At 46.0% G+C, this 72,089-nt stretch overlaps 3 protein-coding genes across 4 annotated transcripts in view; 2 read left to right on the top strand and 1 right to left on the bottom strand.

The window, feature by feature from the left end:
- LOC145361028 (tetraspanin-1-like) overlaps positions 1 to 6,382 on the top strand; it is a 23,913-nt gene extending 17,531 nt beyond the window's left edge. Inside the window, exon 7 of the mRNA XM_080216573.1 lies at positions 4,758 to 6,382. Coding sequence (XP_080072699.1) covers positions 4,758 to 4,823 — 66 coding nt within the window. The 3' untranslated portion in view covers positions 4,824 to 6,382. The remainder of the gene's footprint in view (positions 1 to 4,757) is intronic.
- A 15,379-nt stretch (positions 6,383 to 21,761) lies between these two features.
- LOC145360888 (tetraspanin-1-like) lies at positions 21,762 to 49,578 on the top strand. Its single transcript, XM_080216389.1, has 8 exons — positions 21,762 to 21,828; positions 26,109 to 26,205; positions 30,314 to 30,511; positions 38,309 to 38,383; positions 41,415 to 41,522; positions 47,384 to 47,536; positions 47,674 to 47,757; positions 49,522 to 49,578. Exons 2-8 carry the CDS (start codon positions 26,134 to 26,136, stop codon positions 49,576 to 49,578), a joined length of 747 nt encoding a protein of 248 aa, XP_080072515.1. The 5' UTR covers positions 21,762 to 21,828; positions 26,109 to 26,133.
- Positions 49,579 to 70,552: 20,974 nt separating this feature from the next.
- rab3da (RAB3D, member RAS oncogene family, a) overlaps positions 70,553 to 72,089 on the bottom strand; it is a 63,515-nt gene continuing 61,978 nt past the window's right edge. For both annotated transcript variants that reach the window (XM_080216667.1, XM_080216666.1), the window contains exon 5: positions 70,553 to 72,089. This exon is cut by the window's right edge and continues 470 nt beyond it. The gene's annotated coding sequence lies outside the window, so the exon portion shown is untranslated.

Here is a 72,089-nt window from a genome sequence, read left to right as displayed (position 1 = left end):
GTGACACTAATCAAATAAACTTTAAGCCACTCACCATCCTGACTTGGAAATAAATCAGCTGTTCCTTCACTGTTGCTGGGTCAAAATCCTGGAATGCCCTCCCTAATGAAATTGTGGCTCAACCCACAGCACATGGACTGCAGCGATTCAAGAAGGCAGCTCACCACCACCTTCTCCTTTGTCACAATGACAAAGTGCACAGAAGGGTGTGTTGTCTGCCTGGTGCTTGGGTACGGGATGTCGCAGCTGGGCTGCAGAGGAACCTGGAGTGGGAGGGTGAGAATCCGGTCGTTGTGGTACATGTGGGTGCCGGCGACGTAAGCAAAATGCAGACTGAGGATCTGGGGAGGGAGTATGAAAAGCTTGGAATGGAATTAAAAAGTAGAACCGACAAGGTGGTTATCTCTGGGCTACTGCCTGAACCGTGTGCAGATGGGCGTAGGGTTGACAGGATTAAGGAAGTGAATGGGTGGCTCAGGGATTGGTGTGGGAGGAATGGGTTTGAATTTATGGGGCATTGGCACCAGTATTGGGGTAGGTGGGACCTGTTCGGGAGGGATGGGGTTGGTCTGAACCGTGCTGGGACCAGAGTGTTGGCGAATCGAGTAAAGAGGACTGTAGACAGGGCTTTAAACTAATTAGGGGGGGGAGGGTGTGAGGGTAGGTGACCTTACGAGGTCTAAAGTTAAGGAGAGTGTACATGTAAGGGAAGAGGCCGAGGATGTCCCAATAATAGAGGGAGTAGGGGGCGTGAGTATAGTTGGTGGCGTTGCGACAAATAGGGTCCAGGTGAAGGCTGGGATGAAAGCACTTTATCTGAATGCACGAAGCATTCGGAATAAAGTGGATGAGCTGATGGCGCAGATCGACACAAATGGATACGATCTGGTGGCCATTACAGAGACGTGGCTGCAGGGTGACAGGGACTGGGAGCTGAATGTACAGGGCTATCAAGTGTTTAGGAAGGATAGACAGGAGGGAAAAGGGGGGGGCGTAGCTATGCTGATTAAGGATAGCATCACGGTGGTAGCAAGGGATGATATTGGAGCCAAGGAGCAGAGGGTGGAATCGTTGTGGGTGGAGATTAGGAACAGCAAAGGGAGGAAGACGCTGGTGGGTGTCGTCTATAGGCCCCCGAATAATGATCTGGAGATGGGGAGGGCTGTTAACGCGCAAATAAGTGCGGCGTGCAAGAATGGGACGGCCGTAGTTATGGGGGATTTCAATCTGCATATTGATTGGTCGACCCATGTTGGACGTGGGGGGCTCGAGGAAGAGTTCTTGGAATGCTGCCGGGATAGTTTCCTTGAACAGTGTGTGTTGGAGCCAACGAGGGAGCGAGCTATCTTGGATCTGGTGCTATGTAATGAGGCGGGTAGAATTAGGGACCTTGTGGTGAAGGATCCTCTTGGGGAGAGTGATCATTGTATGGTGGAGTTTCTGGTGCAGATGGAGGAGGAGAAAGTGGGTTCCCGGACACGCGTCCTTTGTTTGAATAGAGGGAAATACGGTAGGATGAGAGAAGAATTGGCGAATGTGGACTGGGAGAGCGCGTTGGAGGGAGGGTCTGTTAAGGAGCAGTGGAGGATCTTTAAGGAGATCTTTCTTGGTGCTCAACGGAAATTTATTCCGATGGTCAAAAAGGATAGTAGGAGGAGAGGTAATAAGCCGTGGATAACAAAGGAGGTGAAGGAAAGCGTTAAACTAAAAGCGGAGGAATTTAGAGTAGCTAAGAGTAGTGGGCGAGAAGAGGATTGGGAGAGGTTTAAATGTCAACAAAGATTGACAAAGAAGTTGATAAGGAAGGGTAGGAGAAACTATGAAGCTGGGCTAGCGCTTAATATAAAAAAGGATAGCAAGAGTTTTTATAAATATATAAAAAGGAAGAGGCTGGCTAGGGTGAATGTTGGTCCTTTAGAGGATGAGAAAGGGAACCTAGTGGTAGGGGATGGGGATATGGCTAAGGTATTGAATAATTTTTTTGTTTCTGTCTTCACGGAGGAGGACGTGAATAATTTGCCGGGTGTTAGCGATAGAAAGGTGGTAGGACTGGAGGGTCTTAATGACATTACTGTTACTAGAAAGGCGGTGCTCGACAGACTGGAGGGGCTGATTGTGGACAAGTCCCCAGGACCGGATGGAATGCATCCGAGGGTTCTGAAAGAAATGGCGGAGGTGATAGTGGATGCCTTGGTGGTTATTTTCCAAACGTCGCTGGATTCCGGGGAAGTGCCGGATGATTGGAAAACGGCTAATGTTACGCCGTTGTTTAAGAAGGGTGCCAGGCAAAAGGCGGGGAATTATAGGCCGGTTAGTTTAACATCTGTGGTAGGTAAAATGTTAGAATCTGTCATCAAGGAGGAAATTGCGAGGCATCTTGAAGGGAATTGCTTGATAGAGCAGACGCAGCACGGTTTCATTAAAGGGAAGTCGTGTCTGACAAATTTACTGGAGTTCTATGAGGATGTGCCTAGGGCAGTGGATAGAGGAGAGCCGGTGGATGTGGTCTTTCTAGATTTTCAGAAAGCGTTTGACAAAGTGCCTCACAAGAGGTTATTGCAGAAGGTCGAGGGACATGGAGTTGGGGGTAAGGTATTAGCGTGGATAGAAGATTGGTTGTCAAATAGGAGGCAGAGAGTGGGGGTCAACGGGTGCTATTCGGATTGGCGGATGGTGACTAGTGGAGTGCCCCAGGGGTCGGTGCTGGGGCCTCAGCTTTTTACCATTCATATAGATGATCTGGAGGAGGGAACCGAGTGTAGAGTGTCGAAATTTGCTGATGACACCAAGATTGGGGGAACGGCAAATTGTGCGGAGGGTGTGGAGAGTCTGCAGAAGGATCTAGATAGGCTGGGCGAATGGGCCAGGAAATGGCAAATGGAATTTAATGTTGGCAAGTGTGAGGTGGTCCACTTTGGTAGGAAAAATGGTAGGAAGGACTATTACTTACGAGGCGAAAAACTGCAGCAGGCGACGGTGCAGAGGGACCTCGGGGTCCTTGTGCATGAGTCACAAAAACCCAGCTTGCAGGTGCAGCAGGTGGTCAGGAAGGCGAATGGGATGCTGGCCTTCATAGCGAAGGGGATTGAATATAAAAGTAGGGAGGTCTTGCTGCAGCTGTATAGGGCATTGGTGAGGCCGCAACTGGAGTACTGTGTGCATTTTTGGGCGCCGCACCTGCGCAAAGATACTTTGGCCTTGGAGGGAGTGCAGAGGAGGTTTACTAGGCTGATACCGGAGTTGAGGGGGTTGAGCTATGAGGAGAGGCTGAATAAACTGGGCTTGTACTCGTTAGAGTTTAGAAGAATGAGAGGAGATCTCATTGAGACGTATAAGATGATGAATGGGATGGATAGGATAGAGGTGGAAAGACTCTTCCCGCTCAAAAAAGACAATAGGACTCGGGGGCACAGCCTCAAGATAAAAGGGGGGCGGTTTAGAACAGAGTTGAGGAGGAACTTCTTCATTCAAAGGGTGGTGAATCTCTGGAATTCTCTGCCCGTTGAAGTGGTGGAGGCTGCCTCGCTAAATATTTTTAAGACACGGGTTGATGGGTTTTTGATAGGAGAGGGGATTAAGGGTTATGGGGAGAGGGCGGGAAAGTGGAACTGAGCAGCGACAGATCAGCCATGATCTTATTGAATGGCGGGGCAGGCTCGAAGGGCTGGATGGCCTACTCCTGCTCCTATTTCTTATGTTCTTATGTTCTCAAGGGGCAACTAGAGATGGGCAATAAATACTGGCCAGCCAGCATTTATCCGTGTCCCACAAATGAATAAAAATAAATGTTGTTCTAGAAACTCAAATAACTATCTCCACATGCTAATCCAGACACAAGGCATTCATAAGGCATTTGCAGATGACACCAAGATTGGTGGCATAGTGGACAGTGAAGAAGGTTATCTCCGATTGCAACGGGATCTTGATCAATTGAGCCAGTGGGCCAACGAATGGCAGATGGAGTTTAATTTAGACAAATGCGAGGTGATGCATTTTGATGATTGAACCAGGGCAGGACTTACTCAGTTAATGTAGGGCTTTGGGGAGAGTTATAGAACGAAGAGATCTAGGGGTACATGTTCATAGCTCCTTGAAAGTGGAGTCACAGGTGGACAGAGTGGTGAAGGTGACATTCAACATGCTTGGCTTCATTGGTCAGAACATTGGGACAGGAGTGGGAATGTCTTGTTGAAGTTGTACAGGACATCGGTAAGGCCACACTGTGTGCAGTTCTGGTCACCCTATTATAGAAAGGATGCTACTGGGCCTTGATGGATTGAGTTGTAAGGAAAGGCCGGATAGACTGGGACTATTTTCCCTGGAACGCAGGAGACTTAGATCTCATAGAGGTCTATAAAATAATGAGGGGCGTAGATAAGGTAGATAGTCGATATCTTTTCCCAAAAGTATGGGAGTCTACAACTAGAGGGCATAGGTTTAAGGAGAGATACAAAAGTGTCCAGAGGGGTAATGTTTTCACTCAGAAGGTGGTGAGTGTCTAGAACAAGTTGCCAGAGGTAGTAATAGAGGCAGGTACAATCTTGTCTTTTAAAAAGCATTTAGACAGTTACATGGGTAAAATGGGTATAGAGGGATATGGGCCAAATGCAGGCAATTGGGGCTAGTTTAGGTGTTTGAAAAAAAAAGGGCTGCATGGACAAGTTGGGCCAAAGGGCCTGTTTCCATGCTGTAAACCTCTGCGACATGTCCCACAAATGAACAAAATACTGACTGTTCTGTTCTTTTCAATTTTACAGATAGGAGCGATGACAGCATCCATGATACTGTTCTGTCAAATCAGAAAACGGGAACAGACTGTATGAACGCGGAGCAGGAATGATATCCTCGCTTTGTTTCACAACTTCACGTTTCTTTGAATTGCATTTGTTTATTATTAGGCAAAGTTTGTTCCGAATAGACTAGAAAGCTTCGCACTATCAATATGCATCACGTGCACCCGGGTGTCAGTGGAACAGGAATAAGATCTTCTTCCAGCAATGATCCCACTTTGACCAGGTTTGCCCAACTACTGGGTTATGGAGTGGAATTGCCTCGTGGTCTCAGTGCGCTGTCTAGAATTATATAAACTATTACAGTGTAGTTGCTTTTGTTACTGTGGTTTGTCAGTGGGGAAACCAGCCTCGGTGCCCATTTTCCTGCCCCGCTCCCCCTCTGGCCTAGAAGGAAGATATCAGCCCCAGCCACAATTAAAATCTGCTCCCCCCCCTCCACCATCAGGAAGTGAATTACAGGTGCAGCATAAAAAGACTCAAACCTGCCGTGACAAGCTCTTCCTTCTGGTAATCTTCTCATTTTAGTTTAAAGAAATGGGAAAATTAGAAAATATTATATCAGTGGCACGTATTATATCATTGTCAGGCCGATATAATTCCAATTGAATCCCTACCCTGCACATCGAGGCCATTCGGCCCATTGAGCCTGTACCAACAACAAGCCCACCCAGGCCCTAAATTGCTCATGCTCGGATCTGAGCTGCTGCCCCAAACTGTGAAACCCACTGTTGAAATCTTTATTGAATAGCAAAACATATTCCAGTCCTCTCCAGATAAGCATAGAATCCCCACAGTGCAGTAAGAGGCCATTCAGCCCATTGAGCCTGCACTGACAACAATCCCACCCAGGTCCTATCCCCACAACCCCACATATTTACCCTACTAATCCCCCTGACACTAAGGGGCAATTTAGCACGGCCAATCCATCTAAACTGCGCATAATTTGAAATATGGTAGAAACCGGAGCACCCGGAGGAAACCCACACAGACACATAGAAATCATAGAATCCCTATAGTGAAGGAGGCCACTCGACCCATCGATACTGCACTGACAACAATCCCACCCAGGCCCTATCCCATTACCCCACACAACAATCCCACTAATCCCTCTAACCTACACATCCCAGGACACTAAGGGGCAATTTAGCATGGCCAATCAACGTAACCTGCACATCTTGGGACTGTGGGAGGAAACCAGAGCACCCAGAGGAAACCCACACAGACACGGGGGAAACGTGCAAACTCCACACAGACAGTGACCCAAGCCGGGAATCAAACCCGGGTCCCTAGCACTGTGAGGTAGCAGTGCTAACCACTGGGCCACCGTGCCGCCCAATTGGTTAGGTAGGATTTGCTAAAGCAGACAAGGAAACACAGATATTTGGCCATCCCTTATCCTTCCTTCAGCCACTGGACAAGCTTCTAAATTTATAATACAGCAAGCAGGAAGCACACACACATACACATTCCCAGCTGAAGAGGCATTGCCCACCACATTTCTGCTGTGCTGTCATCAGGAACATGGCACAGTGTTAGCACCGCTGCCTCACAGTGCTAGGGACCTGGGTTCAATTCCCAGCTTGGGTCACTGTGTGAAGTCTGCACATTCTCCCCGTGTCTGCGTGGGTTTCCTCCGGTTGCCCTGGTTTCCTCCCATGGTCTGAAAGGCATGCTGGTTAGGGTGCATTGGCTGTGCGAAATTCTCCCTTTGTGTACCTGAACAGGTGCCAGAGTGTGGCAACTCGGGGATTTTCACAGTAACGTTTAAAGTTTATTTATTAGTGTCACAAATAAGCTTTCATTAACACTGCAATGAAGTTACTGTGAAAATAACTTTATTGCGGTGTTAATGTAAGCCTGCTTGTGACACTAATAAATAAACTTAAAACTTTAAAATGTATATTGGGAGTAGAAACATTCAAATAAATTTATTTCATTCAAAATCCTTTGCTTCTTCTGTGACCTGTTCATAACTGTCAGATGCCCTAGCATTTCACTCACTGAGCTCATATATACATAGAATCCCTACAGTGCAAAAGGAGGCCATTCAGCCCATCAAGTCTGCACCAACAACAATCCCACCTAGGCCCTATCCCTTTAACTCACGTATTTACCCCACTAATCCCCCTGACACTAAGGGACAATTTAGCATGGCCAATCCACCTAACCCGCACATCTTTGGACTGTGAGGATAACTGGCAGAAATGTTCCTATACTTAACCCGATTGAAAAAACGGGGAGGAGCAAGACCACGTTAAGGCAACAAGGGAAGCCCTAACCCACCTGATGCTGATCATACCTTTTCTCCTCATACACCTGAGTTTCACATGAGCCCGATCATCAGCAATGCTCCAGCTGGCTGCTACCTCCTGCGGCAGAAATACGTTCCACGACCCAATGTCGGCAATTGTCGCTATGCTTGAATTTCTAGGCCAATTCCTTATAAACAAAGCCTCAACATTCTCTGCCTGTTGCAGATAATCAGACTCATTCCCACATGTGGTGCAACCTTGCAATAATTCATACTTTCTGCAGGAGCTTTAGACCTGTTAGTTCAGTTCAAAATGCTTATCACTGTTCAGTGGAGGCAACCAAAGTAACTCATTAGTCCTGATAGAAAACTGAAAGTAATTCCTTTAAATGTTAAATTCTGTAGAGAAGAGAAATCATCAAAGTCCTTTCAAAACAATGCCTACATCAGGAAAAGAAACATTAAAATAACACATTGATGGCTATATAATAGACAGTGCCTTTGCTCAATCAAATATTTTGGGTTGTATTAGATTGAAAATATTCATTTCCTTTGATAAGAGTGCACCCCTCTCCCTGGCGTTTTACACATTCTGCCATCAGTAATAAAAAGTCCCTACTTGTAAAAGTGACAGATTATGCAGTGGAGGGAACAGGAGCCGGGGGGGGGTGGTAGGGCTTGGAAAGGGAAATATATCTGCTCCCTTTGCACAAGTTACCACTCCAGAGAGTAACAAGTTCCACACCACTGGGTGAGCTGGATGCTTTACAGAAACTACACCACAGCTAAGCAACTACTGCCTCCCGAGACTAGCATTTGAGTCCAAAATCTTTTATGGAGCCCTGAGAATAGAAATATTAAAAAACCTCCCAAGAAAATTAGAAATATTACTGATTTGTCTAGAAAGTTGCACCTCGGTGCTGTTACCAAACGTGACTTAATTTCTTAAAAATTTGTATCAAGTTCAGAGATGAAAATCATTTCTACCTAAACAATTTGGGACTATCAATAAGTAAGATGTCAAAGAATTTAAATGCACGGATGGATGACTGATTAAAAGGCAGAAAATGCAACTGGGCAAGAATTCCAAAGATCTCAAATATAGCTAAGCAAAACTGGAACCTAAAAATCTATCATCGATAATAACTTTAAAAACAGTAGGCCCTTATTTTTGCTTGACGTACAAACAGTAAAATCATAAATTAATTTAAATATGGTTAATCTGTCCCAGAGTTTCATCCCGACATTTAAGTTATGTTAATGTTTTTATCAGGATCAGCCAGCCGTTTGGAAAAAGCAGTGTGTTGATAACGGTAACACTTCTCTGTTCAAAATTAAATTACTTTGTGTGGTTCCAAATTAAGGGTGCAACAGAAATGTTAATTTAACACAACATAGCTGTTAAATTTAAATATTATTCGAGAAAAGGAATTGGGAAATTCAAGTAGAACCTTTTAGGGAGTGATAGATCTTTTTTCTAAAGACCAATGTTCCAATTGTATTTTTAATATTCACTTTTCTGTATTCACCTGCAATAACTTCCAAATTATATTTGACTAATAAATAATTATCTGAATATATTTGTGGTCTCCTTATTTCAACTTCCATTTTTTCTTCTCTCTGGAATATCCTCCTCTACACTGAAATGCAATCGTTAAGCCTTCTTTTAAATTATTTCTTCTGATACGAAGTTGTACAATATCAGGAAGCTATGTGATTCGGGTGGCACAATGGTCAGCACTGATGCCTTACAGCGCCAGGAACCTGGGTTCAATCCCTGGCTTGGGTCACTCAGCAAAATACGGGGAGAATGTGCAGACTCCGCACAGACAGTGACCCAGGTCGAGAATCGAACCCAGGTCACTGGAGCTGTGAAGTAGCAGTGCTAACCACTGTGCTATCGTGCCGCCCCAGAAGTCTGGCCTAATGATCCAAATACTGGAGTTCCAATTCGTGCTGGCAGCCAGAGGATTTAAATTCAATCAATTAAATAAACTTGTAATAAAAAGGTAGCATTGGTAATGGTGAACATGTAACTACTGAATTATCATTATCGAGTGGGGTGGCACAGTGGCTGCCACTGCTGCCTCACGGTGCCAGGGACCCAAGTTCAATTCCAGCCTTGGGTGACTGTCTGTATGGAGTTTGCATGTTCTCCCCGTAAAACATGGGTTTTATCCGGGTGCTCAGGTTTCATCCCACAGTCCAAAGGGTTAGGTTTGATTGGTGTGGTGTCTTCAGTCAGACAAATGAGGTTGGCTTGCAAGAGTATGAACTCCCTGATTGAATCCTAATTGATGGAACAATCAGGGAGCCTCGTGATCCCTATTTAAAGCAGGTGTGTCAGTCTCTCTACCTGCTGAAGCAGGGAGCACTCTGTTGTAATAGTATGTCTTGTAAATAAAGGAACTTTTGGTGATAGGATCTTCGCCTCTGTGATTTATTACAATTGGCCATGCTAAATTGCCCCTTACTGTCTGGGAGACTTGCAGGGTAAATACATGGGGTTATGGGGATAGGGCCCGGGTAGGATTGGTGTCTGTGTAGGCTTGATGGGCTGACTGCCCTTCTTCTGCACTGTAGGCATTCCATGATTCTGTGTGTTCATTAATACCACTTAGAAAAGAAATCTGCATCCTTCTCCAGTCTGATTTATGTGTGACTCCAGACCCAAGACAATGTGACTGATTCTGAAACTGTCCTATGGAATGGCCTGGCGAACTGCTTAGCTTTATTCAAGAAAGTGGTTTAGTACCACTGCCTCATGGGCAATGAGGAATAGCAGTGATTGCTGACATTACTGGTGACACCCCACGTCCCATGAATGAATTAAAAATAAGTGCAAGATCGTTACTTATGAATGGGATAAAAATCAGACTTGAATACACACCAAGCCAAACTTATGCGTGATGTGGAGATGCCGGTGTTGGACTTGGGTGGGCACAGTCAGAAATCTCACAATGCCAGGTTAAAGTCCAACAGGTTTATTTGGAATCACGAGCTTTCAGAGCACTGCTCCTTCATCAGGTGAGTGGAGAGTTGGGTTCACAAACACGGCATATATAGACAGACACAACTGCAGGATAATGATTGGAATGCAAATCTTTATAGGTAATCAAGTCTTTACAGGTACAGACCGCGCGCATGGATATTATAACTGGCACAGTTGCAAATATCACTGGAAAGGAAGCAAAGCTCTGCTGGAATCTGAACCCAGGATCTCCTGTTTACTAGACGGTGCTTTAACCAACTAAGCAAGTGGAGAGAGCGTTAATCATAGGTTAAAGAGGTGTGAATTGTCTCAAGCCAGGACAGTGAGTTTTGCAAGCCCAGGCCAAATGGTGGGGGTTACACGTAGTGTGACACAAACCCAGGATCCAGGTTGATGCCATTCTCATAGGTGCAGAATTCTGTATATATTGTATTTGTGAAACCTACCTCTCCGTTCACCTGATGAAGGAGCAGCGTTCCGAAAGCTCATGATTCCAGATAAACCTGTTGGACTTTAACCTGGTGTTCTCAGTGAGACTTCTTAGCACACTCAGTCAGTCAACAGTGGAATTTTAATATCCCATTTATCTGACCCCAAGTCATGGGATTTTTCTGGGAGAAAGATAAAATGTGATCCAATTCAGGAAAATGTTTGGAAAAGTGCCTTAGATAATCAAGCACATTCGGAAATGGTAACTCATTACAATGCCATCTGATTAGCAATTTAACAACTATAATTAGAAAGGCTCCCTCTCAAAATCTCATCAAGTTTCCTTTAGAAAATTGTAATGACTCCACATTTAACACAATCTCAGCAGTTTTTTATTCCCCCAGAAGCTAATGATACTTTGTGAAAATAATTACCTCCTATCATCTAGCCCTGATCTTGGGGAGGTGGTGGTTATTAGTAATGCAAAGGTTTTGGGCACCTGGGTTCAAATCCCACCAAAGCAGCTGATGGAATTTAAATTAATAAAACCTGGAATTGAAAGCTATTCTTAATCATTGTAACTGTGAAACTATCATTGTTAAAAAACCATCTGCTACACTAGGAAATCTGCCACCCTTGCTCTGTCTGGCCTAGAGGATTGTCACAGTAACTTCATTGCAGTGTTAACGTAAGCCTACTTGTGACTAATAAATAAATTTAAGCTTAACTTACACGTGACCCCAAAGCCACATTGTGTGGTCATGTCCCCTGATATGACTGCACAAAACATTTAGTCCAAACGCAACAAATAGTGGCTTTGCCAATGACACCCACAAAGAATTTTTTTAAAAATCTCTAGCCCTACTACCTAAATCTATTTCAAATAACTATTTCTTCCAATGACTCAGTCATGATGTGGAGATGCCAGCGTTGGACTGGAGGTGGGCACAGTAAGAAGTCTCACAACACCTGAATGCCAGGGATATCTGCGTTCCACAAATTAATTTTTAAAAAAAGAGACCATAAGACCATAACATATAGAAGCAGAATTAGCCCATCGAGTCTACCCCGCCATTCAATCATGGCTGATATGATTCTCATCCCCCTTTCTCCTGCCTTCTCCCTGTAACCCTTGCTCCCCTTATTGATCAACAACCTGTCGATCTCTCAGCAGGTCTTGTAGCACCTGTAAGGAGAGAAAAGGGGTGACCTTTCGAGTCCAGGTCAAAATGATGAATGGGCGCTGAACTGTTGAAAGCGCCCTCCTTCAGTTGAAATGCCCACTCGGCTGTGGGCCTACATGCAACCAAGTGCCAAATGAAACTTCAAGATGTCCCTAAGAAAGATGGATGGAGGCTGCTACCAACAAACTGGGCAGGAGAAAGTCTCAACACAGAAAGAATTACTGCCTCTCAGCTCAAGAGGTGAAAGGTGATTATTGAATTGTGGGACAGGGAGGTAGTGTTAGCTCATGGCTAGTTTATTCCCCCCGCTCCCCCCCCCCCCCTCCCGCCCCCCCAGCTAGTTCATTTTAAATTGGACTTACGTACTTGCATGGGGAGGTTAATCCATTCATTCTTTCACTCATTTTTTTTCCCCTCCCACTAACTGTCAACAGACTGAGCTGTAAATGTTTGTATAATGCAGCTCGGGGGAGAAATGAGGTGGATACAGGACAGCTGGACTGGGCTGCCACAGCTCAAATCCATGCCTTTCAGATTTGCGGCTCACTATCTGACAATATCGCTTCGAAAGATATCCCGGACAACCGCAGAGAGCGCACGGGGATTTCCAACATGGGGTGGTTTATCCTGTTTGGAGGTGGGCTAAGATTGGAAGAAAGCCTTGCCAAGCACACATCCCCTTAGTGACCCGGGTTCGATTCTGGCCTCGGGTCACTGTCTGTGTGGAGTCTGCACCTTCTCCCCGTGTCCACGTGGGTTTCCTCCCACAATATAAAGATATAATAGAATCATAGAATCCCTACAGTACAGAAGGAGGCCATTCAGCCCATTGAGTCTGCACTGACCACAATCCCACCCAGGTCCTATTCCTGCAACCCCAAGCATTTACCCTGCTAATTCCCCAATATTAGGGTCAATATAACATGGCCAAACCACCTAACCCGCACATCTTTGAACTGTGCAGATAAGTTTGATTGGCCATGGTACATTCTCCCTTAGTGTTAGGGGGACTAGCTAGGGTAAATACATGGGGTTACGGGATTAGGGCTTGGTTGGGATTGTTGTCGGTGCAGACTCGATGGGCTGAATGGCCTCCTTCTGCACTGAAGGGATTCTATGCTTATCCCGAGAGAACTAAAAGCTGGTATTCACTGAAGATTTCAGTAACAGATCTCTCAGTTTGGGACAGCAACTCAGCTCTGAGCAATTTCTTTTAGTAAGACCTGTACCAGGAAATGTCATTATCAATAATTTGCCAAACCTAATTATATTTGGTATAGAATAGGATGGCCCTTACTGTTAATGACACCATCCTACGTCACTGTAATACATCAAAGGCAATACGCGCAGGCCAAGTCATGTCTTTTCATCCATCTTCTTATTCCCCCTAAACTTCAAAAACTTTTCAAGGTCGGGTAAGTTCTAATTCAAAGTGTTCTCCTATCAGATAACCAGGAAATTATTTCTACACGTTTCAAGTCTACTAGATTATGAGGGGCTTGGACAGAGTGGATAGTCAGAAGCTTTTTCCCCAGGGTGGAAGAGTCAATTTCTAGGGGGTTTTAGGTGCGAGGGACAGGGTTTAAAGGAGATGTACAAGGCAAGTTTTTTTTTACACAGAGGATGGTGGGTGCCTGGAACTCGCTGCCAGGGAAGGTAGTGGAAGCAGATACAATAGTGACTTTTAAGGGGCGTCTTGACAAATACATGAATAGAATGGGAATAGAGGGATATGGTACTCGGAAGGGTAGAGTTTAGTTCAGTCAGGCAGCATGGTTGGTGCAGGCTTGGAGGGCCGAAGGGCCTGTTCCTGTGCTGTAATTTTCTTTGATCTTTGTTCATGGTTCCCAATATTTTGCTGTCAGATTGTGCACTCGTGCTGTCATTACTACTGAGAGGAACACTGAAAATTAAACTGCAAAATACATTCTCTTTTAGCTGTGCGACCAAAAGAGCCAGGCATGAGCTTTTGTCCTGTTCCCACTCCCAATGTGGTCTCCTCTGTATCAGAGAGACCAAGCGTGGACTGGGTGATCGCTTTGCTGAGCATCTTTGGTCTGTGTGCAATCAGGACCCTGCCCCTTCGGGTTGCTTGCCATTTTAATACACGATCCTGCCCTGCTTAAATGTTCCAGTGAATCTCTTACACAAACTGGAGGAACAGCATCTCATCTTCCGGCACTTTACAGCCTTCCAGTCTCAACACTGAATTCAACAACTTCAGATGATTAGTTCCGCCCCATCTCCTCCAGCTCTTTGTTTTCATTCTATTTTATTTTTAACTGTTCTCTACCCTTTGTTTCTTTATTGTCTTTCTTAATTTTTCTTCCCCTAACTCTTCCCTCATTTTATCCCCCTTTCCTTCCCTTTTCTCCCCTTTTTTTCACCTTTCCCCCTTTTCTCAATTTTACCTCTCTCTCGCCCATCTCCCTCCTCACCCCACATCTTCATCTGTCACAGCTTCCCTTCGGATTTCAGCTTCTCTGCCATTTGGCCATTCGCATCTTCTATTCTCTCTTTGGGATGCCATTAGCAGCCTTTCCCCTTGGTTTTGTGGCTATGACTCATCTTTCATTCCCTCGTCCTGCAGTATAAATATCTCCCATTTCTCTATGCCTTTCTGCTTTGACAAGAGGTCATCTGGACTCGAAACGTCAACTCTTTTCTCTCCTTACAGATGCTGAAGATTTGCTGAGATTTTCCAGCATTTTCTCTTCTGGTTATGAACCTTTGTCGCCGGGTAATGGGTCAAGACTTGTCTACACTTCCCGCTGTCTCAGAAAAGCAGCCAGCATAATTTTTAAAGTTTAAAGTTTTTAAAGCTTAACTTATTCATGTCACAAGTAGGAATACATTAACACTCAGTGAAGTTACTGTGAAAATCCCCTAGTCGCCACAATCCAGCGCCTGCTCAGGTACACTGAGAGGGAATTTAGCGTGGCCAATGCACCTAACCAGCACGTCTTTCAGACTGTGGGAGGAAACTGGTGCACCTGGAGGAAACCCACACAGACACGGGGAGAACGTACAGATTCCACACAGACAGTGACCCAAGCTAGGAATCAAACTAGGTCCCTGGCTCTGTGAGCTAATCACCGTGCCACCATGCTAATTAAGCACCTCATGCATCCCAGATATTCTCTCTTCCACCTTCTTCCATCAGGAAAAAGATACAAGTGTCTGAGGTCACGTACCAACGTGTGCTTTTGAATAGACCTACCTGGCATTAAGTTGATCTTTCTCTACACCCTAGCTATGACTGTAACACTACATTCCACACACTCTCCTTGCTTTGGCTGCGTAGCGTGCAAGAAGCAATACTTTTCATTATTGTCACATGTATTGGGATACAATTAATCAAATCAAAGACCATAACACTACATTCTGCACCCTCTCCTCTCCTTCTCCCCTGAGGCCGTGCACTGTACACGTAACATTAATCATAGTTTATTCTTAATAAATCACAGGTTCAAGATAAACAGTAATATTGCCAAAGATCTCCTTGCCTCCTCTGGTCGGTAGATCCTTATGTCACAATAGCAGTGACTGGGTGCAGAGTCTTTCCGTCCTCACTGGCAGCTGTCCACTGGGGATTCTGTTTTTGTTCAAATCACACAAAAATATTGTGATGTTCATGAGAAAACCAGTTTGGAAAAAAAAACAGTGGAACAACCGTCACAGAAGTTCAAAATTAGTGACAGAAAAATAGAGTAACTCAGAAAAACAATGGAAATTTGGCCTGGAATTTGATTGAAGGATCTTCTCTCTGTACTTCTTAAATGAACTTTCATATAGAGCTCAATCTCAAGCAAGTCTACAAGTACATCCCTGCTCTTGTATTCTAGCCCTCTCGACATTAATGCTAACATTGCATTTGCCTTCCTAACTGCCAACTGAACCTGCACGTTAAACTTAAGAGAATCTTGAACAATGACTCCCGAGTCCCTTTATGTTTCTGATTTCCTAAGCATTTTCCTGTTTAGAAATAGTCAATGCCTCCACTCCTCCTTCAAAAGTGCATAATCTCACATTATATTCCATCCGACACTTCTTTGCCCACTTTCCTAACCTGTCCAAATCCTTCTGCAGCCCCCCGCTTCCTCAATATTTCCTGTCCCTCTATATATCTTTGTATCATCTGCAAACTTTGCAACAGTGCCTTCAGTTCCTTCCTCCAAATCGTTAATGTAAGTTGTGAAAAGTTGTGGTCCCAGCACTGACCCCTGAGGCACACTACCTGCCATCCTGAAAAAGACTCCTCTATCCACAATCTTTGTTTGACCAACGCTGGTGTGGGATTTATTAGAAAGAATCTTTTTTTTAAAATCTAAAATACCCTGGAAATTGGAGAACTAAGCCAGGAATAAATTTTTCTTGCACTTTCATTTTACATTGAAGTTTAAGTTTATTTATCAGTGTCACAAGTAAGGCTTACATTAACACTACAATCAAGTTACTGTGAAATTCCCCTGGTCGCCACACTCTGGCACCTGGTCAATGCACCCTAACCAGCACATCTTTCAGACTGTGGGAGGAAACCGGAGCACCCAGAGGGAACCCACGAAGACACGAGGAGAATTTAATACGGCCAATGCACCTTGCCAGCATGTCTTTCGGACCGTGGGAGGAAACTGGAGCACGCGGAGGAAACCCATGCAGACACGGGGAGAATGTGCAGACTCCACACAGACAGTGACCCAAGCTGGGAATCGAACCCAGGTCCCTGGCGCTGTGAAGCAGCAGTGTTAACTGCTGTGCCGCCCCTATTATTGACTCTTTTTCTGTACCTCTTTTCCCCTTTTTGCGTGGCATTTGCATTGTTCCATTAGCAAAAGACTTTTATTCAACATTAAATCATTTCCATCGCACCAATTATTCTAATTGCCCTCAATCTCATTCCCAGCCAGATATTCACCCAACTCTTTTTAAAGTTTTAATTAATAAGGCTAACTACTTTCTGCATTTCTATTAATATATGGTGGTGGGTTCAGGGAAATTTTATCTAGTCTAGAATTTTGCTCGAGGCATATTAATTTTCTAACAGTATGCAAAAAATCCAATAAAGTTATTTAACTCCATCCATTCAGCACAGCATTTGAAAAACTTATGATTCCCCTCAATCTACTTTTTAAAAAATTCATTTATGAGACATGGACGTCACTGGCTGGGCCAGCATTTATTACCCATCCCTAATTGCCCGAGGGCAGTTGAGAGTCAACCACATTACTGTGGCTCTGGAGTCACATGCAGGTCAGACGGGGCAAGGATGGCAGATTTCCTTCCACAAGGGACATTAGTGAACCAGATGGGTTTTCTGACAATGGTTTCGTGGTCATCAGTAGATTCTTATTGAATTTAAATTCCACCATCTGCTGTGGCAGGATTCGAACACGGGTCCCCAGAGCATTAGCTGAGTTTCTGAATTAACGTTCTTGTGATAAGACCACTCGACCGTCACCTTCCAAAACGAAGGATGTTCATTTGCTTCAGGCATCAAAAAACAAAACATCCTATCATACTTCCCTGGGACAGTAGTTAGCACTGCTGCCTCATAGCGCCAGGGACCTAGATTTGATTCCCAGCTGGGGTCACTGTCTGTTGGGAGTCTGCACATTCTCCTCATTTCTGCATGGGTTTCATTTGGACGCTCTGGCTTCCTCCCACAGTCCGAAAAATGTGCTGGTTAGGTGTTAAATTCTCCCTCAGTGTACCTGAACAGGCGCCAGAGTGTGGCGACTAGAGGATTTTCACAGTAACTTCATTGCAGCGTTAATATAAGCCTACTTGTGACACTACTCAGTAAACTTAAAACTTTAAAATATCTTATGAACAAATGTAAACGGTAACGGCCATGTTTAGGGCTAAGTACCCAATAAATTCATTAGAATCATAGAAACTTATAGCTTAGACAGAGGTCATTGATAAGACCGTAAGACATAGGAGCATAATTAGGCCTCTTGGCCCATCGAGTCCGCTCCGCCATTCAATCATAGCTGATATTTTTCTCATCCCCATTCTCCTGCCTTTTGCCCATAACCCCTGATTCCCTTATTGATCAAGAACCTATCTGTCTCCATCTTAGAGACTCTCAATGACCTGGCCTCCACAGCCTTCCACGGCAGAGAGTTCCACAGATTTTGATTTTTGATCCAACATGCCTGTGCTATCCCATTGAAAGAACTCTTCCACATCCCTGCATGCTTCTCATCTCCATGTACCTATTCAATTCCTTTGTCACCATTTTTTCAGTTAAAGTATTTCCAATACTGACAAAAGATGTAGTGGCATTGGAGGCAGTTTAGAGGAGGTTCACTAGATTGATTCCATGGACGAGGGGTCTCAAGAAAGATTGAACAGTTTAGGCCGATACTCTCTGAAATTTAGAAGAATGAGGGGAGATCAAATTGAGGTACACAAAATGATAAAAGGCGTGGATAAAGTAGACGTGGAGCGGATGCTTCCTCTTGTGGGACATTCTAGGATGAGAGGTCACAGTCTTAGGTTAAGGGGCAGCAAATTTAAAACAGAGTTGAGGAGAAACTACAGAGTTGAGAATCTGTGGAATTCGCTACCCCAAAGTGTGGTGGGTGCTGGGACAGTGAGTAAATTTAAGGAGGAGTTAGACAGATTTTCAATTGGTAATGGGTTGAAGGGTTATGGAGAGAAGGCAGGAAAATGGGGATGAGGAGTATATCAGCCATGATCGAATGGCGGAGCAGACTCGATGGATCGCACGGCCTAATTCTGCTCCTATATCTTGTGAACTATAAAACTGATTGGTTAAAAAAATCCTCATCGTTAGATCTTTTTGCAGTGGAATCTCTAATTTCTCAACAGACGGAATTCTTTTTTCCTAGATTTGTTCTGTCAAAACCTATCATCTTTAGCCTCTCTTAGATCACCACTTAACCTTTTCTCTTCCACGGAGAACAGATCCAATCCAACTTTGGCAATTGCAATTAATGAATAATTGAGTTTTTCATAACAACCTATTCGCCCGTGCTGATTACCCACAAAATTTGTGGATGACAAGTTTGCCGATGACACCATTGTAGTGGGTCAGACCTCAAACAACGATGAGACAGAGAATCTGGTGAACTGGTGCGGCAACAATAACTTCTCCTTCAGTGTCAACAAAACAAAGGGGATAGTCATTGGCTTCAGGAAGTATAGTGGAGAACGTGCCCCTATCTACATCAATGGGGTTTATGTAGAATTGGTCGAGAGCTTTAGGTTTCTCCGTGTCCAGATCAGCAACAACCAGCCTTGGTCCTTCCACTCCGACACTATAGTTAAGAAAGCCCACCAATGCCTCCACTTTCTCAGGAGGCTAAGGAAATTTGGCACGTCCGCTACGGATCTCACCAACTTTTATGGATGCACCATAGAAATCATCCTTTCCTGTTGTATCACAGCTTGGTATAGCTCCTGCTCTGCCCAAGACCACAAGAAACAACAAAGCAAACCAGCCTCCCATCCACTGATTCTGTCTACACTTCCCGATACCTCGGAAAAGCAGCCAACATAATTAAGGACCCCACGCACCTCGGACATTCTCTCTTCCACTTCTTCCGTCAGGAAGAAGATACGAAAGTCTGAGATCACATGCCAATCAATTCAAGAACAGCTAGTGCCTTGCTGCTGTCAGACCTTTGAATGGACCTACCTTATATTAAGTTGATTTTTCCCTACACCCTGGCTATGGCAGTAACACTATGGCTGGAATTTTACCATCCTGCCCACCACGGGAATTGGAGCAGGCGAGGGGTGGACCATGGAAGGTCTTTTGACCTCAGGTGGGATGTTATGGCTTCAGGACAAGCGAGGCCGTAAAATCCCATCCTACATTCTGCACCCTCTGCTTTTCTTCTCCTCTATATACTCTATGAATGGTATGCTTTGTCTGTATAGCCCGCAAGAAACAATACTTTTCACTGTATCCCATTACATGTGACAATAATAAATCAAATTAAATAAAAATTACATCACAATGCACGTATTTAATATCATAGTTTGGCAAAGATAGCGTTTACAATCTCAACAGTTCTGGATTGTGAATCTACCAGCATTACACTTGGTTGTCCCATTATATAGTTTTAAGTTTATTTATTAGTGTCACAAATAGGCTTATATAAACACTACAATGAAGTTACTATGAAAATCCTCTATTTGCCACACTCCGGCGCCTGTTCGGATACACTGAGGGAGAATTTAGCACAGTCAATACACCCTAACCAGCACGTCTTTCAAACTGTGGGAGGAAACCGGAGTACCCAGAGGAAACCCACACAGATACGGGGAAAATGTGCAGACTCCAACAGGCAGTGACTCAAGCTGGGAATTGAACCCAGATCCCTGGCTTTGTGAGGCAGCAGTGCTGACCACTACGCCACCCCACTATCATTATAATTACTTGCCCTGTTACATAACCATCCAGAGATGCCAAATTCATTTTCCATTATGTTGAGAGGCTTGCTTGAGTTGCCAACTCAACTGTAGGAAGTAAAAATAATAGAAAAATAAACTAAAAACTTTTATGTTTGGATAATGGAAAACGCAGAATTTGATTCTGGGAAAACGCAGAATTTGATTCTGGGAAACTGGAAGGCAGATTAACACCCCCCGCTCCCCCACCACCTCCCCATCCGCCCCCCCGCTCCCCCACCACCTCCCCATCCGCCCCCCGCTCCCCCACCACCTCCCCATCCCCCCCACCCCCCACCCCCCAACTCACGCCCCACCCCTCACCTCACGCCCCCCCCCACCCCACCCCCCCCACCCCACCCCCCACCCCCCCAACTCACCCCCCACCCCCCCCCGACTCACCCCCCACCCCCCCCCGACTCACCCCCCACCCCCCACGACTCACCCCCCACCCCCCACGACTCACCCCCCACCCCCCCACGACTCACCCCCCACCCCCCCACGACTCGCCCCCCACCCCCCGACTCGCCCCCCACACCCCCCCACCCCCCGACTCGCCCCCCACCCCCCACCCCCCCGACTCACCCCCCACCCCTCACCCCCCACCCCCACACCCCCAACTCACCCCCCACACCCCCAACTCACCCCCAACTCACCCCTCACACCCCCAACTCACCCCCCACCCCTCACCCCCCAACTCACCCCTCGCCCCCCCCACTCACCCCCCACCCCTCGCCCCCCCAACTCACCCCCCACCCTCGCCCCCCCCACTCACCCCCCACCCCTCGCCCCCCCCAACTCACCCCCCACCCCTCGCCCCCCCCACCCCCCCCCCACCCCTCACACCCCCAACTCACCCCCCACCCCACCCCCCACCCCCAACTCACCCCTCACACCCCCAACTCACCCCTCACACCCCCAACTCACCCCTCACACCCCCAACTCACCCCTCACACCCCCAACTCACCCCTCACACCCCCAACTCACCCCTCACACCCCCAACTCACCCCTCACACCCCCAACTCACCCCCCACCCCACCCCCCACCCCCAACTCACCCCTCACACCCCCAACTCACCCCCCACCCCTCACCCCCCAACTCACCCCTCACACCCCCAACTCACCCCCCACCCCTCGCCCCCCCAACTCACCCCCCACCCCTCACCCCCCACCCCACCCCTCACACCCCCAACTCACCCCCCACCCCACAACTCACCCCCCACCCCACCCCCCAACTCACCCCTCACACCCCCAACTCACCCCCACCCCTCACCCCCAACTCACCCCCCACCCCTCGCCCCCAACTCACCCCTCACACCCCCAACTCACCCCCCACTCACCCCTCGCCCCCCCAACTCACCCCCCACCCCTCGCCCCCCCAACTCACCCCCCACCCCTCACCCCCCCCCCCCCCACTTTTTATCCCCCACTCACCCCCCCCCCCCCCAGCCCCTCAGCCCTCCAACTCCCCACTCCCCAATTTTAACTCTGAATAACGCAAACGGCACAAGAACAAATAATAAGATGGAGAAGTCTCCCTACCTTCCTTTGGAGGCCGGGGGTGTAGTGCAGAGAGAGGGAGAGGTTTCCAGCCCAGCCTCTCCCCCCCTGGATCTGGTTTTGGCTCCGGGATCCAGCTGTGGATAACACAAGTTCCCGCTCGCGGGACCACCGCCGGCCCCTCGCGCTCCCAATTCAAACGGATCCCGGGTTCGGTTCCAGTAAACTCCCAACAGCAAGGAACAAGCTCAACCTTGTAAGTCTCAGTCAAAAAAAAAACCTCCCCTATCTACCGTACATTTTGCATTTTAATTACTTTGAGGCCAGTGAACAATCGAACCTCACACCTTTTACTTTATTTTAAAGTTTTTAAAAGCTTAAAGTTTTTATTCATAGTGTCACAAATAGGCTCACATTAACACTGCAATGAAGTTACTGCGAAATTCCTCTAGTCGCCACACTGTTGCGCCTGTTCACGTTTAAAGTTTTTTAAAGTTTATTTATCAGTGTCACAAGTTTACATTAACACTGCAATGAAGTTGCTGTGAAAATCCCCTAGTCGCCACACTCTGGCGCCTGTTCATGTTTAAAGTTTTTATTTATTAGTATCACAAGTAAGGCTGACATTAACACTGCAGTGAAGTTACTGTGAACATACCTTAGTGGCCACACTCCAGTGCCTGTCCATGTTTTAAAGTTTATTTATTAGTGTCACAAGTAGGCTTACATTATGCACAATGAGCAGCTCAATGGTCGACACTGCGGCTTCACAGTGCTGGGGATCTGGGTTCAATTCCCAGTTTAGGCCATTGTCTGTGTGGAGTCTGCACGTTCTCCCTGTGTCTGTGTGGGTTTCCTCTGGCTGCTCTGGTTACCTCCCACAGTCCAAAGATGTGCAGGTTAGGTTGATTGGCTGTGCTAAGTTGATCCTTAGTGATAGAGGGATTAGCAGGATAAATATGAGGGGTTACGGGAATAGCACCTGGATGATATTATAGTTGGTGCAGACTTGATGGGCTGAATGGCCTTCTGCACTGTAGGGATTCTATGGATTAACACCGCAATGAAGTTACTGTGAAAATTCCCCAGTCGCCACACTCCGGGTACACTGAGGGAGAATGGCCAGTGCTAAATGGGCTAAACCAGCATGACTTTCAGACTATGAGAGGAAACCGGAGCACCCAGAGGAAACCTACGCAGACACAGGGAGAATGTGCAGACTCCACACAGACAGTGACCTGAGGCCGGAATTGAACCCGGGTCCCTGGCGCTGTGAGGCAGCTGTGCTAACACTGCGCCATGTGCCACCTGATTATTATTAAACCTATAGTTTTGTGGTCAAGTCCATACAGCATTCAGGTAGCAATGTTTGGATTAGACCCATTGCATATAAATAATAGGGAGTACCACTTGCCTCACCATTAGTTTGACAGGAAATTCTGGGCTGTTCTGCCCTTCAGGCACTGTCCTAGTGGCAAGAAAATCCAGTGTGGCTGAAGGTGATGAATTTTGGATCGCTGACAATGCACTGAGCACTAAATCTTTAAAGGATCTTAATTTCAACGTCCTCCCTTGGAAGTGATTACACTGTTAGATATAATAGCACTAGAGTGTTCCAGTCCTTGTCGAGGATATCCATGTTAAAGATAGTCTTCATTACTTCATACTGTGCACAAGAAGCTCACCATATAGGGCTGCACAGTGGTTAGCACAGCTGCCTCCAGCGCCAGAGACCTGGGTTTGATTCCCAACTTGCTTCACTGTCTGTGTGGAGTTTGCACATTCTCCCAGTGTCTGCGTGGGTTTCCTCCGGGTGGTTCCTTACTACCGGAAGGACGTGGAGAATTTGGAGATGTTGCAGAGGAGGTTTACCAGGATGTTGCCTGGTATGGAAGGACTGAGTTATGAGGAAAGATTGAGCAAATTGATGCAGTTTTCCCTTGAAAGACGTCGACTGAGGGGGGATCTAATAGAGGTATATAAGATTATGAAGGGTACAGATAGAGTAAACAGTGGTAAGCTAGTTCCTCTGTTAGGGACGCGCAGTACGAGGGGCCATGGGCTTAGGGTGAAGGGGGAGAGGTATTACACGGATATTAGAGGGAGGTTTTTCACACAGAGGGTAGTGAACATAAGAACATAAGAAATAGGAGCAGGAGTAGGCCATCTAGCCCCTTGAGCCTGCCCCGCCATTCAATAAGATCATGGCTGATCTGAAGTGGCTCAGTTCCACTTTCCCGCTTTCTCCCCATAACCCTTAATTCCCTTGCCTACCAAAAACCTATCTACCCGCGTCTTAAATATATTTAGCGAGGCAGCCTCCACCACTTCAACGGGCAGAGAATTCCAGAGATTCACCACCCTTTGAGTGAAGAAGTTCCTCCTCAACTCCGTTCTAAACTGCACCCCCCCCCTTATCTTGAAGCTGTGCCCTCAAGTCCTGCTGTCCTTTCTGAGCGGGAAGAACCTCTCCACCTCTACCCTATCCATCCCTTTCATCATCTTATACGTCTCAATTAGATCCACCCTCATCTTTCTAAACTCTAACGAGTACAAGCCCAGTCTATTCAGCCTCTCTTCATAGCTCAACCCCTCAACTCCGGCATCAGCCTAGTGAACCTCCTCTGCACTCCCTCCAAGGCCAAAATATCTTTGCGCAAGTGCAGCGACCAAAACTGCACACAGTACTCCAGCTGCGGCCTCACCAGTGCCCTGTACAGTTGCAGCAAGGCCTCCCTACTTTTATATTCAATCCCCCTCGCAATGAAGGCCAGCATCCCATTTGCCTTCCTGACCACCTGCTGCACCTGTAGGCTGGGTTTTTGCGACTCATGCACAAGGACCCCCAGGTCCCTCTGCACCATTGCATGCTGCAGCTTTTCGCCATGTAAGTAGTAGTCCTTCCTACTATTATTCCTGCCAAAGTGGATAACCTCACACTTGTGGGGGTATGGAATGCTCTGCCAAGTAAGGTGGTGGAGGCAGGCACACTGGATTTGTTTAAGAGTTACTTAGACAGGCACATGAGTGGGTTGGAGATGGGAGGATTTAGGAGATTGTTTTAAATAAGGTTCATTAGCATTGGGACGTCCCTGGTAATGTATAAGTATGAGGAATGATACTAATGATTTTGTCTTTTAATCCACAGGTTTTAAGTCGGTCCGCCTTGTTGTCCAACGAGGGGCATACACGCGATGGGTCGTACTAGGGCTGCTCTTGGATGTTCGAGAGTAGCCTAGTGCTTCATGTCGTTAGTGTGCACTTAAACTGGACCAGATGTTGGGCAACATGACAGCTCAGTGACTATCACTGTTTGCTGTGCAGACACATGGATTTGGGCCAGTGTCTGTGGGAGTTTGCGCATTCTCCCCATGCTTGCGTGGGTTTTCTCCGGGTGCTCCAGTTTCCTCCCACACCCCAAAGATGTGCTATTAGGCTGATTGGAGAATAAATTGTCCCTAAATTAGTTTCCCTCAATGTGGAATACCATAATCATAGATAAGGGTCATGGGTGGAGGGGGGATTGGTAATGTTAAAATGGCGGCATGGGCTCATTGGGCCGAAGGGCCTGTTTCCCGGGCTGTTTTTGTTGTTGTTCTTCTTCTTCTTGCGGTTTCCTCCCATAGCCTGAAAGATGTGCTGGTTAGGTGGAATGGCCATGCTAAATTGACCCTTAGTGTCAGGGATACTAGACTTTCTATGGCTTTAATGCAAGTCTGCATGGGCTCCCGCATGAGATTCTTGTGACTAATTTTAAAGAATTATGATGTTATGGGGATAGGGCTTGGGTGGGATATGGTTGGTAAAGACTCAGTGGGCCGAATGGCCTTCTTCAGCGCTGTAGGGATTCTATGATATATAAAGTATAGTAGATAGCCTTTGTTACTTCAACTGTAGGGAATACCAAACATATATATAGTAGGATTGCAACAGGATTTTGATCTATTGGGCCAGTAGACTGAAGAATGGCAAATGGAGACTAATTTAGATAAATGCAAGGTGTTGCATTTTGGTAGATCAAACCAGAGCAGGATTTACTCAGTTAATGGTAGGACATTAGGGAGAGTTATAGAACAAAGAGATCATGGGGTACAGGTTCATATCTCCTTGAAAGTGGAGTCACAGGTGGACAGAGTGGTGAAGAAGGCATTCAGCATGCTTGGTTTCATTGGTATATTGAGTACAGGAGTTGGGACGTCTTGTTTGAAGGAAATCTGGGTGAAATTCCAATGTACAAAACACCAGTGCTCCTCGATAGGTTGGAAAGTGAACACAACCATCTTTTCAGCGATGGGGTTAAGCGAGAAGTGAGACACTGTTTTTGTAACTGTACAATGTAATCGCAATATTACTTACCAAATATATAACACAACTAAATAAAAACAGAAAACTCATACAAATAACTACTTTCTCACTGGTGACAATTGATTGGTGGGTGGATAACATAGATAATCCATTTTTAAAGCATACCCAATGTAGCATAAATTCATTTCACACAAAATACATTGGTTCCACTAAATACCTTTTTTTCTTTAGATGGTGCAAGTCAAAGACTTGGATAATGGAGTCGCATGTACAGAGTGTTTTCTTCTGTATAAAATTCTTAATGGTTGGGATTAATGCCATCGTTACAGTAAGTGCTTTAAAATATTGACACCATGCAGTGTATTGTAAATTACTTTTCCATTATAATGGCAGCCTCCTGCTGAGAAATTGTGACTTAAGGGATTGTCATTACATTCTGGTACCTAGGCTCAGCTTGGCTTTATAATGTTGAGGTTTACAAAGAACTAAGAACAAACCCTGCTGCCCACTAAGCCTGTGCCAATTATGATACCTGCCTAAACTAAAACTGTACTCGTATTTGTCTAGTTGCCCCTTAAATGCCACTATCATACATGTTCCCACCACCCCCGCCCCAGGCAGCACGTTCCAGACATTCACCACCCTCTGTGTAAAAACATTTACCTCGCACATCTCCTCTAAACTTCTCCCCACGCACCTCAAACCTATGTTCCCTCGTGCTTGACTTTACTACCCTAGTAAAAAGCATCTGACTATCCACTCTGTGGGCAAGAATGGATGGAATTGATAGAGAAACATGGACAATGTGCTTATTATGTTTACTTTCCTCTTATTTTTATGAGCATCACAAGTAGGCTTACATTAACACTGCAATAAAGTTACTGTGAAAATCCTCCAGTTGTCACACTCCGGCGCCTGTTTGCATACTGAGGGAGAATTTAGCATGAACCATGCACCTACCCAGCACGTCTTTCAGACTGTGGGAGGAAACCGGAGCACCCAGACTAAACCCACACAGACACAAGGGGAAGGTGCAAACTCCACACAGACAGTGACCCAAGCTGGGAATCGAACCCAGGTCCCTGGCACTGTGCCGCCTAGTATTTCTATTTATCAGCGTGAACTTTCGACCAGTCTGGTTGCCATTGGATTAACTAGACAAAAGCATTTCATATGTTTTAGAATTTTTTTCAGAAGAGGCCATTTGGCCCATCAAGCCTGCACTGACTCTTTGATAGACTATCTTATCCAGGCTCTCTACCCCACCCTATTCCTGTAACCCCACACATTTACCATGGCCAATCCACCTAACCTACACATCTTGGGACAGTAAGGGTCAATTTAGCATGGCCAGTTCAACTAATCTGCACATTTTTGGAGTGTGGGAGGAAACCGGAGCACCCGGAGGAAACCCACACAGACACAGGGAGAAAGTGCAAGCTCACTAAAGGGCAGTTTAGCATGGCAAATCCATCTAACCTACATATCTTGGGACACTAAGGGGCAATTTAGCATGGCCAATCCTCTTAACCTGCAAGTCTTTGGCGTGTAAGAAGAAAGCAGAGCATCCTGAGGAAAGCCATGCCGGCATGGGGAGAATGTGTGGAGTATGCACAGTCACCCAAGGCTAGAATTAAACCCAGGTCCCTGGAGCTGTGAGGCAGTGGCGCTAACCATTATACCACCACGCCACCATAGAGTCAATGACATTGCTGTGGATCTGGAGACACATATAGGCCAGACTGGGTAAGGAAGGCAGATTTCCTTCCGCAAAGAACATCAGTGAACCAGATGGATGTTTACAACAATTGACAATGGTTTCACGGTAATCATTAGACTTTAAGTAAATTAAATTTCACTAGTTACCATGCTGGGATTTGAATCCAGGTCATTCCCCTGGGCCTCTGGATTATTAATCCAATGACATTACCACTGCGCCATCACTGCCTTTACACAACTGTTACAAGGTTGAGGTGATAAATGATTATTAAAAAAGTAACCTTATTACTTACTATATCAGTAACTGCACGTTGCTTAGACTTATGCAGGAATGTTTTATTCTGACATTCTAGTTCTTGAATATTATACAGATCACGCACAACTTGTGAAAGATCAGTTTGAGTATGCCTTATCAAGTTAACCTAATTTTTAAATTAAAAGGACATTGTATTTGTTCCTTTTTTTGTATTAAATTAATATATTATTATTAATAATACATTAGAACAGGGTGGCATAGTGGCACAGTGGTTAGCACTGCTGCCTCACAGTGTCAGAGACCCGAGTTTGATTCTGGCCTTGGGTCACTGTGTGGAGTTTGTACATTCTCCCACGCATTTGCATGGATTTCCTCCATATGTGAACTCAAACTTTTGTATCTTTTTCCAGATGGAAGAAGGTGGAAGAGAGAATGTCTGGGGTGTGTTGGGTCCTTGATAATGCTGGCTGCTTTTCCCAAAGCAACGAGAAGCGTAGGCAGAATCAATGGATGGAAGGCTGGTTTGTGTGATTGACTGGACTACATTCACAACTCTTTGTAGTTTCTTGGGGTCTTGGTCAGAGCAAGAGCCATATCAAGATCAGGGATGGCACAGTGGTTAGCATTGTGGCCTCACAGCGCCAGGAAGCCAGGTTCAATTCCAGCCTTGGGTCATTGTCTCTATGGAGTTTGCATGTTCTCTCCATGCAGGTATGGGTTTCTTCCAGGTGCTGTGATTTCCTCCCACAGTCCAAAGATATGAGTGTTAGGTGGATTGGCCGTGCTAATTTGGCACTTAGTGTCAGGGGGATTAGTAGGGTAAATATGTGGGACTACCGGGATAGGGCATGGAAGGGATTGTGGTTGGTGCATCATCGATGGGCTGAATAGGAAGAACTTCTTCAACCAAAGGGTTGTGAATCTGTGGAATTCCCTCCCAATGAAGCAGTTGAGGCTACCTCATTGAATGTTTTTAAGGCAAGGATAGATACATTTTCGAATAGTAAAGGAATTAAGGGTTATGGTGAGCAGGCGGGTAAGTGGAGCTAAGTCCACGAAAATATCAGCCATGATCTTATTGAATGGCGGAGCAGGCTCAAGGGGCCAGATGGCCAACTCCTGCTCCTAGTTCTTATGTTCTTATGAATGGTCTCCCTTTCACTGTAGGGATTCTAATATTCTATGAGAATGAAGAGCACAGGGAGAAGTGCAGTAAGGAACACAATTGTCACACTGGTACAGCTCACATGGCTGTTTTGAACTTTGTGCAATGGCCTATTTTTGGAGCCAATAAAGAGAGCATCAGACATTCTCAATTTGCTCTATACCAGACATAATGCTACTTGATGTCAGCATTTAGCTCTTGGCATTGCCAAACATTCCATTTTCCAACAACTGAACAGAGAGTTTCACACTTTTAGGTGTCCAGATCACCAACAACCTGCCCTGATCCCCCCATGCTGACACTATATTAAGAAAGCCCACCAATGCCTCTACTTTTTCAGAAGACTAAGGAAATTTGGTATGTCAGCTACGACTCACCAATTTTTACAGATGCACCATAAAAAGCATTCTTTCTGGTCGTATCACAGCTTGGTATGTCTCCTGCTCTGACCAAGACCATAAGGAATTACAAAAGGTCGTGAATGAAGCCCACTCCATCATGCAAAGCAGCCTCCCATCCATTGACTCCGTCTACACTTCCCGCTGCTGGGCAAAGCAGCCAGCATAATTAAGGACCCCACGCACCCTGGATATTCTCTCTTCCACCTTCTTCCATCGGAAAAAGATACAAAAGTCTAAGGTCATGTACCAAACAACTCAAGAACAGCTTCTTCCCTGCTGCTGTCAAACTTTTGAATGGACCTACCTTGCATTAAGTTGATCTTTCTCTGCACCCTAGCTATGACTATAACACCACATTCTGCACTCTCTCGTTTCTTTCTCTATGAACAGTATGTTTTGTCTGTATAGTGTACAAGAAACAATACTTTTCACTATATGTTAATACATGTGACAATAATAAATCAAATCAAAACTGAACAAACTCCAAAAACAGCCCCTGTCCGATTAGATAGTCCACTGAAGCAATGTCTGTGAACATATGCTGGACAGGACTGCAGCATTGGGCGCACGGTGGCACAGTGGTTAATGCTGCCACCTCACACGCCAGGGACCCAGGGTTGATTCCCGGCTTGTGTGGGGTTTGTGCATTCTCCCCATGTCTGTATGGGTTTCCTCCAGTTTCCTCCCACAGTCCGAAAGGTGTATGGATTAGGTTGATTGACTGTGCTAAATTGTCCCTTAATGTCAGGGGGATTAGCTGGGTAAATGTGTGAGGTTATGGAGACAGGGGATGGGTGGGATTGTAGCCGGTGCAGACTTGATGGGCCAAATGGCCTCCTTCTGCACTGTAGGGACTCTATCTAATTCTCTGCTTCTATAATGCTTTTTTTCCCAGATTGCAGGTTTTGTGCTTCTTGGATTCGGAGTCTGGGTGAAAGTTCATGGTGATTCCATCTTGCAAATCCTGGGACCGCGGGCCGGACACTTTCTGAATGTTGGATATTTCTGTATTGCTGCGGGGTGCATACTGGCACTGCTGGGGTTCATTGGCTGCTGTGGTGTTATCAAGGAGAGCAAGATCCTTCTGATGCTGGTAGGTTTCTGATATTGCTGTTTGCACAGATTTCCAGAGGGAATATGAAACCTATGCAGTTTTACATTGATAGGAGGGACCTGGTGAATTAAGTGCTTTCAGACTATTATAGGGCAGCACGGTGGCACAGTGATTAGAACAGCACTAGGGACCCGGGTTCGATTCCCAGCTCGGGTGATTGTCCGTGTGGAGTTTGCAAGTTCTCCCTGTGTCTACATGGGTTTCTCCCGGTTTCCTCCTGCAGTCCAAAAGGTGTGCTGGTTGGGTGGATCGACCATGCTGAATTGTCTCTTAGTATCAGGGGGAACTAGCTAGGGTAAATTCATGGTGTTATGTGGATAAGGCCTGGGTGGAACTGTGGTCAGTGCAGACTTGATGGGCTGAATGGCCTCCTTCTGCATTGTAGGGATTCTATGATTCTGTAAGTGGCCAGCAGTGGGCTTTCCCTGAGATCAAGGACACTGGGCGCAGAAATTTCACTGCCCTGCGCCCTTCCCTTTCCCCGTACCCACCTCTCCCAGGGTCTGCTGGCCAATCAAAGGAAGATAGCTGTCCATTGTAGGCAGTTCCAGTTGGAGCAATGTCTGTTGCCAGCACCCAGATAAAGCTCCAGGGTGAGCAAGTGACCCAAACCACAGGTAAGTGAGGTCATGATGGGAGATGTGGGGTGGCAGGGGGGTCAAGGGAGAGAAAGGGAAAGGAGGGTCAGCAACAAGGCAAAGTCACCATAGTCCCTGATGACCATAGGTTAAAGTTAAAGTTTATTTATCAGTGTCAAAAGTAAGGCTTACATTAACGCTGCAATGAAGTTACTGTGAAAGTGCCCTAGCCGCCACACTCCGGTGCCTGTTCGGGTACACTATGGTGCCACTGAAGGAGGCCATTCATTCCATGGAGCCTGCACTGACAAAAGTCCCACCAAGGCCCTATCCCCATAACCCCACTTATTTACCCGAGCTAGTTCCCCTGACACTAATTTAGCACGGCCAAAGCACCTAACCCACACATCTTTGGAGTGTGGGAGGAAACCGGAGCACCCAAAGGAAACCCACGCAGACATGGGGAGAATGCGCAGACTCTGTACAAACAGTGACCCAAGCCGGGAATCGAACCCAGGTCCCTGGGGCTGTGAGGCAGCAGTGCTAACCGCTGGGCCACCGTGCTACCCCAAGGGGAAGGGGTTACTCTCCCCTTTGAGTGGGGATGGGGGAGGAGAAGCTGATGATGTAATCTGAGGGTCAGCACACCTCAGGCAAGGGGCGAGGTTCCTGAATAACCTCAGCTGGTACGGGAATTGAACCCACGCTATTCAAGTCGCTCTGCAGCACTAATCAGTCATCCAGCCAACTGAGCTAAACCGACCTCTGAGGAAGTAAAGGCAGGGGGTGTACCTCAGCACCCCAAACTCTCCCCTTACCCCTCCCAATGGCAGGTCCCTCAACTAGACATTGAATTAGGAAGGCCACATACAATCCCAATAACGTTCCCATTTTGGGCTTCACACATAACAAGTCCTTTGCCATCGCTGGTTGAATATGAGCAGTGATATGTGACCCTTACATGCTCAGTAAGTTCCCACTTAAAGGCCTCATTTGACAGTGGGGTAGGAATGCCAACCGCAAGCCTTCCTGCCCAAACGTGGGCAGAGATGTGAAGCTGGTTTCACTCCTTCCCTGCTGCCTGATTAAATATCACTGCCCCCAAGCTAGCTTTCAGAGAGGACAGTAAATTTTGTCCTATGACTAGGCCATTTTGAAGGCATGTGATCCAATACAAAATAGTCTCCGAGAGACTATAGAGTCATAGAGAATTACAGCATGGAAACAGGCCCTTCGGCCCAACTTGTCCATGCTGTCTTTTATTTAAACCCCAAATTTCATCCCAGTTGCCCGCATTTGGCCCATATCCCTCTACGATGGCGGCACAGTGGTTAGCACTGCTCAGCACCAGGGACCAGGTTTTGATTCCCAGCTTGGGTTACTGCCTGTGTGGAGTCTGTACATTCTCCCCATGTCTGTGTGGGTTTCCTCCGGGTGCTCCAGCTTCCTCCCACAGTCTGCAAGACATGCTGGTTAGGGTGCGTTGGCCATGCTAAATCCTCCCTCAGTGTACCCGAACAGGCGCCGGAGTGTGGTGACTAGGGGATTTTCACAGTAACTTCATTGCAGTGTTGATGTAAGCCTACTTGCAACACTAATAAATTAACTTTAACTTTAAAACTCTATAGCCAACATATCCAAAACCTTGTCAATTTCAATTTCTATTGACCATGTGGGTTGCACTGCTGCCTCACAGTGCCAGGGGCCCGGGTTCAATTCCCAATTTGGGTCACTGTCAGTTCAGAGTCTTCATGTTCTCCTGCGTGGGTTTCCTCCGGGTGCTCCGGTTTCCTCCCACAGTTTGAAAGTCGTGCTGGTTAGGGTGCATTGGCCATGCTAAATTTTCCCTCGGTGTACCCGAACAGGTGCCAGAGTGAGGCGACTAGGGGATTTTCGCAGTAACTTAATTGCAGTGTTAATGTAAACTTACTTGCGGCACTAATAAATAAACAAACTTGTATAACACTGGGATAAAGGTGAAATACTGCAGATGCTGGACTCTGAAACAAAGATAGAAAATGCTGGAAAATCTCAGCGGGTCTGATAGCCTCTGTGGAGAGAGAATAGAGTCAACATTTCGAGTCCGGATCATTCACAGATGCTGTCAGATCTGCTGGATTTTTCCAGAATTTTCTGTTTTTGTAATATATATATCATTTTTTTTTGGAGATGTGTACACTGTGTGACACATCCCTGCACCTCTGAGATGTGGGTGTAAGTCTATTATAAACATCTTGCAAAACTACAATTATTGTGTAAACAACCAGACTACCTGAGAAAGGATTATTATTTAAATTGTTTGATTTTTTTGTCAAAATCATCATATTTAACCTATTAACTGCTGTGTCTTTCTACCTGATTTATTGCAGAATAGAATCATAGAATCTAACAATGCAGAAGGAGGCCATTTGGCCCATTGAGTCTGCACTGACCACAACGCCACCCATTCCCATAATCCCATACATTTACCCTAGCTAATCCCCCTGATACTAAGGGGCAATTTAGAATGGCCAATCCACCTAACCCGCACATCTTTGGATTGTGGGAGGAAACCCCAGCACCTGGAGGAAACCCATGCAGACATGGGGAGAATGTGCAAAATGCACACAGGCAGTGACCCAAGCCGGGAATCGAACCAAGATCCCTGGAGTTGTGAGGCAGCAGTGCTAACCACTGTGTCTCTGTGTCAATGCTTTGCTCCAGAACCCTATACCATAAGACCATAAGACATAGGAGCAGAATTAGACCACTCGGCCCATGCTCCACCGTTCAATCATGGCTGATATTTTTCTCATCCCCATTCTCCAGCCTTTTCCCCATGACCCCTGATCTCCTTATTAATCCATGCAGACACATGGATTTGGGCCAGAGTCTGTGGGAGTTTGCACATTCTCCCCGTGCTTGCGTGGGTTTTCTCCGGGTGCTCTGGTTTCCTCCCACACCCCAAAGATGTGCTATTAGGCTGATTGGAGGTAATAAATTGTCCCTAAACTAGTTTTCCCTCAATGTGGAATGCCATAAACATAGATAAGGGTCATGGGTGGAGGGGGGACTGCTAATGTTAAAATGGCGGCGCAGGCTCGTTGGGCCGAAGGGCCTGTTTCCCAGGCTGTTTTTGTTCTTTCGTTCTTTGTAATCAAGGATCTATCAATCGCTGTCTTAAATACACTCAATGACCCGGCCTCCACAGCCTTCTGCAGCAAAGAGTTCCGCAGATTCACCACTCTCTGCCTGAAGAAATTCCTCCTCATCTCTGTTTTAAAGGATTGTCCCTTTAGCCTGAGGTTGTGCCCGCTGGTTATAGATTTTCCTACTAGTGGAAACATACTCTCCACTTCCACTCTATCCAGGCTTCGCAGTATCCTGTAAGTTTCAATAAGATTCCGCTCCCCCCCCATCCTTCTAAACTCCAACAAACCCAGAGTCCTCAGCCAGATTGCTCCAAGACTTCCTCCCTAATCTTCAACACATCACAGCGTCACACCAGCAGATAGTCCAATGTAGCCCACAGTCCATGGAAGACGTCCACTTATAGCTGAGTCCTTGAAGCTTGCACTACAACCCTCTGCAACAGGCTTAAGAAACACTTGACCTCTGCTGCGCCTATTTTTTAGACTGACCTTTCCACCCCAATTGTGCTAATTGTTCTGGAGGAGGGCAAGAGAAGCCTTCTTCCTTCTTGCTCCGCATACAACTCCAAAGTCCAAGGTTGAGGGGCTCTGGATAACATTATTATTTGATTTGATTTATTATTGTCCCGTGTATTAGTGTACATAGTTGTAGATTTCTAGAGGTTTCCAACATGGAAACAGGCCCTTTGGCCCAATTTGTCATGCTGTCCTTCTTTCAAACCCCGAAGCTAATCCTAATTGCCCACGTTTGGCCCTCTATACCCATCTTACCCATGCTTTTTAAATGATAAAGTTGTACCTGCCTCTACTACTACCTCTGGCAGCTTGTTCCAGACACTCACCACCCTCTGCCCCTTTTGTATCTCTCCCCTCTCACCTTAAACCTATGCCCTCTAGTTTTAGACTCCCCTACCTTTGGGAAAAGATATTGACTATCTAGCTGATCTGTGCCCCTCATTATTTTATAGTCCTCTATAAGATCACCCCTCAGCCTTCTACGCTCCAGAGAAAAAAGTTCCAATCTATCCAGCCTCTCCTTATAACTCAAACCATCAAGTCCCGATAGCATCCTACTGTGAAAAGTATTGTTTCTTGCGTACTATACAGACAACACATACTGTACATACAGAAGGAAAGAATAGGGTGCAGAATGTAGAGTTACAGCCATAGCTAGGGCACAGAGAAAGATCAACTTAATGCAAGGTAGGTCCATTCAAAAGCCTGACAGCAGCAGGGAAGAAGCTATTCTTGAGTTAGTTGGTATGTGATCTCAGACTTTGTATCTTTTTCCCGACAGAAGAAGGTGGCAGAGAGAAAGTCCGGGGTGCGTGGGGTCCTCAATTATGCTGGCTGCTTTTCCCAAGGGAAAGAGTAAAAGTTAAATTAGAGGGTGGGCTGGGCACAGTGCACAAGAAGTGGCCACGCTCTGGCACCATCTTGTTCTCAAATAATGCACTCCCCACTGATTGCCTTTCAATAGGGAACACTCCTTAATGTGACAACAGGCCTGTCAGATTTAGCCACATCGGAACAGGAATAGGCCATTCGGCCCATCAAGCCTGCACCACCACCATTCAATAAGATCATAGCTGACCATAGACTAACTCCATATACCTGCCTTTGGCCCATATCCCTTAATACCTTTCCGAATGCTTCCTCTTGTGGTGTATTCTAGGATGCGAGGTCATAGTCTTAGAATAAGGGGTAGTAAATTTAAAACAGAATTGAAGGGAAACTACTTCTCCCAAAGTGTTGTGTATCTGTGGAATTCGCTACCCCAAAGTGCGGTGGGTGCTGGGACAGTGAGTAAATTTAAGAAGGAGTTAGACAGATTTTTAATTGGTAATGGGGTTGAAGGGTTATGGGGAGAAGGCAGGAAAATGGGGATGAGGAGCATATCAGCCAGGATCGAATGGCAGAGTGGACTTGATGGGCTGAATGGCCTCAGTCTTCTCCTATATCTTATGAACTTAACAAAATATTATCTGTCAAAGATTTAAAGTTCACAACTAATCTAGCATTTCCTGCCCATCCATTCTCAATTAATATGAGTATTTTTTTAGAACATAAATTTTTTTTAAATATCCCACAAAAAAATGGACATGTCATATGTGTACAGTGATGACTCAATGTGTTGGTCACCAGGCAACTCTGGTGAGGGGGAGTTATTTGTGTTGCAGGGAAACTCCAGTCATCGCAATGGGGACTCGAAGCTCAAACCTTGTGGGGATTAACCTGAGACCTTATGATCCTGGGTAAACATGCTGTGTACATTACCATTCCCCTCCCGAGAATATCCTTCCCATATAACAACCAACAGCATTGCAAATGTGTCTTAAAGGATACGCAATTTGAATAGCTTACCATCGCTATGTGTTTATAGAAGCTAGAAGCAAGAGTAGGCTTTTCGGCCCTTTGAACCTGCTCCACCATTCATTTTGATCATAGCTGATCATCAAATTGAATATCCTGATCCCCCTTCCCCCCTACATCCTTTGATCCCTTTAGCCCCAGGAGCTATACCTAATTCCTTACTGAAGTCACACAATGTTTTGGCCTCAACTATTTTCTGTGGGAGTGAATTCCACACATTCACCACCCTCTGAGTGAAGAAATTTCTCCTCACCTCAGCCCTAAAAGGTTTACCCTTTATCCTGAAACTATGACCCCTAGTTCTAAACTTCCCCCCCCACCATTGGAAACATTCTTTCTGAATCTACCGTTAGAATTTTATAAATTTCTATCAGATCCCCTCTCACTCTTCTAAACTCCAGTGAATATAATCCTAACCTACTTACTCTCTCCTCATATGACAGACCTGCCATCCCAGGAATCAGCCTGGTAAACCTTCGCTGTGCTCCCTCTATTACAAGGACATCCTTCCTCAGCTAAGGACACCAAAACTGCACACAATACTCCAGATGTGGCCTCACCAACACCTTGCACAACTGCAATAAAACATCCCTATCTCTATATTCAATCCTCTCGCTCTGAAGGCCAACATACCATTTGCCTTCTTTACTGCCTGCTGCACCTGCGCGCTTACTTTCAGCGACTGATGAACGAGGACGCCAAGGTATCACTGAGTATCCACCTCTCTCAATTTACACCCATTCAAATAATAATATGCCTTCCTTTTTTTGCTATTTCCTATTTTGTTATGCAGATTATCTTACCCAGGTTGAAAAAGTTCCACAAAACTATCACTGCCCTGATATTTCCCACAAATACGGCACGGTACTGCTAGCTCACAGCGCCAGGGACCCGGGTTCACTTCCAACCTTGGGTCACTATTCTGTGCAGAGTCTGCACATCCTCCCTGTGTCTGCATGGGTTTTCTCTGTGTGCTCCGGTTTCCTCCCACATTCTGAAAGACGTGCTGGTTAGGGTGCATTGACCCGAACAGGCGCCGTTGTGTGGCAATAAGGGGAATTTCACAGTAACTTCATTGCAGTGTTAATGTAAGGCCTTACTTGTGACACTGATAAATAAACTTTAAAACTTTAAGCTTGCACATTCTCCCTGTGTTTGTGTGGGTTTCCTCCGGGTGCTCCGGTTTCCTCCCACACTCCAAAGATGTACAGATGTGGTGCATTGGCCACGCTAAATTACCCCTTAGTGTCCTGGGATTCATGAATTGAAGGGCTTAGAGGGGTAGATGTGTGGGGCTATGGGGATAGAGCCTGGGTAGGATCATTGTCAGTGTCGATGGGCTGAATGGCCTCCTCCTGCACTGTAGGGATGCTATGATTCCAAATTGTCCTTTAGTGTCAAGGGGATTAGCAGGGTAAATACATGGGGTTATGGGGATAGTGCCTGGGTGGGATTGTGGTTGGTGCAGGTTTGATGGGCTGAATGGTCTCCTCCTGCACTGTAGGGATTCTATGATTCTAAAAATGACATCTTTCTCTTGTATTCCCTGTTCCACAGAATGACGAACACTGGACAATCTACCTTTAGTGTATGAAGTGTTAGAATAATAGCTTGTGAAAACTGATCTTCTTGTTTACTGTTGAAAAGGAGTGAAATTACAGAACAAAATTAATATTTCTCTTTTTAATTTACAGTTCTTCATAATCATGGCAACGATTTTCATTGGAGAAGTTGCTTGTGCCATAATCATTTTGATCTTTCAGTCAATTGTAAATATCACTCTTTTGGTCTTTTTCCTGGTAATGTGGATGCTTTCTGTATTAACACTGCAGAAATTCCCTGAATCCTTTATTTGCTATTTTAAATATGCTGATTGGCGGTGCCCCCCTCCTGAGTGTGAAGTAGTTTGCGGCATTGGAGAAGGGCCAGGAACATAGCAAGCGGTTTGGCACCAATCGGATTTTTAGCGTCGCACATTAGTTCCCCGGCTCACTGCACAGGTGGTGAAATTGCAGCCATGATCTTAAATTTGTCTATTCAAGACTATTCAGCCAGGTTTTCCAAGCAATGGGAAAACTCTGCATTGCGACTGCTCCGGACTCTGCCTTCAACACCATTAACCACTCCATCCTCTACCAATATTCTTACTCTCAACTCCACTTGCAAAGAAACACTTGCTTGGTTTTCATAGAATTGTAGAATCTGTACAGTACAGAAGGAGGCCATTCAGCCCTTCGAGTCTGTACCGACCACAATCCCGCCTTATTCCTGTAACCTCCCCCACCCCCCCACGTTTACCTTGCTAATCGCCCTGATACTAGGGTCAATTTAGCCTGGCCAATCCACCTAACCCGCACATCTTTGGACTGTGGGAGGAAACCCACGCAGACAAGGGAAGAATGTGTAAACTGCGCACAAACAGTGACCCAAGCCGGGAATTGAACCTGGGTCCCTGGTGCTGTGAGGTAGCAGCACTAACCTCCATGCTGCCCATAGTATAAATGTTGCATCATCTTCAATGATTCTTGTTTTTCTTCCTCTCCACATTTAACGCAGGGGTACGTTCTTGATCTCCCCAGCTACACCTTGGTAAAATTATTCAACAGCTCTGGGTCCAGCTTACATTTGTACTATACTGACACACACCTTTACCTTCTTGCCAGCTGCATTCATCTAAAAGCTGTTTTAGGATCTTCAATGTCCTTCCGTCATCAATCTCTTGAGGAGCTAACGTTTCTTCCACCTTAATGTGGCTAAGACCAAAGCCATAATTTTTGGCTTGAAAAAAACACCTCACACGGCACAGTGACACGGTGGATAGCTGCCTCCTCATGCCAGGGACCTGGGTTCGATTCCCAGCTTGGGTCACTGTGATGACTTCAGCCAGGCTAATGAGGTTGGCTCGCCACTGTATGAACTACCTGTTGAATCTTAATTGATGGTTAAATCAGACAGCCTCCTGCTCCCTATTTAAAGCAGGTGTGTCAGACTCCCGGCCTGCATTCAGCAGGAAGCAACTGCAGAGCTGGCTGTGTACAGATGTATGGTGTAAATAAAGTAACTTGGTGATGGGACTTTTGCCTTTGTGGGGTTATTACAGTCACTGTCTATGTGGAGTTTGCACATTCTCCCCGTGCCTGCGTGGGTTTCCTCTGGGTGCTCCAGTTTCCTCCCATAGCCCGAAAGATGTGCTAGCTTGGTGCTAAATTCTCCCTCAGTGTACCCAAACAGGCACTGAAATGTGGCGACTAGGGGATTTTCACAGTGACTTCATTGCAGTATGAATATGCCTGCTTGTGACTAATAAATAAACTTTAAAAAACAATTTCCCCACCTGCTATTTTTCTTGCTGAATCACGGAACTTTGATTTACTGTTCAAAACATATTCAACGCAGCTGTACTGCTCTCTTCCATTTCCATTTCTCTCTCTCTTTCTGGGTCATTCCCTTCTCAAATCTTAGTCCTTGATTCAACTCTTTAATGCTATTACCTTGTCACCGCTATCCCACTCCACTTGTACTCACCTATTCACTACCTGTCATTTTGCTTTGTGCATGGAGGTGCCTTCCTGTACCTGACAGGAGTGTTATAGGAATGTCAGCCACTCTTCATGAACAAGTTCATGTATTTTTAATAACACAAACTATAGTTATTTTTACTTCTGCGATGTACCCTGCAAATTGCAACACTTACACTGTGTTAGTTAAACTGTGTTCAAAGCCTAGGCTGTGTTGGCAGCTATGGAATTCCATGGGAAAGGAGCTACAGCGATTATCTAGTAATCCAGTGGCCTGGATCGATGATCTATTCCAATCCCACCATCACACCTTGAGAATTTGAATTTAGTTTTAAAAATTAACTGGACTCATTAAAAAAAAATCTGGCTTCGATTCCCGGCTTGGGTCACTGTCTGTGTGGAGTTTGCGTGGGTTTCCTCCGGGTGCTCCGGTTTCCTCCCACACTCCAAAGATGTGCCAGATAAGTTGATTGGCCATGGTAAATTGACCCTTAATGTCTTGGGATGTGTGGATAAGAGGGATTAGTGGGGTTATTATGTGGGGTTATGGGGATAGGGCCTGGGTCGATGCAGGGTTCGATGGGCTGAATGGCCTCCTTCTACACTGTAGAGATTCTATAATTCTATGAAAAACAGTGTTAATAAAATGATACTAAAAACATGATAGGTTTACTAAAGTTCACTTTTGAAGTTTGGAAATCTGCCATTCTTTTCATGTCTGGTCTATATCTGCGTCTCATCACACATCAATGTAGCTGACACATTGGTAGGGCAGCACAGTGGTTAACACTGCTGCCTCACAGCATCAGGGACCTGGGTTCAATTCCCAGCCTTGGATCATTGTCTGTGCGGAGTCTTTCCGTTCTCCCTTTGTCTACGTGGGTTTCCTCCGGGTGCTTCCTCCCACAGTCCAAAGATCTGTGGGTCAGGAGGATTGGCAGTGCTAAATTGCCCCCTTAGTGTTGGGAGGATTAGCAGGGGAATTGCATGGGGTTTCGGGAATACGACCTGAGTGGGATTGTGGTCGGTACAGACTGGATGGGCCGAATGGCCTCCTTCTGCACTGTATAGTTCCATGACTGTTAACTGCCCTCTGAAGTTTCCCACTAGCCACTCAGTTGCATCGGGGCAACTGTGGATGGGCAATAAATGTCAATCTTTACCAGCAATACTACAAATCCAAAGTGGATCACAAGAGGGAGGAGGAGGGGGTCAGTGGTGGGAGGTTGGGCAACATACAGTAAGAAGCACAGTCACTAACTGGTCTCTGTTATCCCCTTAGGTTGCATCTGTATTCCAAAAAGAGGCGCTTCAATCATTAAAGAACAATTACACTGGATATGGTGACAAAAACTTTGCCAGTTACGGTTGGGATTCTGTTATGTCAACTGTAAGTTCTACATATTTGCATTATTATATACTGTACTTATGCCTTGGCTCCTGTAACTCATCTCCTGACTGTCCAATGCCTGTCCACCATCTACAAGGCGCTAGTCAGGAATGTGATGGAATACTCCCCACTTACCTGGATGGGTGCAGCTCCAACAACACTCAAGAAGCTCGGCACCATCCAGGACAAAGAAAAGATTTGCTGGGATGTTACTGGGACTTGATAGTTTGAGTTATAAGGAGAAGCTGGATAGACTGGGACTTTTGTCCCTGGAGCGTAGGAGGCTGAGGGGTGATATTATAGAGATCTATAAAATAATGAGGGGCACAGATCAGCTAGATAGTCAATATCTTTTCCCAAAGGTAGGGGAGTCAAAAACTAGAGGGCATAGGTTTAAGGTGAGAGGGGAGAGATACAGTAGGATCCAGAGGAGCAATTCTTTCACACAGAGGGTGGTGAGTGTCTGGAACAAGCTGCCAGAATAGTGGCAGGTACAATTTTATCTTTTAAAAAGCATTTAGACAGTTATATGGGTGAGATGGGTATAGAGGGATATGGGCCAAATGCCCAATTGGGATTAGCTTAATGGTTAAAAAAAAGGACTGTTTGGACAAGATGGGCTGAAGGGCCTGTTTCCATGCTGTAAACCTCTGTGACTCTATGGCTGTATAACAAAGCAGCTCACTTGATTGCCACCACATCCACAAACATCCACTCCCTCCACCACCGACGCTCAGTAGCAGCAGTGTGTACTATCTACAAGACGCACTGCAGCAATTCACCAAAGATCCTGAGACAGCACCTTCCAAACCCAAGACCATTTCCGTTTAGAAGAACAAGGGCAGCAGGTACATGGCAACAGCACCACCTGCAAGTTCCCCTTCAAGCCACTGATTTGGAAATATATCATCCGTTCCTTCGCAGTCACTGGGTCAAAATCTCAGAATTCCCTCCCTAATGGCATTGTGGGTCAACCCACAGCACGTGGACTGCAGCGATTCAAGGAGACAGCTCACCACCACCTCCTCAAGGGGCAACTAGGGATGGGCAATAAATGCTGGCCCAGCCAGGGACACCCAGGTCCCACAAATGAATAAAAAAATGTTATAGAAACTCTACCTCCACATGCTAATCCAGAGACAAGGCATCATTAAACCATATACAAAAAGGGAAAAACATGTTGGAAAAATACGGATAGCTCGGGTAGAAAATAGTGGCTCCCAATAGGATCAGCAATTGTATCCCATGAGCGGCTGAGATCTGCAAACCATGATGATGTTGAGTTCGATCAGTCAATTGTTTTGTTAGCTTATCCTCTCGGAGCTGTGCGAATGCATGGATGGAATTTTGATGGCCAGCGATGTTTGTAACCCGTTTTGATACCTGCTGAACTTTCTGTGTTAATAATAGGTTTGATTGGCAGCAATGTTTGAGTTGGAGACCTGGCTTTTGCTCCTCAGCTTTGTAATTCTTTCAGTCTGTTTGATAACAGCCCTGGAACTCGAACCTGCTGCTCCTGATGTCTGGCAGCCTGCATACTGCCAAGAATGCTCAGTACTCAGCCTGAAACCATCAGGATTTTCAGGCTGATCAGAGGAGGCTCCAATTGGACATGTAACACACTTAGAAAATAGGAGGAGGCCATTTGACCCTTCGAGCCATTCATCCAATCATGGCTGATCATCAAACTCAATAGCCTAATCCTGCTTTCTCCCCATAACCTTTGATCCCTTTCTCCCCAAGTGCTGTATCTAAATGAGAAACTATATTTTCAAGGGTTGATTTTTGGGTGGGTGTCAGTGCAGGGGAAACAGCTTTGTTGTTCTGGCATTCCAAGAAGATTGTTGAAGTCTTTAATTGTGAGTACCATGCTTGTATTGACTACAGTACTTTTTATTCATTCCTGGGACATGGACTTCGCTGGTTGGCCAGCATTTATTGCCCATCCCTAGTTGCATGAGGGCAGTTCTCCGCAGCTGGAGAATTCCACCCAATATCCTGATCCCCTAGAGCTATATCTAATTCCTTATTGAAATCACACAATGTTTTGGCCTCAACTACTTTCTGTGGGAGTGAATTCCACACATTCACCACCCTCTGGATGAAGAAATTTCTCCTCACCTCAGTCCTAAAAGGTTTACCCCCTTATCCTCAAACTATAACCCCTAGTTCTGGACTCCCCCTCCATCGGGAACATTCTTTCTGAGTCTACCCTGTCTAACCCTGTTAGAATTTCATAAATTTCGATGAAATCCTCTCTCACTCTTCTAAACTCTAAGAATAAGAACAAAGAAAATTACAGCACAGGAACAGGCCCTTCAGCCCTCCAAGCCTTACTGATCATAATGCCTGCCTAAACGAAAACCAAATGCACTCACAGAGTCCGTATCCTTCCATTCCCATCCTATTTATGTATTTGTCTCATCCACAAACGTTCTCTTCCTCCACCACTGACGCTCAGTAGCAGCAGTGTGCACCATCTAGATAGGAACTGATCAAGATTCCTGAGGCAGCACCTTCCAAACCCATGACTGCTATCGTGTAGAAGGACAAGGGCGGCAGACAGATGGGAACACAACCGCCTGAAATTTCCCCCCAAGTCCCTCACCATCCTGATTTGGAAATATATTGCCTGTTCCTTCACTGTCGCTAGGCCAGAATCCTGGAATTCCCACCCTAACAGCACTGTAGGTGTACCTACCCCAGGCAGACTGTAGCGGTTCAGGAAGGCAGCTCACCCCAACCTACTCAAGAGGCAATCAGTGATGCCCACATCCCATGAATGAATCAAACAAAGGTAGTTCCAATGAAAGGTCACCAACCTGATGCCACTTGTCCTGCTGAGTATTTTCAGTTGATTTTAACAAGACGCTTTGAAAATTAAAGAGGCATTAGGAGCAAAATGGGCTTGAGCAAATCCCTAAAGAACAAACAAAGAAGAATACAGCACAAGAACAGACCCTTCGGCCCTCCACGCCTGCGCCAACACATGACTCCTTTCTAAAGACCTTTTGCCTCTATGTGGTCCGTATTCCTCTATTCCCGGCCTTTCCCCCTTTTAGTTTAAACCTACATCTCTCAGTAATTGACATTTCCCCTCTGGGAAAAAGATTCCAACTATCCATTCTATCTGTGCCTCTCATCATTTTGTAAATTCTATCAGGTTGCCCCCTCCGCCTCTAATATTTAAGTGAAAACCAGCCAGCCTCTCCTCATAGCCAATACCCTCCAAGCCAGATAATATCCTGGTAAACCCTTTCTTTTCCCTCGCCAAAGATACCACATCCTTCTGGTAGTGTGGCAACCAGAACTGTACTCAATACTCCAAATGTGGCCTAACCAAAATTCTATACAGTACAATACGACTTGCCAATTTTAATACTCTATACCTCAACCAAAGAAGGTAAACATGTCATACACTTTCTTGACCACCTTATCCAACTGTGTTCCCACTTTCAGAGACCTGTACGCCCAGATCCCTCTGTATGTTAATGCTTCTAATGCCATTTACTGTATACTTTCCTCATGCATTAAATCTTCGAAAATGCATCATCTCACATTTGTCCAGTTTAATCTGCCATTTCTCCACCCAAGTCTCTAGCCTATCTATATCCTTCTGTATCCTCTGGCAATCCCTCTCACTATCCGCAGCTTCCCCATAATCTTTGTGCTGTCTGCAAACTTACTAATCAGACCACCTACATTCTTCTCCAAGTTATTAATACATATTATAGACAACAGGGTACCAGTACTGATCCCTGTGGAACACCACTGATGACAGAGCTCCTGTCAGAAAAAAACACACCCTTCCACCGCGTGTCTCTGACTTCTATGACCAAGCTGGTTCTGTATCCATGTTACCAGCTTACCACAGATCCCATGTGACTTCACCTTCTGTATTAGCCTGCTATGAAGGACCTTGTCAAAGTTCTTGCCGCAGTTCATGTACACAACATCCGCTGTGCTACCCTCCTCAAAAAAACTCAATAAAATTTCTGAGACACGATTTCTCCCGCACAAAGCCACACTGCCTATCGCTAATAAGTCCACATTTTTCCAAATGTGAGTAAATCCTGTCCCTAAGAATCTTCTCCAATAATTCCCCCACCACTGACGTAAGGCTCACCGGCCTGTAATTCCTGGATTATCCCTGTTGCCCTTAAACAAAGGAACAACATTAGCTATTCTCCAGTCCTCTGGGACTTCCCCTGTGACTAAAGATTTCGTACAAAGCCCCAGCATTTTCCTCCCTCACCTCCTTCAATATTCTGGGATAGTTCCCATTAGATCCTGGAGATTTGTCTATCTCAAGGCTTTTCAAAACACCCACCTCCTCCTCATTTTTTATATTGACATGCCCTAAAATATTAGCGTACCCTTCTCCAGATTCACCAAACACCATGTCCTTCTCCTTCGTGAATATCGATGTAATGTATTCATTAAGGACCTCACCAACTTTCTCCACCTCCATGCATAAATTCCTTCCTTTATCCTTGAATGGATCTACCCTTTCCCTAGCTACCCTCTTGTTCCTTATATAGTGTATCTTCTGATTGAAGGTGTCCCACATTGGGACAACTCAGCAAACAACAGAGCATAAAGTCTAAAGATTTTTTCAGTTTGATTTGATTTATTATTGTCACACGTATTAGCGTACAGTGAAAAGTATTGTTTCTTGCGCGCTACACAGGCAAAGCATATCGTTCATAGAGAAGGAAACGAGAGAGTGCAGAATGTAGTCTTACTGTCATAGCTAGGGTGTAGAGAAAGATCAATTTAATGCAAGGTAGGTCCATTCAAAAGTCTGATGGCAGCAGGGAAGAAGCTGTTCTTGGGTCGGTTGGTATGTGATCTCAGACTTTTGTGTCTTTTTCCTGTTGGAAGAAGGTGGAAGAGAGAATGTTCGGGATGCGTGAGGCCCTTAATTATGTTGGTTGCTTTGCCGAGGCAGCGGGAAGTGTAGATGGAGTCAATGGATGGGAGGCTGGTTTGTGTGATGGATTGGGCTACATTTATGATCTTTTGTAGTTTCTTGCGATCTTAGGCAGAGCAGAAGCCATACCAAGCTGTGATACAACCAGAAAGAATGCTTTCTATGGTGCATCTGTAAAAGTTGGTGAGGGTCGTAGCTGACATGCCAAATTTCCTTAGTCTTCTGAGAAAGTAGAAGCGTTGGCGGGGCTTTCTTAACTATAGTGTTGGCATTGGGGGATCGGGACAGATTGTTGGTGATCTGGACACCTAAAAACTTGAAGCTCTCGACTATTGAGTGGACCTACCCTTTCCCTAGCTACCCTCTTGTTCCTTATGTAGTCTATGTTCTGATTGACGAAGGTGTCCCACATAGGGACACTTTAGCAATAAATGAAGCATAAAGTCCAAAGATTTTCTGATTTTGATTTGATTCATTATTGTCACATCTACTGGAATACAGTGAAAAGTATTGTTTCTTGCGCGTTATACAGACAAAGCATAACATTCATAGAGAAGGAAAGGAAAGAGTGCAGAATGTAGTGCTACAGTCTTAGCTAGAGTGTAGAGAAAGATTAACTTAGTGTGAGATAGGTCCATACAGATGTCTGATGGCCGTAGGGAAGAAGCTGTTCTTGAGTTGGTTGGTGCTTGACCTCAGACTTTTGTATCTTTTTCCTGATGGAAGAAGGTGGAAGAGAGAATGTCCGGGGTGCGTCAGGTGAAGATGAATTAAAATAAAACATGAATTAAAACAAAAAGCCCAGAAGAGTTAATATGTACAATAGTATTTGTCAAACATGTATTCATCCTCTTTTTTTTTGATTGGATAGTATATTCATAACGTGTTTGTAGAGATTTCTGAAAGAGTTATTTTGTTGCCATTTCAGTTTCATTGCTGTGGACTAAATAATTACACAGACTTTATAGGATCATTCTACCAAAAGCAAAAAGAACGTCTTTACCCCAGGAGCTGTTGTCGAGACCCTACTTCTCCTGACTGTGATGGCATAGACACCTCATTTACAGTAATCTATACAAAGGTAGGGGATTCGCAACAAATTGTGGATGGTTTAGAATGACCAGAGAGATGGGGGTTTCACATTCAACTTTTGTTTTGTTAAAGTTTATGGGGAAAAAAAAGCAAGGACACTAATTTTATTCTCTTTTTTCCTTTAAGGGCTGTTTTCAGGCTGTAATATCGATGATTAAAAGGAACAGTATAGTTATTGGTGGCGTTGCTGTTGGGATTGCAGTAATAGAGGTAAGATCTAACAATCGCCATTGAAATATAGCTTGGTCATTCCTTAATAGAGGTTTATAAGATGATGAGAGGGATTGATAGAGTGGACGTGCAGAGACTATTTCCTCGGGTGGATGTAGCTGTTACCAAGGGGCATAACTATAAGGTTCATGATGGGAGATATAGGAGGGATGTCCGAGGTAGATTCTTTGCTCAGAGAGTGGTTGGGATGTGGAATGCACTGCCTGCTGTGATAGTGGAATCGGACACTTTCAAGCAGTTACTGGATAGGCACATGGAGCACACCAGAATTATGGGGAGGGGATAGCTTGATCTTAGGTTTGGACATAGCTCAGCACAACATTGAGGGCTGAAGGGCCTGTACTGTGCTGTAATGTTCTATGTTTCTATTCCTCCGATGGTCAGTAAAATGGCAGAGTGGGACCTCAGTCTGTCCGTGTATTCCCACCAGCACCTGTTTCGTTCCCTCTGGAGTGGGAGGGTGGGGGGTGGCATGCAGTGGAGAACTGGGAGTTGCTCTGCAGCATTCAAAAGCAGCGATGGAAAAGGGCACCACTTGGATGCCCCATAGTGACCTAGGGCTCCAGGATTCTCAAAGAACAAAGAGAACAAAAAAAAGTACAGCACAGGAACAGGCCGTTCAGCCCTCCAAGCCTGTGCTGATCATAATGCCCTCAATAAACTAAAAACAATTTCTGCCCTTACTGGGTCCGTATTCCTCTATTCCCGCCCTATTCATGGACCCATCCAGATGCCTCTTAAATATTGCTATGTAACTGCTTCCACCACCTCCTCTGGCAGCGCGTTCCAGGCACCCACCACTCTCTGAGTAAAAAACTTCCCCTGCACATCCCCCTTAAACTTCCCCCCTCTCACCTTGAACCTGTGCCCCCCCCCTTGTAATTGACACTTCCAAACCCTGGGGAAAAGCTTCTGACTATCCATCCTGTCTGTGCCTCTCATCATTTTGTAAACCTCTATCAAGTCTCCCCTCAGCCTCCGTCTTTCTAGTGAAAACAATCCTAATTTAATCAACTTCTCCTCATAGTCAACACCCTCGAGACCAGGCAACATCCTGGTGAACCTTCTTTGCACTCTCTCCAAAGCTTCCACATCCTTCTGGTGGTGTGGCAACCAGAACTGCACACAATACTCCAAATGTGGCCAAACCAAGGTTTTATATTGCTGCAACATTATTTGCCAACTCTTGTACTCAATGCCCCAGCTGATGAAAGCAAGCATCCCATATGCCTTCTTAAGCACCTTGGCTGCCTGTGTTGCCACTTTTAGGGAACTGTGGACCTGCATGCCTACTGTATGTGGGTATCATCCATAAGGTTCTTCTGACATGATGGCAGAGTGGTTAGCGCTGCTGCCTCACAGCGCTAGGGATTCAGGTTCAATTTCGGTGTTCGGTCACTGTCTGTGTGGAGTTTGCACATTCTCTCCCGTGTCTGCATGGGTTTCCTCTGGGTGCTCCAGGTTCCTCCCACAGTCCAAAGATATGCAGGTTAGATGGATTGGCCAAGCTAAATTGCCCCTTAATGTCAGGGAGATTAGCAGGGTAAATACATGGGGTTATGGGGATAGGGCCTCGGTGGTCAGAGCAGTCTCAATGGGCCGAATGGCCTCCCCCTGCACTGTAGGGATTCTATGATTATATTATTATTCTTTAGCAACCATGGGAAGTGTGAACTTTGGAGGAACGGTGATTACCATTTCCTCTGAGATTCTTAACATTACCTCTTTATTTTCTTTCTCAAGGTGATATCAATGGCCGTTTCCCTGGCGCTATTCATCAACCTATTCCGGATTGTATAGTTCACACTCAGAAATCCGAAGACTCTATTCGGCTCCATTTGATCGGTTAAATATGAATGTAAATAAAGGCCAGGGAAAAATATGGATGAATAGGAACAGTTGTAAGAAAATCTCCTTCAAGGATTCCAATTCTTGTATAAACCTCTCGAGCATCAGGCTAATTGTTCGGTAGGATTCCATCACTGTCATATTCCACTCCAGGGTCAGACTGCTGTCTCATAGAACCAGGGTCCCGCTTTGATTCCAAGGCCGGGAATCGAACAGGGCTCCCAGGTGCTGTGAGGCAGCAGTGCTCACCACTGTGCCGCCCCTTAAGGTTTATGTCAAAGATGTATTGGTTGTTGTCAAACCTTAAATATGAATATTTTACTCTGAGAGAGGAACATTGTCAAGGCTGGGGCTTTGAATTTAATACTGTTTGATTATGGATGGTTAGGGATTATAATGCTATATATATTATGATCAAAAAATACCAATGATGTCACAAACCACATCGACCTTTGACCTTTTTTGTCATCATAAGCCCACGATGAAATTATAGTCTTCTACCATCTATTTATTTTAAGAAAATATTCTACCGTTTTAAGAAAATACTAATTTTGATTTAATACAGGAAGCATTTTCTAATAAAATGTAATTGTTTGATTTCAGTCTTAAAATACATGATTATTTTTCTTCACTAATTTAGATTCCTCTTAACTTGGAGACCGGGACGATGCTAAAGCGGAATACCATGGTTACAGTTTTCTAAATTGCTCAGAATTAAATGTCTGGGATTGTGATCAGCACAGTTTATTGTATTTTAGGTACATTTTGATCAAAATACCCGGAAAAGAAAGGTTGTATTCAAAATTGTGATCCACCATAGAATCCTGCAGTGCAGAAAGAGGCCATTTGGCCCATCGAGTCAGCACCGACCACAATCCCACTCAGGTCCTATCCCCATAGCTCCACTTATTTACCCTGATGTTGAGGGGCATGGCCAATGCACCTAATCCACACATCTTTGGAGTGTGGGAGGAACCCAGAGCACCCGGAGGAAATCCATGCAGACACGGGGAGAACGTGCAAACTCCACACAGACAATGTCCCAAGCCGGGAATTGAACCTGGGTCCCTGGCGCTGTGAGGCAGCAGTGCTAAACACTGTGCCACCATGCCACCCCTTTGATCATTAGAACCTGAAAAGTAAGGTCATATTCAAAATGTTGATCTATCATAGAATCCCCTCCACCCCTGTAACCCCACACATTTACCATGACTAACCCATCTAACCTAGACATCTTTGGACAGTAAGGGGCAATTTAGCATGGCCAATCCAACTAACCTGCACATCTTTGGATAGTAAGGGGCAATTTAGGATGGCCAATCCACCTAACCCATACATCTTTGAACACTTAAGGGGAAATTTAGCATGGCCAATCCATTTAACCAAGACATCTTTGGACACTAAGGGACAATTTAGCATGGCCAATCTAACCCACACATCTTTGGACTGTGGGAGGAAACCAGAGCACCCGGGCGAATCCCATGCAGACAACGTGCAAACTCCACATAACCCAAGGCCAGAATTGAACTGGGTCCCTGGCACTAGCAGCAGAGCCTCGAGCACTAAGCACCAGAGAATTTAAGAAAACATGAGAGTATATTTTTAAGAATCAACACTGCAGGTTTCCCTCCCTCAGTTATTTACAACTGTGATACATAAACCATTTCATGAAGAGATCTTCCATGAAAAATGTAACGTTCTTCAATGTTAAACTACATTTACCACAGGCTTTAGTTTTAAATACAGCACAGACAGGAAGCTGATCCCCCCTCTCTCGTCACAGCTGCTAAGCAATTTCATGCACGGCTGGAAGGATAAAAAAATCACAGAAAATGGAAATACCGATCCGTTACAGTTGAGACAGCTTTTCAGCGGTCGTGGTTCAGACACCTCAGGTCACTGTAAGAGGGTTAGATACAAAGACGGAGGAGCACACTTATTTCTCCTCCGTCGGTTTCTTTTATTTACTACAGGAGGGGATGCCAGTGGATACACAGTCACCAGGATGGCAATAAATACTTGCTGCTTCATGTGGATGAATAAGAAAGGATCCCTTTTATTTGCATTATTTGTAGCGCAGACTTGTCCTGACGTGACTCCGAAGTGAAGCAAGTAGTTACGCCACATTGGTTGGACAACACATGAAATGTGGCCTTAAACCAGGTTTAGAAAACACTCAGGGAGCCTGAGGATTTTTTTAACCCACAAGACGTCTTAATTCCTTGCTTTTTTAACATTTACATTTCTAATTGTTGGAAGAGAGCCTGTGCCATGTGTCTATTTTCAACAGAATCCCTACAGGGCAGAAGGAGACCATTTGGCCCATTGAGTCTACACTGACCACAATCACACCCATATTCCCGTAACCCCACACATTTACCCTGCTAATCCCCCTAGGGCACGAGCATCAATTTAGCATGGCCAATCAACTTACCCGCACATTTTTAAACTGCGGGAGGAAACCGGGGCACGCGGAGGAAACCCATGCAGACATGGGGAGAATGTGCAAACTCCACACAGTGACCCAAGCCAGGAATCAAACCTGTGCTAACCACTGCACAACCGTGCCACCCCTGCAAATACAGCCAGGATTTAACTTGTCTCATCAGATCTTCTGACAGTCTGTCCAAAAAGAAAAATTCCACACAGGCAGTGGTGACCTGAGGCAGGAATCAAACCTGGATTCCTGATGCTGTGAGGCAGCAGTGTTAACCACTGTGCCACTGTGCCAGCCAAGCAATTCTTCTAAGTACTTTAGCCTTGAGTCAGCTAGGATCTGAGCAATGCGAACACAGATCTGCCTGGGCAGGACTTGAATTGGTAACTGCACCCTCTGAATCCACAATGTCAAAACAGTACTCATGTCACTGTCCTGCCTCCTTGTTACAAAAGTCTACATACACCTCTAATCTATACATCTCAGGACACGAAGGGGCAATTTTAGCATGGCCAATCGACCTAACCATCACATCTTTGGAGTGTGGGAGGAAATCAGAGACCCAGAGGAAACCCACGCAGACATGGGGAGAATATGCAAATTCCACACAGTGACCCAAGCCAGGAATCAAATCCAGGCTCTTGGAGCTGTGAAGTAGCAATGCTAACCACTGAGCTACCATGCCACCACTAAATTGCCCCTTAGTGTCCAAAGATGTGCAGGTTGGGTGGAATGGCCATGCTAGATTGCCCTTTAGTATCAGGGGACTAGCTAGTGTAAATGCATGGGGTTATGGGGATAGGGCCTGGAATGGATTGCTAGCAGTGCAGACCCAATGGGCTGAATGGCCTTCTTCTGTACTGGAAGGATTCTATGAGTGTGGGGGGTAGTGGCAGCAGGACTTGCACAGTCAGATAGAAAAGCAAAACTAAAGGCGATAACGTTTGCAAATACAGGAAGCATAAAACCTTTGGGGAGGGGGAGAGAAAGAATGCAGCTGATGCTGAGTTGTAGCTGCTCGCCATTAAAAGCCCTCACACTGCACAATGCATTCCTACCCTGGCTCCGCAAACTCTTGCTGCCCCCTACTGACAGGCTCAGTGATTGCAACATTTATTACATTCATAAAATCACCACAGTGCAGAAGGGGGCCATTCAGCCCATCGAGGCTGCAACAACCACAGGGAGAGGTGATGGCCTAGTGGTGTTATCACTAGTCTATTAATCCAGAAACTCAGCTAATGTTCTGGGGACCTGGGTTTGAGTCCCACCACAGCAGATTGTGGAATTTGAATTCAATGAAAAAAAAAATTGGAATTAAGAATCAACTGATGACCACGAAACCATTGTCAGAAAAACCCATCTGGTTCACTAATGAGCCTTAGGGAAGGAAATCTATTGTCCTTACCTGGTCTGGCCTACATGTGACTCCAGAGCCACGGCAATGTGGTTGACTCTCAACTACCTTCCAAGGGCAATTAGCGATGAGCAATAAATGCTGACCCTTCCAGCGATGCCCATGTCCCATGAATGAATAATTTTTAAACAATAACAATTTTACCCAGGCCCTATCCCCAAAATCCATTGTATTTACCCTGTTAATCCTTCTGATACTAAGGGTTAATTTAGCATGGCCAATCAACCTGATCTGCACATCTTTGGGAGGAAACTGGAGCACCCGAGGAAACCCACACAGACACGGGGAGAACTGTAGACTCTGCATAGACAGTGACCCGAGCCGGGAATCGAACCCGGATCCCTGGTGCTGTGAGGCAGCAGTGCCAACAACCGTGCCACTGTGATGGCCCTTACTCAACTCCACCTCTACCTCAGCCCATCCGTTCCTGTAACGTTCCTGCTTTTGTTACCTCCAGAATCATTCCAATGTACTTCCGGTTGGCATTCCATCTTTTACATTCTGTATGGGTGGCACAGTGGTTAGCACTGCTGCCTCACAGCACCAGGAACCCGGGTTCAATTCCTGGCTTGGGTCACTGTGTGGAGTTAGCACATTCTCCCCTTCTCTGGTTTCCTCCCACACTCCAAAAGGCGTGCTGGTTAGGGTGCATTGGCTGTGTTAAATTCTCCCTCAGTGTGCCCGAACAGGCGCTGGAGTGTGGCGACTAGGAGAGTTTCACAGTAACTTCATTGCAGTGTTAATATAAGCCTACTTGTGACACTAATAAATAAAAATTAAAAAAGAAAGATAAACTTAAGCTCAATCTAAATTAAGGGCAGCACGGTATCACAGTGGTTAGCACTGCTGCTTCACAACACTCGGGGATCTGGGTTCGAATCCCAGCTTGGGTCACTGTCTGTGTGGCGTCTGCATGTTCTCACCGTGTCTACAAGGGGTTCCTCCGGGTGCTCCAGTTTCCTCCCATAATCTAAAGATGTGCAGGTTAATTGGATTGGCTGTGCTAAATTGCCTCTTAGTGTCAGGGGGATTAGTAAAGTTTATTTATAAGTCACAAGTAAGGCTAACGTTAACACTGCAATGAAGTTTCTGTGAAATTCTCCTAGTCGCCACACTCCAACGCCTGTTCGGTTCAAGGTGTTTAACCAGCACATCTTTCAGATGTGGGAGGAAACTGGAGCACCCAGAGGAAACCCACGCAGACATGGAGAGAATGTGCAGATTCCATACAGACAGTAGGGTAAATATGTGAGGTTAAGGGGGGGGGGGGTAGGGCATGGGTGGGATTGTGGTCAGTGCAGGTTCGATGGGCCAAATGGCCTCCTTCTGCACTGTAGGGATTCTATGATTCTAAACTCTGTTGCCCTTATCCTAATGTGCACCAACTTGTGTTCACCCATTAGCCACTGTGCTCATTGGCCTCCATTGGCTCCTAGCTCCGTTTTGTCTTGCTAACACTGTGCCTTTAAGGAGGATATACATTCACGTACAGTACAGCTGCCCAGTCACCCACCCAATCTGAGACTGGGGTTGGAGCTGGGATCTTTCTCCTCCGTGTGACTCAGTGCCGCACGAGTCAACACCTTCTGTTCCTCGCAGCAAGAGCAGCAGATGGAACGGGGATGTCTTGGCTTTCTCTTCACAGCTTCAGCCAAGTTTCCACCAACGCGTTTCCAAGCACCCTCGATAAACATCACACCTACAAATATCACAATGAGTTTCTAATTTAAACATAAAGCATTGGGTAGGCATAACCCAACAATCAGCAAATAGAAGTGTTGGGTCAGCGAGAAAGATGTCGAGAGATGTGGGGGTTAGGTGGATTGGCCATGCTGAATTGACCCTGAGTGTCAGGGGGACTGGCTAGAGTAAATGTATGGGGTTATGGGGATAGGGTCTGGGTGGGATTATGGTCAGTACAGACTCAATGGGTCAAATGGCCTCCTTCTGCTCTATAGGATTCTATGAGAGCTAATAAGCAACTAGCAGGATGCTTTGAAATAATCCAAATTCAACCAATTTAGTGCTTTACAAGAAGCTGTTCCAACTATACTGCCTCACAGCGCCAGGGACCCGGGTTCAATTCCAGTCTTAGTGTAGACAGAGTCAATGGATGGGAGGCTGGTTTGTGTGATGGATAGGGCTACATTTACAACCTTTTGTAGTTTCTTGCGGTCTTGGGTAGAGCAGGAGCCATACCAAGCTGTGATACATTCGGAAAGAATGCTTTCTATGGTGCATCTATGGAAGTTAGTGAGAGTAGTAGCTGAAATGCCAAATTTCCTTAGTCTCCTGAGAAAGTAGAGGCATTGGTGGACTTCCTTGACTATAATGTCAGCACTGGGGGAACCAGGACAGGTTGTTGGTGATCTGGACACCTAGAAACTTGAAGCTCTCAACCCTTTCTACTTTGTCCCCCTTGATGTAGACAGAGGCATGTTCTCCTTTACGCTTCCTGAAGTCGATGACAATCTCCTTCATTTTGTTGACACTGAGGGAGAGATTATTGTGGCTGTATCCATTCACCAAATTCTCTATCTCATTCCTGTGCTCTGTCTCATCATTGGGATCCAACCCAATATGGTGGGGTCATCAGCAATCTTGAAAATCGAATTGGAGGGGAATTTGGCCACACAGTGATAGGTGTATAAGAAGTATAGTGAGGGGGCTGAGGGCACAGCCTTGTGGGGCACCGATATTAAGGATGATCGTGGAAGAGGTGTTGTTGCTTATCCTTACTGATTGTGGTCTGTGAGTTCGGAAGTTCAGGATCCAGTCGCAGAGGGAGGAGCCGAGGCCCAAAGTTTGGAGATGAGTTTTGTGGGAATAATGATGTTGAAGACTGAGCCGTAGTCAATAAATAGGAGTCTGACATAGGTGTCCTTGTTATCTTGGTGTTCCAGGGTTGAGTGCAGGGACAGGGAAATGGGGCCTGTTGTGGATCTGTTGCGGTGATAGGCAAACTCTTGTGGATCCAGGTGGTCCAGGAGGCTGGAATTGATTCGTGCCATGACTAACTTTTCGAAGCATTTCATAATGATGGATGTCAGAGCCACCAGCCGATCGTCATTATGGCAAGCTGCTTGGTTTATCTTAGGCACTGGAAAGACGGTTGTCTTCTTAAAGCAGATAGGGACCTCAGATTGTTGTAAAGAGAGGTCGAAGGTGTCTGTAAATGCTGGCCTAGCCAGTGACTCCCACTTTCCAAACATACAATCCCCGCAATGCATAGGGAAGCCATTCGTCCCATCAAGTCAGTACCAGCTCACTGACTGAGCATTTTACCCAGACCCTCTCCCCACCTTATCCCCATAACCATTAACCATCCATTTAACCTACACATTTTGGGCAATTTGCCATGATCAATCAACCTAACTCTTACTTCATCTTAAACTCGCTAATAAAAGGTCTCAATCTTAACGATGAATCAGTTTGAGATAAGTATTTCACGGGGATGGTTGACGTGCTCCCCACCTCTTCCCAAGCTATGGTGCAGACCAGCACTCGACAGGCTCGATCCGGATAGCTCTGGGGTAGCTGTTTTCATAGAAACCATAGAATCCCTACAGTGCAGAAAGAGGCCATTCGGCCCATCGAGTCTGCACTGACCACAATCCCACCCAGGCCCCACCCCAATACATATTTACCCGCTAATCCCTCTAACCTACACATTTCAGGACTCTAAGGGGGCAATTTCTTTTTAGCATGACCAATCAACCTAGGGAGTTTTAGAGAGCCGTTCGCAAACATTTCAAAAAAAGTTGTGTCGATGGGGAACCAATGTACAAAAATGTCATAGTGAGAGCAAGTTCCTCATATTGGTACGTGTATAGTAAGCCAAAGCTTGGTCATTTTAAAAAAATAGCTCGGGGATGAAAGGGTTAAAGATATAAAAGTCTGAGGTCACGTACCAACTGACTCAAGAACAGCTTCTTCCCTGCTGCTGTCAGACTTTTGAATGGACCTACCTCACATTAAGTTGATCTTTCTCTACACCCTAGCTATGACTGTAACACTACATTCTGCACTCCCTCCTTTCCTTCTCTATGAACGGTATGCTTTGTATGGCACGCAAGAAACAATACTTTTCACTGTGTACTAATACATTTGACAATAATAAAATCAAATAAATCAAATCAAGTTAACGTATGAGGACAGATTAAACAGTTTGGCCTTGTTCTCGTTGGAGTTTAGGAGGATGAGAGGGGATCTGATTGAGGTATATAAAATTTTAAAAGGGATCGATAAAGTAAATGTAAACCAAATGTTTCCCCTTGTGGGGCGATCTGGAACAAGATTGCCTCACACTACGAGGCAATTTAGCAAAGCCAATCCACCTCACCCACACATCTTCTGACTATGGAAGGAAATGGGAGCACCCGGAGGAAACCCAGACATAGAATCCCTATTTGATAGAATCCCATCAAGTTTGCACCGACCACAATCCCATCCAGGCCCTATCCCCATAACCTCACACATTTACCCTAGCTGGTCCCCCTGACACTAAGGGGCAATTTAGCATGGCCAATCCACCTAACCTATGCAGCTTGGAGTGTGAGAGGAAACCGGAGCACCTGGAGGAAAACCACGCAGACACGGGAAGAACGTACAAACTCTACAAAGTCACCCAACGCTGGAATCAAACCTGGGTCCCTGGTGCTGTGAGGCAGCAATGCTAACCACCATGCCACCCACTTAATGCTCATCCCTAATTGCTCTTAAACTGAGTGGCTGGCTAGACCATTTCAGAGGGGCATTTTTGAGTCAATCACATTGCTGTGGCTCTGGAGTCACATGTAGGCCAGACAGGTAAGGACGGCAGATTTCCTTCCCTAAAGGACATTAGTGAAACAGATGAGTTTTTACAACAATTGTTCCGCCTTTTTATTGAATTCAAACTTCACCATCTGCTGTGGTGGGATTGGAACCCAGGTCCCCAGAACATTACCCTGGGTCTCAGGATTCCTGGTCCAGTGACAATTCCACCACAGTATTGCCTCCTGCCAGTGCAGAAATGACAATGAAATTTGCACTGAGAAAGTGTGACCATAAGTAAGAACGATGCAAGATGGATGCCGGAATTTTACCGGCACGCCCGCTCGAGGCTCGTAAGATCTCGCCTGAGGCCAACGGGGAATGCCGTTCTGTGAGCCTTGTCCGCCCCGACTCTGGGGCGGGTGTGCTGGTAAAACTCTAGCATGTGTCTCAGGTTTACACGCCCAGCTGTACAGGAATATTTTATGTACTTGCACCTTGGGGAAAAATCCTACATTAGTGTGGGATTGAGAAAATGCTGTGTCAGATCATGAGTTTACCACCAGATGGTGCTCAAGTCCAAGATCTATCTCCCCATTTCTGAAGAGTCACGTTCGATTTAACTCTTGCCACAGACGCTACCAAACCTGCTATGTTTTTCCAGCACCTCCTGTTCTTGTTTTAGATTTCCAACCATTCGGCCCATCAAGCCTGTAATGATGACAGTCCCACCCAGGCCCTATCCCCGTAACACCATTTACTTACCCTGCTAGCTATGATTCACCAACTTTTACAGACGCACCATAGAAAGCATTCTTTCTGGTTGTATCACAGCTTGGTATGGGCTCCTGCTCTGCCCAAGACCACAAGGAACTACAAAGGGTTGTGAACGAAGCCCAGTCCGTCACTCAAACCAGCCTCCCATCCATTGACTCCGTCGACACTTCCCGCTGCCTCGGGAAAGCAGCCAGTATAATTAAGGACCCCACGCACCCCGGACATTCTCTCTTCCACCTTCTTCCATCAGAAAAGAGATACAAAAGCCTGAGGTCACGTACAAACTGACTCAAGGACAGCTTGATGACATCAGACTTTTGAATGGACCTCAGCTATTCACCATTTATATAGATGATCTGGAGGAGGGAACCGAGTGTATGGTGTCGAAATTTGCTGATGACACCAAGATTGGTGGAACGGCAAATTGCGCGGAGGGTGTGGAGAGTCTACAGAAGGATCTAGATAGGCTGGGCGAATGGGCCAGGAACTGGCAAATGGAATTTAATGTTGGCAAGTGTGAGGTGGTCCACTTTGGTAGGAATAATGGTAGGAAGGACTATTACTTATGTGGCGAAAAACTGCAGCAGACGACGGTGCAGAGGGACCTCGGGGTCCTTGTGCATGAGTCGCAAAAACCCAGCCTGCAGGTGCAGCAGGTGGTCAGGAAGGCAAATGGGATGCTGGCCTTCATAGCGAGGGGGATTGAATATAAAAGTAGGGGGGTCTTGCTGCAGCTGTATACGGCATTGGTGAGGCCGCAGATGGAGTACTGTGTGTAGTTTTGGTCACCGTACTTACGCAAGGATATTTTGGCCTTGGAGGGAGTGCAGAGGAGGTTTACTAGGCTGATGCCGGAGTTGAGGGGGTTGAGCTATGAGGAGAGGCTGAATAAACTAGGCTTGTACTCGTTAGAGTTTAGAAGAATGAGGGGAGATCTCATTGAGATGTATAAGATGATGAATGGGATGGATAGGATAGAGGTGGAGAGACTCTTCCCGCTCAGAAAGGACAGTAGGACTAGGGGGCACAGCCTCAAGATAAGGGGGGGGGCGGTTTAGAATGGAGTTGAGGAGGAACTTCTTCACTCAAAGGGTGGTGAATCTCTGGAATTCTCGAAGTGGTGGAGGCTACCTCGCTAAATATTTTTAAGACGCGGGTTGATGGGTTTTTGATAAGCGAGGGGATTAAGGGTTATGGGGAGAGGGCGGGAATGTGGAACTGAGCCACGACAGATCAGCCATGATCTTATTGAATGGTGGGGCAGGCTCGAAGGGCTAGATGGCCAACTTCTGCTCCTATTTCTTATGTTCTTATGTTCCTATGTTCCCATGCATTGACCCCGTCTACACTTACCGCTGTCTCGGGAAAGCAGCCAGTATAATTAAGGACCCCACGCACCCTGGACATTCTCTCTTCCACCTTCTTCCATCAGAAAAGCAATACAAAACCCTGAGATCACGTATCAACTGACTCAAGGACAGCTTCTTCCCTGCTGACATCAGACTTTTGAATGGACCTACCATATATTAAGTTGATCTTTCTCTACACCTTCGCTATAACATTACATTCTGCACTCTCTCCTTTCCTTCTCTATGAACGGTATGCTTTGCCTGTATGGCGCGCAAGAAACAATGCTTTTCGCTGTATATTAGTACATGCAACGAGAATAAATCAAATCAAAGACACTAAGGGGAAATTTAGCATGGTCAATCCAGCTTAACGTCACATCTTTGGACTGACAAGCAGACAGTAAACTGAGGTCTATGCTGCCAAACCGATGCAAAAGATTCCACAGTGGAATTTTGAAGAATATTTTTCCTTTAATCAGTATTATGAAAACAGATATTCTGGTCATTATCAGTGTGGACCACTGTGCCACCGTGCTTCCCTTTCAGCAAATTGTTCTGTGCTGGTGGCCCACGTTCCACTGGTGGCACAGTGGTTAGCAGTGCTGTCTCACAGTGCCAGGGACCCGGGTTCGATTCCTGGCTCGGGTCACGGTCTGTGTGGAGTCTGCACATTCTCCTTGTGTCTGTGTGGGTTTCCTCCCACAGTCTGAAAGACGTGTGAGTTAGGTGGATTGGCCGTGCTAAATTGCCCCTTAGTGTCAGGGGGAGTGGAGTCTGCACATTCTCTCCCCCCCCCCCCACCCCGTATCTGCGTGGGTTTCCGCTGGATGCTCCGGTTTCCTCCCACAGTCCTAAAGATGTGCTGGTTAGGATGTATTGGCCTTACTAAATTCTCCCTCAGTGTACCCGAACAGGCGCCGGAGTGTGGCGACTAGGGGACTTTCACATTAACTTCATTGCAGTGTTAATGTAAGTCGACTTGTGACACCGATAAATAAACTTTATAGTTTTTAAACTAACCCCATGTAACTCCAGAATCATTTCTCTCCACCCCCCCCCACCCACCCCACCGACCCTCCCCTTGTAGTTCCTTCACCGCCTCTCAAAATGTCCATTTGATTGGTCAGTAATCCGAATGTCATTCCCATGACTGCTCACCCTATCCCTGGCCCAGAAAGGACAACTAAGTGGCAATGACTAAGATCTCTTTGCTCTCCTTGATGGGACTGGGCTTCATTCTGCCAAGATTAACACTTGACTCATCACTTCATTTCCCATACAAGGGGGACGGTGAATCACAGACTACAGAATGATTCATTACAGGAACAGTGTCACAATCGGAGCTAATGGAAGCTCTTTGATTTAATCTTAAAAGTGAAATGAGTCACTGTTACTTCCGTACTGTTGGCACACTTTCTCTTCTTGCACTAACCCATCTACCAACACCCGCCCCCCAACCCCACACCGACAAGCCCCATCGATAATATTGATTCCTACCAAGGTTCAACTCTGCAGACAGTATTAATCTCCTAGGCGATGGCTTCTTGGTATTACCGCTGGATTATTAATCCAGAAACTCAGCTAATATTCTGGGGGCGATGGTGCAGAGGGACCTCGGGGTCCTTGTGCATGAGTCGCAAAAACCCAGCCTGCAGGTGCAGCCGGTGGTCAGGAAGGCGAATGGGATGCTGGCCTTCATAGCGAGGGGGATTGAATATAAAAGTAGGGAGGTCTTGCTGCAGCTGTATAGGGCATTGGTGAGGCCGCAGCTGGAGTACTGTGTGCAGTTTTGGGCGCCGCACCTGCGCAAAGATATTTTGGCCCTGGAGGGAGTGCAGAGGAGGTTTACTAGGCTGATACCGGAGTTGAGGGGGTTGAGCTATGAGGAGAGGCTGAATAAACTAGGCTTGTACTCGTTAGAGTTTAGAAGAATGAGGGGAGATCTCATTGAGACGTATAAGATGATGAATGGGATGGATAGGATAGAGGTGGAGAGACTCTTCCCGCTCAAAAAAGACAGTAGGACTAGGGGGCACAACCTCAAGATAAAGGGGAGGCGGTTTAGAACGGAGTTGAGGAGGAACTTCTTCACTCAAAGGGTGGTGAATCTCTGGAATTCTCTGCCCGTTGAAGTGGTGGAGGCTGCCTCACTAAATATTTTTAAGACGCAGGTTGATGGGTTTTTGATAAGAGAGGGGATTAAGGGTTGTGGGGAGAGGGCGGGAATGTGGAACTGAGACACGACAGATCAGCCATGATCTTATTGAATGGCAGGGCAGGCTCGAAGGGCTAGATGGCCTACTCCTGCTCCTATTTCTTATGTTCTTATGTTCTTATGTTCTTATGGACCCGGGTTCGAATCCCACCACGGCAGGTGGTGGAATTTGAATTCAATAAAAAATATCGGGAATTAAGAGTCTACCTTGGAATCAAAGAACATAAAAAAGTACAGCACAGGAACAGGCCCTTCGGCCCTCCAAGCCTGTGCCAGTTGTGATGCCCTAACTAAGCTACACAAACAAAATCTGCTGCCTTTACTTGGTCTGTATCTCTCTATTCCCGCCCTATTCATGTACCCATCCGGATGCCTCTTAAATGTTGTTAATGTGTCTGCTTCCATCACCTCCCCTGGCAGCGCGTTCCAGGTACCCACCACTCTCTGTGTGGAGAACTCGCCCTACACACCTCCCTGAAACTTCCCCCCCTCACCTTGAACCTGTGCCCCACTTGTAATTGACACTTCCACCCTGGGGAAAAGCCTCTGACTATCCACCCTGTCTGTGCCTCTCATCATTTTATCGACCTTGCTCAGGTTTCTCCCTCAGCCTCTGTCTTTCCAGTGAAAACAATCCTAGTTTATCCAACCTCTCCTCACAGCCAACACCCTCGAGACCAGGCAACATCCTGGTGAACCTTCTTTGCACTCTCCCCAAAGTCTCAATGTCCTTTTGGAATGTTGTATAAACCCATCTGGACCACTAATGTCCTTTAGAGAAGGAAATCTGCCTTCCTTACCCGGTCTGGCCTACATGTGACCCCAGAGCCACAGCAATGTGGTTGACTCTCAACTACCCTCTGAAATGGCCAAGCAAGACACTCAGTTCAAGGGCAGTTAGGGATGGGCAAAAAATGTTGGCCCAGTCAGCGATGGCCATATTCCACAAATGAACTTTAAAAGGTTGCCTGAACCAAACAGGCCGAGTGACCCTAAGCAGAATTTCTTCACCCAAAGGGTTATGGATCTGTGGAATTCCCTGCCCAGTTGAGGCTCCCTCATTGAATGTTTTTAAGGCAAGGATAGATAAATTTTTGAACAGTAAAGGAATTACGGGTTATGATGAGCGGGCGGGTAAGTGGAGCTGAGTCCACAAAAAGATCAGCCATGATCTTATTGAATGGCGGAGCAGGCTCGAGGGGCCAGATGGCCGACTCCTGTACACAGTACTCCAGGTGTGGCCTCACCAGCACCTCATACAGCTGCAACATAACCTCACTGTTTTTAAACTCCATCCCTCTAACAATGAAGGACAAAATTCTTTATTACCTGTTGTACTTGCAAACCAACTCCTTGTGATTTTTGCACAAGGACACCCAGGTCCCTCTGCACAGCAGCATACTGCAATTCTTCACCATTTAAATAATAGGTGAAGATGGAGGAACATTTCTCCATGGAGATTGGTTATGCCATGGAATGCTTTACCACGCACCAAATCAATCGGGATGTATAAGTGGGAGTTAGATTAATATGAATAAAGGGATAAAGTTAGAATGAAAGCACATGGGGATGGGAAAACCTGCCCCCTGGGGGAACCACCCACAGATTGACTGGACTGCCATTGTTGATCTGCCACTTATTCATTCCCTTATCCATCAAAAACCAACAACTCTGGTCATAGGAATCAGGAACAGAAGTTGGCAAATTCAGCCTTTCGAGCCTGCTCCACCATTCAATGGCTGATCTCTCCCTGGTCTCAAATCCCCCTCCCCACCTGTTCCCCACATCCACTTTCTATAAATCAGAAATATATCCATCTCCTCCTTGAACCCATTCCATGATTCAGCCTCCACCACGCTCTGGGGCAGCGAGTTCCACAAGTTCACCTCCCTCTGTGAGAAGTAGTTCCCCCTCATCTAAATTTTAAATCTACTGCCTCTCAACCTACACCTGTGACCTTTTAGGTTGCCCCACAGGGGAGATAGTTGGTCTAAGCTTACTCTATCAATCACTTTTAAAATTTTATATACCTCGATCAGATCCCTTCTCCTCCTTCTAAACTCCAGCGAGTACAAGCCCAAACTGTTTAATCCCTCCTCATGCGTCAACTCTTTAATCTTCAGAATATAAGAACATAAGAACTAGGAGCAGGTGTTGGCCATCTGGTCCCTCGAGCCTGCTCCGCCATTCAATAAGATCATGGCTGATCTGTCGTGGACTCAGCTCCACTTACCCGCCCGCTCACCATAACCCTTAATCCCTTTATTGTTCAAAAATGTATCTAATCTTGCCTTAAAAACATTCAATGAGGTAGCCTCAACTGGGCAGGGAATTCCACAGATTCACAACCCTTTGTGTGAAGAAGTTCCCCCTCAACTCACTCCTAAATCTGCTCCCCGTTATTTTGAGGCTATGCCCCCTAATCCTAGTTACACCCTGAGGTAGTGGAAGAAGATACACTGCAGCAATTCACCAAAGATCCTTAGACAGTGCTTTCCAAATCCACAACCACTTCCACCTAGAAGGACAAGGGCAGCAGATACATGAGAACACCACCACCTGCAAGTTCCCCTCCAAGCCGCTCGCCATCCTGACTTGGAAATGTATCGGCCGTTCCTTCGCAGTCGCTGGGTCAAAGTCCTGGAATTCCCTCCCTAACAACATTATGGATCACGTGGACTGCAGCCATTCAAGAAGGCAACTCAGCACCACCTTCTCCAGGGGCAACTTAACAATTGGCAAGTCATGTTGCAGCTTTATAGAACCTTAGTTAGGCCGCATTTGGAATATAATGTTCAATTCTGGTCATCACCCTGCCAGAAGGATGTGAATGCTTTGGAGAGGGTACAGAAAAGATTTATCAGGATGTTGCCTGGTGTGAGGAGAGAACAAAGAAAATTACAGCACAGGAACAGACCCTTCAGCCCTCCAAGCCTACACCGACCATGCTGCCCATCTGAACTAAAACCCCCTACCCATCCACATATCCCTCTATTCCCATCCTATTCATGTATTTGTCCGGACGCCCCTTAAAAGTCACTGCCTCGCCTGGCAGTGGGCACCCACCACCTCCTGTGTAAAAAACTTGTCTCATACATCTCCTTTAAACCTTGCCCCTCGCACCTTAAACCTACACCCCCAAGTAATTAACTCTTCCACCCTGGGAAAAAGCTTCTATCAACTCTGTCTATGCTCCTCATAATCTTACCGACTTCTATCAGGTCTATTGGCTGTCTCATAGAAGACAGAGGGTGTGGTGGAGGTAAAATTTTCAGACTGGAGGCCAGTTAGCAGCGGTGTACCACAGGGGTCAGTGTTGGGTCCTCTGCTATTTGTGATTTTTATCAATGACTTGGAGGAGGGGGCTGAAGGGTGGGTCAGTAAATTTGCTGATGACACCAAGATTGGTGGAGTAGTGGATGAGGTGGAGGGCTCTTGCAGGCTGCAAAGAGACATTGATAGGATGCAGAGCTAGGCCGAAAAATGGCAAATGGAGTTTAACCCTGATAAGTGCGAGGTTGGTAGGACAAATTTGAATGCGGATTACAGGGTCAACGGCAGGGTTCTGAGGAACGTGGAGGAACAGAGAGATTTTGGGGTTCATATCCACAGATCTCTGAAGGTTACCACTCAAGTGGATAGAGCCGTGAAGAAGGCTTATAGTATGTTAGCGTTTATTAACAGGGGGTTTGAGTTTAAGAATCGTGGGGTTATGCTGCAACTATACCAGACGTTGGTGAGACCACATTTAGAATGTTGTGTGCAGTTCTGGTCACTATAAGAAGGGTGCGGAAGCTTTGGAGAGAGTGCAGAGGAGATTTGCCAGGATGCTGCCTGGTTTGGAGGGTAGGTCTTATGAGGAAAGGTTGAGGGAGCTGGGGCTTTTCTCTTTAGAGCGGAGAAGGATGAGAGGCGACTTAATAGAAGTTTATAAGATGATGAGGGGGATAGATAGAGTGGATGTGCAGAGACTATTTAGCTTAGGGGTTTAAAAAAAGGCAGCATGGACAAGTTGGGCCAAAGGGCCTGTTTCTAAGCTGTAAACCTCTATGACCCTATGGCTCTCCCCCACAATTCTTATTTCACAAGGGGAGTTAAGTTTGAATAACAGAGACACAAACTGGATTCTTGCAATTTGAATATCAATCTTTATTTTTTTGACATAATTTTTTGCAACGTTGAACACACAGAAAACATGGTACACAAATGAGGTGGCTACACCATCTGAGCTCAACAGAAAGCACAAGACAAGATGGGGAAAAGTCGACATTCCTAGTGCCTTTTTTTATTCTAGCCTTCCTGCCCCTGTTCCTCCCAAACCTGACACACAAAAAAACATCCCTAATTATTATCCCTAGGCAACATGGAAAATACTCTTGTGGAATTCGGTTCGTTGGATGTAGAATTGAAAGCTCTTAGAAATAAATATAGTTCGGGTCCATGCGAGGAAAACCAGCTTCAAAAAGGTTTTACTCATAACTATCTGGAGTTCTTTCACAGTCAAGTCCTGCTTTCACTAAGATCTCTTCACTAAGACTATCCATAATACCCTGATTTTGTCATAGGCCCCACTGAACCAATCAGGTTGAGGGGGGTTCTTATAGAAACCCATAAGATTATGAAGGGAGTAGGTAAGATAGAAGCAGGGAAGTTGTTTTCCACTGGCAGGTGAAACTAGAACGAGGGGGCATGGCCTCAAAATAAGGGGGAAGCAGATTTAGGGCTGAGTTGAGGACAAACTTCTTCACACAAAGGGTTGTGAATCTGTGGAATTCCCTGCCCAGTTGAGGCTCCCTCATTGAATGTTTTTAAGGCAAGGATGGATATATTTTTGAGGAGTAAAGGAATGAAGGGTTATGGTGAGCGGGTGGGTAAGTGGAGCTGAGTCCACAAAAAGATCAGCCATGATCTTATTGAATGGCAGAGCAGGCTCGAGGGGCCAGATGGCCTACTCCTGCTCCTAGTTCTTATGTTCACCTGAGGTCCAATATCATCCAATAGACTGTCCTGTCACCTTCAACACTTGCAGCGACAATTTGTTTCCCATCTAGCTTCTAATTGGCTGGAAAGAATCAATGAGGGGTTGTATTTCTCCCATGGTGCAGTCAGGCACCTGTAACACAATTGGCACACAGCACTCAAAATAACTAAAGTACAACGTGGAGGTGTTCACCTAAGATGTCCATCTCTGCACCCTCCCACCATCCTGTATATCACATCGACCTCGAGAAACAGCACCACACAAGGTGGGGCAATGCACACAGCCACGCACAGTAAACATCACAGTTTCCAAATGGCAATTTCTGTGGCAACAAGTTTCATCAACTGTCCCATCACACAAACCAGCCTCCCATCCATCGGCACCGTCTACACTTCCCGCTGCCTTGGGAAAACCAGCCAATATAATTAAGGGCCCCACACACCCCGGACATTCTCTCTTCCGCCTTCTTCCGTCGGGAAAAAGATACAAAAGTCTGAGGTCACGTACCAACTGACTCAAGAACAGCTTCTTCCCTGCTGCCATTAGACTTTTGAATGGACCTACCTCGCACTAAGTTGATCCTACCCTGCACCCTAGCTATGACTGTAACACTACATTCTGCACCCTCTCCTTTCCTTCTCCATTACGTACACTATGAACGGTATGCTTTTTCTGTATAGCACGCAGGAAACAATACTTTTCACTGTATGTTAATGCATGTGATAATCATAAATCAAATCAAATCCCCCACCTCAGTAGAATCATAGAAGCCCTATAGTGCCAAAGGAGGCCATTCAGCCCATCGAGTCCACCCTGAGAACAATCTCACCAGGCCCTGTATTTACCCTGCTAATCCCCCGACACGGTGGGGCAATTTTAGCAATGGTCAATCAACCTAACCTGCACATCTTTGGACTGAGAGAGGAAACCAGAGCACCCGGAGGAAACCCACGCAGACATGGGGAGAATGTGCTAGCTCCACACAGGCAGTGACCCAAGGCCGGAATCGAACCCGGGTCCCTGGCGCTGTGAGGCAGCTGTGCTAACCACTGTGCCGGCATTAATTGTATTTCATTTGTTATTTACTTGCTCTTAATTATAATTGCACTTAATTATATCCAATTAATTCGCCAGTTCCCTCCAAAATGTTCCCTCAGGATCAGTGGAAGTGTAAGGCACAGACACAGAAACCGTACCAAATCTAGGGGGTGCACAGAGGCATTGCTGCCTCTCAGTCACCAGAAACCTGGCTTTCATTCTGACCTTGGATGACTGTTTGAACTTGCATGTTATCCCCGTGTCTGCGTGGGTTTCCTCCGGGTGCCCCGGTTTCCTCCCACATTCCAGACATGTGCCGGTTAAGGTGGATTGGCCATGCTAAACTGCCCCCTTAGTGTCCAAAGATGTGTAAGCTAAAGGGATTGGCCGTGCTAAATTACCCCTTAGTGTCCAAAGATGTAGTTGGGGAATTGGCCATGATGAAGCACGGGGTTATGGGGATAGGGTAGAGGATTGGGCCCAGGTAGCTCTTTAGGACAGTCGGTGTATACTCAATAAGCCGACTGGTCTCCTCCTGCACTGTCAGGATTCCATAAGATAGTTACTAACAAATCCATTCGGGATTAACCCGGAGAAATGTCGTTTACCAGGAAATGGAGTTATATTTCAGATCGACCGTGAGATTGACTTGTAGACAAACAAGCTCAAAGGTCTCCTCCCCCCCACTGCCCAGTTCCTATGAAAGATGACATATAAATGTTTGACTTCTACGGCGGGGTTTTCTGGCCTCACTCGCCCCAAGACCAGAACATCTCGCCTGAGGTCAACAGACCTTTCTGTGGTCCACCCCTCACCCGCGCTGATGCCCACAATGGCCAGAACAGGAAAATTCACCCTCCCTGGTGTGAATCAGCCTCTCGGGACACACCCACACCACAGTTCCTTCAACAGCAAACTATCTAGCAGGGCAAGGGCAGTAAGTCTTTTATTTTAATTCATTCCTGGGACATGGGCATCGCTGGCTGGGCCAGCATTTATCGCCCATCCCTAGTTGCCTGAGAGCAGTTGAGAGTCAACCACATTTCTGTGGCTCTGGAGTCACATGTAGGCCAGACCGGGTAAGGACGGCAGATTTCCTTCCCTAAAGGGACATTAGTGAACCAGATGGGTTTTTCCGACAATGGTCATCAATAGATTCTTAATTCCAGATCTTTTTTAATTATTGAATTTGAATTATGCCAACTGCCGTGGTGGGATTCGAACCCGGGTCCCCAGAACATGAGCTGAGGTTCTGGATTACTGGTCTAGCAATAATCCCACCAGGCCATCGCCTCCCCTATGCACGGGAAATCCATTGGGTGCACACTCGCCTTCAAACTGCACATCATCCTGTCTTGGAATGAGTTCCCCCATCGTCATTGGGTCAAGGACTTCAAACTAACTCCCCCCCTCCCCCCGTCCCTCTAACAGCATTGTGGGTGCACCCACACCACATGGACTGCAGTGTATCAAGATGGCGGCTCACCACCACCTTTGCGAAGGACGGGAACTAACCCAGAGGAGATGCTGCATCTGAGAAAAAATACAATAGCTGCACATTGTAATACTGGCAGTCAGACCTGCAAAAGCACCACTGATAAATTAGAAGACAATCCTAGACTGGGCCACCTTCCAAAAGTTCCTACTGCTAAAAGCTACCCATTGGCAGTGGGCCATCGACAGCGGAGATGTCTGCTGCTGTCTGGGTTCATAGTTCACCTCAGGGACAAGCCACAAGCAAAGAGGCATCCTGCCAATTAACAAATAAAAACACCACCTTTGAAAAAGGGCAAAGAGAAAGGGGTGGCACGGTGCTTAGCACTGTGGCCTCACAGCACCAGGGATCCAGGTTCAATTCCGGCCTTGGGTGACTGTCTGTGCAGAGCTTGCATGTTCTCCCCGTGTCTGTGTGGGTTTCCTCCAGGTGCTGCTGTTTCCTCCCACAGTCCAAAAGATGTTAGGTTGTTTGGCCATTCTAAGTTGTCCCTTAGTGTCAGGGGAACTAGCAAGGTGGGGCTAGGGCCTGGGTGGGATTGTTGTCGGTGGCACAGCTTCAATGGGCTGAATGGCCTCCTTCTGTGCTGTAGGGAATCTAAAAATAAGTTCTTTCCATTGCAGGATTTGAGGCAGTCTGAACTTTGGGTGCATCAATTTTCCTGACTTACTATCGAGCCCCCCAATGGGACGATGGCAAATCAAACCATCGTCCCATCTCTTCCCCAATCCTCGGATGGACAGGAGTGAAAGAAAGTCACTTGCAACCTCTCGGTCTGAAGAGATTAAGACCACAGAAACGTTGACAAGAGCTGTCCTCAATGTCAATGGAATCAAATCTCCTTGGTGAGTTAGTCCTTCAACCTGGCAAAGAACTAGAAAAGCATAGAGGAGTTGTAGAACAGAATGAAACTGACTTGGCAATTCGCAACCCTCCTGGGTGGATTCAAACACTCTTACTAATAAATACTTGGACCTTTTCATTTATTCAGAAATCTTCATTGACTCCCTTCAGTTAATTTAGAATTCTTTGAAAATGTTATTTTCTTGAGCCTTGACCAAACCACATTTGGGATTAGTGTGCACAGTTCTGGTCACCATACTATAAAGGTGTAGAGGCACTGGAGAAGGCAGAAAGCACTTGAAGGAGAAAGAAATAGAAAGATGACACAGAGGGGGCTATAGAGTAGGGTAGTAGGACGTTCATAAACACTGTGAGGAGCAGATGGGCCGAACGGCCTCTATTATAAATTCTACACAAATATAATTCCACTCAAAGGGATATGCTTTTGGTTTTAACAATATAAACAACAGACTGTGCCTGTAAACCTCCTGGTCGGTCACTACTGCTGGGACAACCTTCAACCCAAGACACACATGAAGGGTCGCCAGTGAAAAGCCAATGAGGATCAGATACGATCATGCAGCGGCGAGTAGAGAAATGAAATGCACTCGCGCAGAGTCCAAATAATGTGGGCTTAACTACTTCCTGCAGGCGAGTCAACATCTGGAGTGGAACCACATCAAAACCACAGCACACAGAAATGATCCGACTGGCCCTCACCCATTCTGAAAATTATTCATTGATACGCATCGGGCAGAGAACTGGCAACTTGCACGTACAAATACCATTCCAAATTGGCAGTAAATGCTTTGCGTTAATCAATGCTAGAACTGCAGTAATAGCAACTTTATAGATTTGGTTTACATCTTGCAGTAGGAATGGGCAGTGGGGGGAGAATGGTTACACGACTCAACATCTATCCACGCATTTGTGCCACCGATTACCAATAACCCATAGTAAGAAGCAGTGCAGTCATTGCTATCACTGCAATTCTGCCTATCAAACATAAAAGTAAAAACTTGGGGTGGGGTGGGGTGGGGTGGGGGGCACTTCTTTTGAAGTTGTTCCTTATTCCCACAAGTTCCCAATTTGGAAACATCCAACCCAACAAAGGAGGGGGGCCCACAGACTGGGGATGCCCGTGTACTAATTTATT

The sequence above is a fragment of the Carcharhinus amblyrhynchos genome, chromosome 33, assembly GCF_965287045.1.
Source record: "Carcharhinus amblyrhynchos chromosome 33, sCarAmb.v2.hapA, whole genome shotgun sequence".
Classification (NCBI taxonomy): Eukaryota; Metazoa; Chordata; class Chondrichthyes; order Carcharhiniformes; family Carcharhinidae; genus Carcharhinus; species Carcharhinus amblyrhynchos.
The sequence above is the reverse complement of the archived record's forward strand: the minus strand, read 5'-3'. Positions and strand labels throughout refer to the sequence as shown.

Coding starts and splice junctions, on each gene's coding strand:
- LOC145360888 (XM_080216389.1), top strand. CDS start 26,134: ATGGAGTCGCATGTACAGAGTGTTTTCTTCTGTATAAAATTCTTAATG. Junction 30,512..38,308: donor GCAAGATCCTTCTGATGCTG/GTAGGTTTCTGA, acceptor TTTAATTTACAG/TTCTTCATAATCATGGCAAC. Junction 47,758..49,521: donor TTGGGATTGCAGTAATAGAG/GTAAGATCTAAC, acceptor TTCTTTCTCAAG/GTGATATCAATGGCCGTTTC.